The sequence below is a fragment of the Leptodactylus fuscus genome, chromosome 5 (genome assembly GCF_031893055.1).
Source record: "Leptodactylus fuscus isolate aLepFus1 chromosome 5, aLepFus1.hap2, whole genome shotgun sequence".
Classification (NCBI taxonomy): Eukaryota; Metazoa; Chordata; class Amphibia; order Anura; family Leptodactylidae; genus Leptodactylus; species Leptodactylus fuscus.
The window spans coordinates 186,329,256-186,385,439 of record NC_134269.1 but is presented as its reverse complement, the minus strand read 5'-3'; the positions used below and the strand labels follow the sequence as shown (position 1 = coordinate 186,385,439).

The 56,184-nt window shown below is 43.0% G+C and overlaps 3 protein-coding genes across 3 annotated transcripts; all 3 read left to right on the top strand.

The window, feature by feature from the left end:
- The first annotated feature begins 27,509 nt into the window (after positions 1–27,509).
- LOC142205041 (gastrotropin-like) lies at positions 27,510–30,674 on the top strand. The gene is made up of 4 exons (XM_075276391.1): positions 27,510–27,579; positions 28,993–29,165; positions 29,712–29,801; positions 30,621–30,674. Exons 1-4 carry the CDS (start codon positions 27,513–27,515, stop codon positions 30,672–30,674), a joined length of 384 nt encoding a protein of 127 aa, XP_075132492.1. The 5' UTR covers positions 27,510–27,512.
- Positions 30,675–43,897: 13,223 nt separating this feature from the next.
- Positions 43,898–46,965, top strand: LOC142205040 (gastrotropin-like). The gene is made up of 4 exons (XM_075276390.1): positions 43,898–43,964; positions 44,637–44,809; positions 46,157–46,246; positions 46,912–46,965. Exons 1-4 carry the CDS (start codon positions 43,898–43,900, stop codon positions 46,963–46,965), a joined length of 384 nt encoding a protein of 127 aa, XP_075132491.1.
- A 2,197-nt stretch (positions 46,966–49,162) lies between these two features.
- LOC142205039 (gastrotropin-like) lies at positions 49,163–52,131 on the top strand. The gene is made up of 4 exons (XM_075276389.1): positions 49,163–49,247; positions 50,249–50,421; positions 51,118–51,207; positions 52,078–52,131. The coding sequence occupies exons 1-4, from the start codon at positions 49,181–49,183 to the stop codon at positions 52,129–52,131; spliced, it is 384 nt and encodes a 127-aa protein (XP_075132490.1). The 5' UTR covers positions 49,163–49,180.
- Positions 52,132–56,184: the final 4,053 nt, after the last annotated feature.

Here is a 56,184-nt window from a genome sequence, read left to right as displayed (position 1 = left end):
GAGCCTTGTACCAGCAGAGATTGAGGCCCTTGAGGTGAGTAGAGCCTTGTGAGTTGTGAGTTGGCAAGTATACATGGTATATACTGTATAGCAAGTATACACCTTGCTTCCAACCAGTATAGGATAGGGAAATGTATATTGGGCGCACAAACCTATGTATACAAGCGTACTGTATGGCAAGTATACATGGTATATACTGTATAGCAAATATAAAAGGTGGTAGGGAAATGGAGCCCTAACAAGGGCTTTTGTGAAAATTATTTGCAAGAAGATTGTATATACTGATGGAGTATATATCCTGTATATACTGATGGTGTATACATCTTGTATATACTGATGGTGTATATACAATCTTCAGGCAGTTTAGCTCTTATAAGAGCTCTTGGTGTGCTATTCCTGCCTAAATAAAGCTAAATCCTAGCTAACCCTGAGCAGAAGTCTCTCCCTGTCTAAATCCAAGTCGCATCTGAACAGTCTGACAATCACTATTCTTATAAAGTGGAGGTCACCTGATTTAGCCAGCCAATGGCTTTTTTATTATTTTTTTCGATGCCTACGTTTTCCTAGTTCCTGTCCCACCTCCCCTGCACAGTTATTGGTGTAAAAAAGCGCCAGGGAAGGTGGGAGGGGAATCAAATTTTTACTGTGAATACCGCTGGTATTCGATCGAATATGAATATTTCGAATATCTTAGTATTCGATCGAATACCTACTCGATCAAACAATATTCGCTCATCTCTAAAAAGGACCTTTCACTAATCTGCAGCAAATTCAGTTCTTAGCATATGTTAATGGACTCTGCTCCACTGATTCACACATAGTTGGAATTTTTTTCTCTAGCTCCCACCGTTCCCGAGCAATAAGTGCAGTTAGTTTTGGTCCCTGACGAGACTCTCTAATGTGAAGTGGGTGATAGATAGGAGCAGAAAAGGGGGTGTGATTCAGAGCTCCAATCAGAGGCAGCCAGTGTCAGAGGTCACACCCCTTACCTGCTCCTGCCTGACACCGCCCTCCTGACAGTACAGAGACTAAAGAATATATCAGGCACCAAACAATATTCATTTTTTCAGGAATGGTGGGGGCTAAAGAAAAAAATCCAACTGTGGCAGAATCAGTGGAGCAGCGTATATTAAATAATGTAAAGAACTGGACCTGTTAGAGGTGGTGAAAGGTTCTCTTTAAACATCATTTTCCTAGTGGTCTGGTTTCTATACTTACCTGTTATCAAATAGTAGCAAAGCTTTTGATCAACATCTCTGCCTCTCTCCTGTAAAAATCTTTAAAAAAAAGCTACAAAGTGAAAACATGGTCGCTGAGGCATAAAATGTGAGTGAAAATAGACAGCGCCGTAATAATGTGACAGGCGGGTCTCTGATGTTGCCAGTGTTACACTTGTGTCTTGTCTGTGGAAGATGATTACAGATGGGAGGACAGCGTCAGCGTGAGCCCGGTTCGCCCTAACTATCCCAAATTGTTTGTTTTTTACCAAAACCGAATAATTGAGGATTTGTCTCAGACAAACTAATGACTGCCACAACATGCATTACTGTAAATTATTATTCAGACCCTAAAGTATAACAGGTAGAAGCCCAGAGGAGGTGAATAAAAACAAAAAGACCTTTATACCAGCCTTATCTTACCTTATTTGGACCTCCCCACAGCATCCAGGGCCCTTCTGGTGATGTCATGGGCCCAGGGTCACCACTGATGCCTGTGATGGTACCAGTCACATGGGCATGCTGGACGCATGTTGTCACCACAGGAACCAATCACAGGCTTCTGCAGTGACCCTGAGCACATGATTTCACCTCGAAATCCGAGAGCGAGCATCGGATGTGGAAGAAGTGAGAGAGGGTAAATATAAAAAATTTAAAAAATTTTACACCTCCCCTTGGGAATCCACCTATTACACCCTGAGGTCTAAAGAGATCCCAGAGTAAAATATTTTCACCTACGGTTTTATCTAGTTTACTAGATCGGGGACATTTTGCAAGAACACATTGGGATTTTTTTTATTTAAAGGGATATTACCATTACTTGAAAACCACCCTCTAAGCAGTTCATGAAAAAACATCTTGAAACACATCATGTATTTGAATAGGCCGCTTATCTGTGCAAATGATGTCATGTTCGTCAGTAACATGGCACAGCAACAGCTCAGTCCCATTCAAGTGAATAGGGCTGAGCTGCAATACCAGGCACAACCCCTATGATATGTACATTGCTGAGCTTTGTATTCTGTGAAGACATGCAATGTTCACTGCAGCCTTTAATCATATAATATATGAGGTGCGCTCTTGTGATATCTCCAGAGATTGCATATTGTTTATTCTGCATAAATCATCGTACCTATATATCATGAGATGACACCTGTCTATGTACGTCCCATTAAAATTCAGTGCAACTTTTACTACATGTGTTCCTTCTACCGCTATAATTAATCGGATACGCTTCTCTGCGGCGTGTCAGCTTTATTTAAGGCAGCCTCGCGCTGTACATTCACACTCTTGCATTTCATTATACTGGGGAGTAAGTTCTGCACTTTGCTTCTACTTTAGATTATATACTGTAATAGGAAGGGTAGGTACAGTGGGGAAATAAGTATTTAGTCAGCCACCAATTGTGCAAGTTCTCCCACTTATAAGGATGAGAGGCGTCTGTAATTGACATCATAGGTAGACCTCAACTATGAGAGACAACATGAGAAAAACAATCCAGAAAATCACATTGTCTGATTTGGAAAGAATTTATTTGCAAATTATGGTGAAAAATAAGTATTTGGTCAATAACAAAATTTCATCTCAATACTTTGTTATTAGAGATGAGCGAACAGTGTTCTATCGAACTCATGTTCGATCGGATATTAGGCTGTTCGGCATGTTCGAATCGAATCGAACACCGCGTGGTAAAGTGCGCCATTACTCGATTCCCCTCCCACCTTCCCTGGCGCCTTTTTTGCTCCAATAACAGCGCAGGGTAGGTGGGACAGGAACTACGACACCGGTGACGTTGAAAAAAGTAGGCAAAACCCATTGGCTGCCGAAAACATGTGACCTCTAATTTAAAAGAACAGCGCCGCCCAGCTTCGCGTCATTCTGAGCTTGCAATTCACCGAGGACGGAGGTTTCCGTCCAGCTAGCTAGGGCTTAGATTCTGGGTAGGCAGGGACAGGCTAGGATAGGAAGGAGAAGACAACCAACAGCTCTTGTAAGAGCTAAATTCCAGGGAGAAGCTTGTCAGTGTAACGTGGCACTGACGGGCTCAATCGCCGCAACCCAGCTTTCCCAGGATCCTGAATGGAATACACTGTCAGTGTATTCCCGTATACCCGATATATACCCCGATACCCGTTCCAACGGTGTGCCCCCCCACCTTCACCCCAGAAATACCCTGCAAGTCCCCTAGCAATAGAATTGGGGCTATATACACCCACAATTTTTACTACTGGTATACAGTGCCATTGTCTGACTGGGAATTCAAAGAATATATTGGGAATACAAATACCCTCATTTCTTGCTACTGCCATATAGTGCCAGTTTCTGACTGGTAATTCAAAGAATATATTGGGGTTACGTGCACCCACAATTTTTACTACTGGTATACAGTGCCATTGTCTGACTGGGAATTCAAAGAATATATTGGGAATACAAATACCCTCATTTCTTGCTACTGCCATATAGTGCCAGTTTCTGACTGGGAATTCAAAGAATATATTGGGGTTACGTGCACCCACAATTTTTACTACTGGTATACAGTGCCATTGTCTGACTGGGAATTCAAAGAATATATTGGGGTTATAAATACCCTCATTTCTTGCTACTGCCATATAGTGCCAGTTTCTGACTGGTAATTCAAAGAATATATTGGGGTTACGTGCACCCACAATTTTTACTACTGGTATACAGTGCCATTGTCTGACTGGGAATTCAAAGAGTATATTGGGAATACAAATACCCTCATTTCTTGCTACTGCCATATAGTGCCAGTTTCTGACTGGTAATTCAAAGAATATATTGGGGTTACGTGCACCCACAATTTTTACTACTGGTATACAGTGCCATTGTCTGACTGGGAATTCAAAGAATATATTGGGGTTATAAATACCCTCATTTCTTGCTACTGCCATATAGTGCCAGTTTCTGACTGGTAATTCAAAGAATATATTGGGGTTACGTGCACCCACAATTTTTACTACTGGTATACAGTGCCATTGTCTGACTGGGAATTCAAAGAGTATATTGGGAATACAAATACCCTCATTTCTTGCTACTGCCATATAGTGCCAGTGTCTGACTGGGAATTCAAAGAATATATTGGGGTTACGTGCACCCACAATTTTTACTACTGGTATACAGTGCCATTGTCTGACTGGGAATTCAAAGAATATATTGGGGTTATAAATACCCTCATTTCTTGCTACTGCCATATAGTGCCAGTTTCTGACTGGTAATTCAAAGAATATATTGGGGTTACGTGCACCCACAATTTTTACTACTGGTATACAGTGCCATTGTCTGACTGGGAATTCAAAGAGTATATTGGGAATACAAATACCCTCATTTCTTGCTACTGCCATATAGTGCCAGTGTCTGACTGGGAATTCAAAGAATATATTGGGGTTACGTGCACCCACAATTTTTACTACTGGTATACAGTGCCATTGTCTGACTGGGAATTCAAAGAGTATATTGGGAATACAAATACCCTCATTTCTTGCTACTGCCATATAGTGCCAGTTTCTGACTGGTAATTCAAAGAATATATTGGGGTTACGTGCACCCACAATTTTTACTACTGGTATACAGTGCCATTGTCTGACTGGGAATTCAAAGAATATATTGGGGTTATAAATACCCTCATTTCTTGCTACTGCCATATAGTGCCAGTTTCTGACTGGTAATTCAAAGAATATATTGGGGTTACGTGCACCCACAATTTTTACTACTGGTATACAGTGCCATTGTCTGACTGGGAATTCAAAGAGTATATTGGGAATACAAATACCCTCATTTCTTGCTACTGCCATATAGTGCCAGTTTCTGACTGGTAATTCAAAGAATATATTGGGGTTACGTGCACCCACAATTTTTACTACTGGTATACAGTGCCATTGTCTGACTGGGAATTCAAAGAATATATTGGGGTTATAAATACCCTCATTTCTTGCTACTGCCATATAGTGCCAGTTTCTGACTGGTAATTCAAAGAATATATTGGGGTTACGTGCACCCACAATTTTTACTACTGGTATACAGTGCCATTGTCTGACTGGGAATTCAAAGAGTATATTGGGAATACAAATACCCTCATTTCTTGCTACTGCCATATAGTGCCAGTGTCTGACTGGGAATTCAAAGAATATATTGGGGTTACGTGCACCCACAATTTTTACTACTGGTATACAGTGCCATTGTCTGACTGGGAATTCAAAGAGTATATTGGGAATACAAATACCCTCATTTCTTGCTACTGCCATATAGTGCCAGTGTCTGACTGGGAATTCAAAGAATATATTGGGGTTACGTGCACCCACAATTTTTACTACTGGTATACAGTGCCAATTTCTAACTAGGAATTCAAAATGCGCAAGGCTCCCGGAAAGGGACGTGGACGAGGCCGTGGGCGAGGTCGGGGGAATGGTTCTGGGGAGCAAGGTAGCAGTGAAGCCACAGGGCGTCCCGTGCCTACTCCTGTGGGGCAGCAAGCATTGCGCCACTCCACAGTGCCAGGGTTGCTTGCCACATTAACTAAACTGCAGGGTACAAACCTTAGTAGGCCCGAGAACCAGGAACAGGTCTTGCAATGGCTGTCAGAGAACGCTTACAGCACATTGTCCAGCAGCCAGTCAGACTCTGCCTCCTCTCCTCCTATTACCCAACAGTCTTGTCTTCCTTCCTCCCAAAATTCCGAAGCTTTACAGAACAATAACCCAAACTGTCCCTGCTCCCCAGAGCTGTTCTCCGCTCCTTTCATTGTCCCTCAACCTGCCTCTCCACGTCACGATTCCACGAACCTAACAGAGGAGCATCTGTGTCCAGATGCTCAAACACTAGAGTCTCCTCCATCTCCGTTCGATTTGGTGGTGGATGACCAGCAACCCACCCTCATCGACGATGATGTGACGCAGTTGCCGTCAGGGCATCCAGTTGACTGGCGCATTGTGCGGGAGGAGGAGATGAGACAGGAGTTGGAAGAGGAAGTGGTGGATGATGAGGACACTGACCCGACCTGGACAGGGGGGATGTCAAGCGGGGAAAGTAGTGTGGATGTTGAGGCAGGTGCAGCACCAAAAAGGGTAGCTAGAGGCAGAGGCAGAGGTCAGCAGCTTAGGCGAAGCCAGGCCACACCCGGAATCTCCCAAGATGTTCCAGTTCGTACCCAGCCCCGAAAAACTCCCACCTCGAGGGCACGTTTCTCGAAGGTGTGGAGTTTTTTCAAGGAATGCGCCGAGGACAGATATAGTGTTGTCTGCACAATTTGCCTCTCGAAATTGATTAGGGGCTCTGAGAAGAGCAACCTGTCCACCACTTCAATGCGCCGTCATTTGGAATCCAAGCACTGGAATCAGTGGCAGGCAGCAACGGCAGGACAAAGGCCGCCTGCCGTTCACGCCACTGCCACTGCCTCTGCCTCTGCCTCTGCCACTGCCACTGCTGACTGTGCTGGCGATGCACTCCAGAGGACGAGCCAGGACACCACTTCATCTGCCTCCGCCACTTTGTTGACTTCTACCTCATCCTCCCCTGGTCCTGTCTTATCTCCTTCTCCTGCACCATCAAAGGCACCATCAGGCGTTTCTTTACAACAACCCACCATCTCTCAGACATTGGAGCGGCGGCAGAAATACACTGCTAACCACCCACACGCGCAAGCCTTGAACGCCAACATCGCTAAACTGCTGGCCCAGGAGATGTTGGCGTTCCGGCTTGTTGAAACTCCCGCCTTCCTGGACCTGATGGCAACTGCGGCACCTCGCTATGCCGTCCCTAGCCGTCACTACTTCTCCCGGTGTGCCGTCCCCGCCTTGCACCAGCACGTGTCACTCAACATCAGGCGGGCCCTTAGTTCCGCGCTTTGCACAAAGGTCCACTTGACCACCGACGCGTGGACAAGTGCATGCGGACAGGGACGCTACATTTCACTGACGGCACACTGGGTGAATGTAGTTGAGGCTGGGACTGCTTCCCAAACTGGCCCGGTGTACCTCGTCTCCCCGCCTAACATTCCTGGCAGGGACACGAGAAGAACACCCCCCTCCTCCTCCTCCTCTACCGCCTCCTCCTCCGCCACCGCCTCCTCCTCCGCCACCGCCTCCTCCTCCGCTGTTAGATTGACCCCAGCTACGAGTTGGAAACGTTGCAGCACTGGCGTTGGTAGACGTCAGCAGGCTGTGCTGAAGCTGATCAGCTTGGGGGACAGACAGCACACTGCCTCCGAGGTGAGGGATGCCCTCCTCGATGAGACGGCAATATGGTTTGAGCCGCTGCACCTGGGCCCAGGCATGGTCGTTTGTGATAACGGCCGGAACCTGGTAGCAGCTCTGGAGCTTGCCGGACTCCAACATGTTCCATGCCTGGCCCACGTCTTCAACCTAGTGGTGCAACGTTTCCTAAAGAGCTACCCCAATGTTCCAGAGCTACTGGTGAAAGTGCGGCGCATGTGCGCCCACTTTCGCAAGTCGACAGTAGCCGCTGCTAGCTTAAAATCTCTCCAGCAACGCCTGCATGTGCCACAACACCGGCTTTTGTGCGACGTCCCCACACGCTGGAACTCAACGTTTCAGATGTTGAATAGAGTGGTTGAGCAGCAGAGACCTTTGATGGAATACCAGCTACAAAACCCTAGGGTGCCACAAAGTCAGCTGCCTCAGTTTCACATCCATGAGTGGCCATGGATGAGAGACCTTTGTGACATCCTACGGGTCTTTGAGGAGTCCACAAGGAGGGTGAGCTCTGAGGATGCGATGGTGAGCCTTACAATCCCGCTCTTGTGTGTTCTGAGAGAATCCCTGATTGACATCAGGGATAACTCAGATCACACAGAGGAGTTAGGGATAGCATCCGATCCGTCACAGCTGGAGAGTAGGTCCACACATCTGTCCGCTTCACTGCGTTTAATGGAGGAGGAGGAGGAGGAGGAGGAGGAAGAAGAGTTGTCCGATGATGTGATGGTGATACAGGAGGCTTCCGGGCAACTTCGAATCGTCCCATTGTTGCAGCGCGGATGGGTAGACATGGAGGATGAGGAGGAAATGGAGATTGAACTTTCCGGTGGGGCCAGAGGAGTCATGCCAACTAACACTGTGGCAGACATGGCTGAGTTCATGTTGGGGTGCTTTACAACCGACAAGCGTATTGTCAAAATCATGGAGGACAACCAGTACTGGATCTTTGCTATCCTTGACCCCCGGTATAAAAACAACATCTCGTCTTTTATTCCGGTAGAGGGGAGGGCCAATCGCATCAATGCTTGCCACAGGCAATTGGTGCAGAATATGATGGAGATGTTTCCAGCATGTGACAGTGGCGGCAGGGAGGGCAGTTCCTCCAGTAGGCAACCAAGTTCTCACCGGTCCACACAAACGAGGGGCACACTGTCTAAGGTCTGGGACACCTTGATGGCACCCCCTCGCCAAAGTGCCGCCACGGAGGGTCCTAGTGTCACCAGGCGTGAGAAGTATAGGCGCATGTTGCGGGAATACCTTTCCGACCACAGCCCTGTCCTCTCCGACCCCTCTGCGCCCTACACGTATTGGGTGTCGAAGTTGGACCTGTGGCTTGAACTTGCCCTATATGCCTTGGAGGTGCTGTCCTGTCCTGCCGCCAGCGTCCTATCTGAGAGGGTGTTCAGTGCAGCCGGTGGCATCATCACTGACAAGCGCACCCGTCTGTCAGCTGAGAGTGCCGACCGGCTCACTTTGATAAAAATGAACCACCACTGGATAGAGCCTTCATTTTTGTGCCCACCTGTGTAAAGCACCCCAACATGAAACTCCATGTCTGTACTCAACCTCTCCAATTCCTCCGCATCCTCATACTCATCCACCATAAGCGTTGCACAATTCTGCTAATACTAGGCTCCCTCCAACATGATTTCCCCCAACTCTGCTGGTTAGAGGCTCCCTCCACCCTGCTTTCCCACAACTCTGCTGGTTAGAGGCTCCTTCCACCATGAATTTGCCCAAACTGGGCTGTTTAGAGGCTCCCTCCACCATGAATTGGTCCAAACTGGGCTGGTTAGAGGCTCCCTCCACCATGAATTGGTCCAAACTGGGGTGGTTAGAGGCTCCCTCCACCATTAATTGGTCCAAACTGGGCTGGTTAGAGGCTCCCTCCACCATGAATTGGTCCAAACTGGGCTGGTTAGAGGCTCCCTCCACCATGAATTGGTCCAAACTGGGGTGGTTAGAGGCTCCCTCCACCATTAATTGGTCCAAACTGGGCTGGTTAGAGGCTCCCTCCACCATTAATTGGTCCAAACTGGGCTGGTTAGAGGCTCCCTCCACCATGAATTTGCCCAAACTGGGCTGTTTAGAGGCTCCCTCCACCATTAATTGGTCCAAACTGGGCTGGTTAGAGGCTCCCTCCACAATTAATTGGTCCAAACTGGGCTAATTAGAGGCTCCCTCCACCATGAATTGGTCCAAACTGGGTTTTTTAGAGGCTCCCTCCACCATGAATTTGCCCAAACTGGGCTGTTTAGAGGCTCCCTCCACCATGAATTGGTCCAAACTGGGCTGGTTAGAGGCTCCCTCCACCATGAATTTCCCAAAACTTGGCTGTTTAGAGGCTCCCTCCACCATTAATTGGTCCAAACTGGGCTGGTTAGAGGCTCCCTCCACCATGAATTGGTCCAAACTGGGGTTTTTAGAGGCTCCCTCCACCATGAATTGGTCCAAACTTGGCTGTTTAGAGGCTCCCTCCACCATGAATTGGTCCAAACTGGGGTGGTTAGAGGCTCCCTCCACCATTAATTGGTCCAAACTGGGCTGGTTAGAGGCTCCCTCCACCATTAATTGGTCCAAACTGGGCTGGTTAGAGGCTCCCTCCACCATGAATTTGCCCAAACTGGGCTGTTTAGAGGCTCCCTCCACCATGAATTTGCCCAAACTGGGCTGGTTAGAGGCTCCCTCCACCATGAATTGGTCCAAACGGGTTTTTAGAGGCTCCCTTCACCATGAATTGGTCCAAACTTGGCTGTTTAGAGGCTCCCTCCACCATGAATTGGTCCAAACTGGGGTGGTTAGAGGCTCCCTCCACCATTAATTGGTCCAAACTGGGCTGGTTAGAGGCTCCCTCCACCATTAATTGGTCCAAACTGGGCTGGTTAGAGGCTCCCTCCACCATGAATTTGCCCAAACTGGGCTGTTTAGAGGCTCCCTCCACCATGAATTTGCCCAAACTGGGCTGGTTAGAGGCTCCCTCCACCATGAATTGGTCCAAACGGGTTTTTAGAGGCTCCCTTCACCATGAATTGGTCCAAACTTGGCTGTTTAGAGGCTCCCTCCACCATGAATTGGTCCAAACTGGGGTGGTTAGAGGCTCCCTCCACCATTAATTGGTCCAAACTGGGCTGGTTAGAGGCTCCCTCCACCATTAATTGGTCCAAACTGGGCTGGTTAGAGGCTCCCTCCACCATGAATTGGTCCAAACTGGGGTTTTTAGAGGCTCCCTCCACCATGAATTGGTCCAAACTTGGCTGTTTAGAGGCTCCCTCCACCATTAATTGGTCCAAACTGGGCTGGTTAGAGGCTCCCTCCACCATTAATTGGTCCAAACTGGGTTTTTTAGAGGCTCCCTCCACCATGAATTTGCCCAAACTGGGCTGTTTAGAGGCTCCCTCCACCATGAATTGGTCCAAACTGGGTTTTTTAGAGGCTCCCTCCACCATGAATTGGTCCAAACTGGGCTGGTTAGAGGCTCCCTCCACCATGAATTGGTCCAAACTGGGGTGGTTAGAGGCTCCCTCCACCATTAATTGGTCCAAACTGGGCTGGTTAGAGGCTCCCTCCACCATTAATTGGTCCAAACTGGGCTGGTTAGAGGCTCCCTCCACCATGAATTTGCCCAAACTGGGCTGTTTAGAGGCTCCCTCCACCATTAATTGGTCCAAACTGGGCTGGTTAGAGGCTCCCTCCACAATTAATTGGTCCAAACTGGGCTAATTAGAGGCTCCCTCCACCATGAATTGGTCCAAACTGGGTTTTTTAGAGGCTCCCTCCACCATGAATTTGCCCAAACTGGGCTGTTTAGAGGCTCCCTCCACCATGAATTGGTCCAAACTGGGCTGGTTAGAGGCTCCCTCCACCATGAATTTCCCAAAACTTGGCTGTTTAGAGGCTCCCTCCACCATTAATTGGTCCAAACTGGGCTGGTTAGAGGCTCCCTCCACCATGAATTGGTCCAAACTGGGCTGGTTAGAGGCTCCCTCCACCATTAATTGGTCCAAACTGGGCTGGTTAGAGGCTCCCTCCACCATGAATTTGCCCAAACTGGGCTGGTTAGAGGCTCCCTCCACCATGAATTGGTCCAAACTGGGTTTTTTAGAGGCTCCCTCCACCATGAATTTGCCCAAACTGGGCTGGTTAGAGGCTCCCTCCACCATGAATTGGTCCAAACTGGGCTGGTTAGAGGCTCCCTCCACCATGAATTTGCCCAAACTGGGCTGTTTAGAGGCTCCCTCCACCATTAATTGGTCCAAACTGGGCTGGTTAGAGGCTCCCTCCACCATGAATTTGCCCAAACTGGGCTGTTTAGAGGCTCCCTCCACCATGAATTGGTCCAAACTGGGTTTTTTAGAGGCTCCCTCCACCATGAATTGGTCCAAACTGGGCTGGTTAGAGGCTCCCTCCACCATGAATTTCCCAAAACTTGGCTGTTTAGAGGCTCCCTCCACCATGAATTGGTCCAAACTGGGCTGGTTAGAGGCTCCCTCCACCATGAATTTCCCAAAACTTGGCTGTTTAGAGGCTCCCTCCACCATGAATTGGTCCAAACTGGGCTGGTTAGAGGCTCCCTCCACCATTAATTGGTCCAAACTGGGCTGGTTAGAGGCTCCCTCCACCATGAATTGGTCCAAACTGGGTTTTTTAGAGGCTCCCTCCACCATGAATTTGCCCAAACTGGGCTGTTTAGAGGCTCCCTCCACCATGAATTGGTTCAAACTGGGCTGGTTAGAGGCTCCCTCCACCATTAATTGGTCCAAACTGGGCTGGTTAGAGGCTCCCTCCACCATTAATTGGTCCAAACTGGGCTGGTTAGAGGCTCCCTCCACCATGAATTTGCCCAAACTGGGCTGGTTAGAGGCTCCCTCCACCATGAATTGGTCCAAACTGGGTTTTTTAGAGGCTCCCTCCACCATGAATTTGCCCAAACTGGGCTGGTTAGAGGCTCCCTCCACCATGAATTGGTCCAAACTGGGGTTTTTAGAGGCTCCCTCCACCATGAATTTGCCCAAACTGGGGTGTTTAGAGGCTCCCTCCACCATGAATTTGCCCAAACTCTGCTGGTTAGAGGCTCAATCCACCCTGATTTTCAAAACAAATGTTGGTGCCAACCTCAACTTACTACAAGGGCCAAATTCACTGCTGGTGACAAGCTCTCCTCACTGCAAGTGCCAAATACACATGTTTCAAGGTGTTTTCCTACTGTCAGAGAGGTGGTATTGAGTGTGTAAAGTGTGTAGTTGTTAGGCTGTGATGTTGGGGTAATAGAGGGTCTTTGGTGTGTTAGATGCCCCCAGACATGCTTCCCCTGCTGTCCCAGTGTCATTCCAGAGGTGTTGGCATCATTTCCTGGGGTGTCATAGTGGACTTGGTGACCCTCCAGACACGGATTTGGGTTTCCCCCTTAACGAGTATCTGTTCCCCATAGACTATAATGGGGTTCGAAACCCGTTCGAACACACGAACATTGAGCGGCTGTTCGAATCGAATTTCGAACCTCGAACATTTTAGTGTTCGCTCATCTCTATTTGTTATATCTCCTTTGTTGGCAATGACAGAGGTCAAACGTTTTCTGTAAGTCTTCACAAGGTTGGCACACACTGTTGTTGGTATGTTGGCCCATTCCTCCATGCAGATCTCCTCTAGAGCAGTGATGTTTTGGGGCTGTCGCTGGGAAACACGGACTTTCAACTCCCTCCAAAGGTTTTCTATAGGGTTGAGATCTGGAGACTGGCTAGGCCACTCCAGGACATTCAAATGCTTCTTATGAAGCCAGTCCTTTGTTGCCCTGGCGGTGTGCTTGGGATCATTGTCATACTGAATGACGCAGCCACGTTTCATCTTCAGTGCCCTTGCTGATGGAAGAACGTTTGGACTCAAAATCTCACGATACATGGCCCCATTTCATGTACACGGATCAGTTGTCCTGGTCGTCCTGTATCTTTAGGATAGGTCATGAACTGAAGATCTGTGGGATCCAACACCTGGGACCCTGGTAGATCAATTGGCTGGCTTCTGGAGTAGCTTTTTGGACCATGTGATGTCATGTTCACTGATCACATGAAATCATCAATTATCTAGCGTGGAAAAACCTTTTAAAGGGATCCTATCATTAAAACTCATTTTTTTTCTGCCTACTACATAGGAATAGCCTTAAGAAAGGCTATTCTTCTCCTACCTTTAGATGTCTTCTCCGCACCGCCGTTCGGTATATAATCCGGTTTTCGTCGGTATGCAAATGAGTTCTCTCGCAGTACTGGGCGCAGGCCCCAGCGCTCAATCAGCACTAGGGGCGTCCCCAATGCTGCGAGAGAGCTCTCCAGCGCTGCCTCCATCTTCTTCAGGAACGGGCTCTCTTCGCGTCTTCTTCCAGCGCTAGCTTCAAACTTCTAGGACTCGGGCAACTGACTGCGCATGCCTGCCGGCCACAGGAAAATGGCCTAGAAGTCTGAAGCCACCGCCGGAAGACTGCGCATAGAAGACCTCTTCCTGAAAAAGATGGAGGCGGTGCTGGAGAGTTCCCTCGCAGCATTGGGGACGCCCCCAGTGCTATTTGAGCATTGGGGACCACCCTCAGTGCTGCGAGAGAACTCATTTGCATGCCGACGAAAAACGTATTTTATACCGAATGGCGGCACAGAGAAGACATCTAAAGGTAGGAGAAGAATAGCAGAAGGCAGAAAAAATTGAGTTTTAATGATAGGATCCCTTTAAGAAGAGAGATTGCAGTCATAAAATGAGCAAACAAAGTGCTCACAATAAATAACACTGTTTAGAGTGTGGAAGATTATATACATATTCATATTTATTTTGTTATAGTATGAAGGAGATGGGGGCAGTTATAGGGGTGCAGAGGTAGGAATTGCTACTGGCCCCAGACCCTGAGGGGGGCCCGGAGGACTCTGTACAAGTCACCAGAATTGTAAATAGCACATTGTAGATTCCCAAATTACAGATTTTGATTAGGTCCCAGGAGCTTCAAGTTACACCTCTGGAGCGAGATGTTAAATTTTAACTCCTAGGCCCCATTGCACATTGATAAGAGGGCTCTCACCTACCATGCACTATGTGGTGTCATCTTTCTGTACATGGTTAGAAGGGCCTTTGGGTTCGTTCGGTAGTGCTTCCCTTGCTGCTATATACTTGTTTTATATTCATTTTTATGATTCTCGTACTCACTGGTCTCCCAGGACTGGTTTGATGCTCCTTAACATAGGATGTGAGATGTGATACATAAACCTGAGACCATCCAAACACATCACTTGTGAAGATTTCACAGCAGATTAGGAAGATCTCAGCCACGGATAACCATATTATCAGTGATCTCTATCTCTGCAGAATGATGAAATCACCATTATCTTATCTCACCCTCCCATACCAAGTAATGAAATCTTATCTGGATCTGTAGATAGCACACAGGAGGATAACCTTGCTTTATAGTCTTCCTCACCTTATTATTTTATAGTAAGTTCCTTGATAAGATGTCCTGACTTTAGATTACTTAAAGATTAAGATGATTAGCAAACTCAAGGACGACCAAAAACTGCTATACCCTTCATACTTCTTGGGAGCAACCAATATGGACACCTATCACCCAGCATACCTAGAGTCTAGAGCAGAAACCTACCTATATTGTGTATATCCATAGAGGGAACAGTGCAGTGTATAGTATGGGCATTGGAAGCCACCCCATACTGCTGATCCGCCTCTTGTCAGCCCCCCACTGATCAGATATTTATGGCCTATCCAAAGGCCATACAAATTCCTGACCAACCCCTTTAACAATTTCCCACCACTCCGCTTACTACACTTCTTGGGTTCCCCACTACACTCTGTACTTCCTGATTTCTGTTGACCTGAAAATATGGCCTCCTTAGCCATAGCTTAGACATGTAAGTGGTCACATTTCTTTGTCAAGCAGAGGTCTCAATACGTATCAGGATTAAACTAAACAAATATTGGACAGTCCATCATTCTCAACCTTCATCTATTAGACAGACACCCCAGAAACCTCATCTGATCCAACTATGTCTTCCATCGTGACCTTTCTGGATCTGACCATGGTTCTCCTTCTCTGGACATCAGACAGGTAACTGGTCCTCTTGGATGAGGAATGCTCGGGTCGCTTATATAAAGGGGACCGCAGCATATTAAGATACATCCTTTGATGGATATTGTTCCTGTTGCCGTTCAACTCTATTTGTGATCATGACCTTGACCTTGTTTCTGGATTACGCACCTATGCTGTCCCATAACTTGTCATCTGGGTGTTGTGGATCCAGAATCCAGTAAATTTGTAACAAACCCGGCTTGTTACAAACCAATTCACTCATCCCATTTCCTACCCATCTTTTTGGTAGAGGTGTCCCTCTTCCCCATCACATGCATGTTTGGCCAAGTCGAGTGTGCATATGTATAGGGAAAGTCAGGAGGAATTCATGTAGACCTCATGTTTCCTGAAGTGCTTGGGCCACATTAACCTGTTTTCTCCTGTGAAGGATCTGACTGATCCTATGCGTATATGACAAATACACATTCTTTAAGGTTTCTTTGACTTTGGCACCAGTCTCTGAAGACGCCCTGCTTCATAGTTGACATCTGTACTTTGTAAACTCTGCGGTGTATGCAATCAAGAAGCGGCCACCTGCGAGATCCAGAGACGTACGGCTGATTGCCGCATTTATGCCTCCACGTATATCCATCAGAGAGAGATTTCGTCTCGCCATCTGTTTTTTAGAAATTGCATCTCATTCTCTTCTGTTTTGATTGATTGATTGCAGAGCTTCAGATTAGAGCGCGTCCGCAATTGTTCTAGTCATCGCCGATCAACACACGCATGAAATTGGGACTTATGAAACATTACCGTAAACACAAATTCGTGGTTTATAAGGCTTACAATAACATTTCCATAAAGATAAAAGCAGAATCTGACCCTGCTGCAACCTCCATTAATGAGTTCCTTCAAGGATAACAGATGTGCATGATGAAAATATACACCCTACAAACAGCGAATGGCCACTTTATTAGAGACACCCATCTAGTAGCACATGCGATCTCCTTTGACCTTCAAAATGACAACAATTCATTGTGGCTTATAAAGATATCAGGACCTGGGGGGGGGGGGGGAGCAAGAAAACATCCCACCAAATAACACACCATTACATACCTCCTGACTTTCAAAGGACTGAAAAAGGGTCAGAAAATGTGCCGCACTATGTGCGCTGTGGCAAATTTACTTATAATAAAACCCATCTCTAGCCCCACCGACTTCCACTATGGCTTCATCAATGTCAGTTTGTGCTCCCACACAATATAGCACCCCTATAGTGGCCCTGACACTGTATACCCCCATAATATAATGTCCACCCTCCAGCCGCCTCAGATTTTATGTCCCCCTTCAATTGTATCCACAGTGTACAGAACCCCTCCAGTTGCTTCCACAGTATACAGCTCCCCTCTAGTTGCCCCAACATGATATAGCCCCCTTTCAGTTACCCCCACAGTATATATCCCCCCTTCAGTGTACAGATCCCCTTCCAGTTGACCCTACAGTTTACAGTCCCACTCAAATTGCCCCCACAGTATAAAGCAGTGCAGTATACAGCCCCCTCTATGAGCCCCCTTAGTATACAACCCCCTTCCAATTGTCCTCACAGTATACAGTACCCCACAGACTGATGAATCAAACAAAAAAAAACAAATACTCTCCTTGCTGTGTTCCCCTGCTGTTCTCTATACCTGAACCCTTCAAAAGGTGCGATTAAAGTGAAGTCACCACATCATGCCTATTGCTCCCAAGCACCAGAAGCAGAGACAGGGGCTGAATGGTGAAGCAGGAAGCGAAAATATCTCCTGCCAACTGGGGAAATCCAGCATGGTTGGGAATGCCATTACCCCTCTTCCACCAGCTTAAACACCCTGGATAGGAAAGATCGATTGATTTATGCTGTTCATGCCAAAATTTGCCTCAAGTGAATGGTTAGAGCCCCTAAGCAATAAACAACCCTGTATTTGGTATTCATTGAAGAGGCCGCATTGCCCAACTCTTGTAGACTCTGCAACCAGCTGATCTGTGGGGTCCCAGGTGTTAGACCCCCATGGATCACATATTGATTCACTAACCTAAGGATAGGTCATCAAGATATAATTTCTAGAATACGTTTGACTCTTGTACAATCAAAAGTTTGCATCATGATTTAAAGGGGTTATCCACTTTCTACAATTGATGGTCTATCCTTAGAATAAGCCATCAATATTAAACCTGCAAGGTTATACTGATACTCTAATACTGATGACCTATCCTAATTGGATAACCCCTTTAAAACAGGTACTTTCCATCTGTAAGAAAGGAATGGGACCCTACAAGGATGGCTCCCCTGTCTTAAATGTCCCCATACCAGCTGCATGGTATACCTCTATGGTATGTGTGTCCTTGCAGTCCACTGTACTGAGGATTTCAATGCACTACATGTAAAGATATAACTTCATATGACCTTTTTAATTGGCACCTGAAGACCCCCATGGAGTCGTACACAGCTCTCCTTTTACCGCTATGGATTTACCTTAAAAGTGTGAGATGGGAATGCCTCTATAAAAACTTTCTTTAAAACCCATTTTCCTTCAGCTCCAGAGGAGCAGCTCTTTCACGCCTCTCCCCGCATCTCGAGAAGTAATCTTTGAACCTTGGATGTAAAGGATCTGTTATGACACATCTGACTCTTAGCAGGTTGAAATCTGATGCATTTCTTTGTCATTCACTTTCTCCGCTTGCAAAGTAGATAATGAGCAATGTCGTATATAACCGTAACCGTACATAACATGTCGTATAACATAACATGTCGTATATAACAGTAACCGGCTCTGCAGAGGCTAGGGTACAAAATGATGGGAGAAATACAATTCTGGACGTGCGTAATATCAATGACATTATTTCAGTTTTTGTGAAGATTTAGAAATCCACCTCTCGATTTAAAGGGACATTGTATTATTGGTCAATACTAAAAGGGTCTGGTCTCAGTTGGCACCTCTGATCGAATACTTGGTACCAGACCGGGGAAAAGTAGCCGCACAAAATGTAGATTCATTAGCTGAGCTTTGGGGTTTATGTTAGGTTTTGGTGAGGGTATTGGATGGCACATGCCTTAAAGCACAAACCCATACAAGATTCTCTTCTGATTTTTAGGACTTCATATACAAAGGTAACACCAACATGACCAAATGCAATATTATTCTCTTTGATCTGATATGATCTCTGTTTACAGTCATTGAATTTACTATATTGTTTTCTTCCAATGGATAAAAATCTCTCCTGGTCATGTGATCATCACAAAGATGCTCAGCTGGCGGACAAACAAGTGCAGCCAGTTCTATCTGGTAAAATGCAAAACAAAAACAGAGACACCGAGCGCTCAAAAACGTATAGAAAAATTATCTTATGGAGATATATCAATAAGATGAATGACCAGAAAAAACCTCTCACCTACGGTCACCTGATACCTGTGAGCACAGGATAGATGGATCGGGTGGGAGTGGCAGCGGTTCCGTGGGAAACACCGGAGGACCGGGAATAGCACAGGAAATGGATGAGGTCAGGGATCCGCGCTCAGAGGTCATACGTAGAAATGATAGGTACGAAGACCATATGGTTAAAACGGAACGTTTTTTATTGTAGATAAAACAGTAGGCACAACGCGTTTCGGATTATAGGAATCCTTTTTCAAGTGCAAGAAATCACAGGAGCACGTTCCGTTTTAACCATATGGTCTTCGTACATATCATTTCTACGTATGACCTCTGAGCGCGGATCCCTGACCTCATCCATTTCCTAACAATTAAGGACCGTCCTTCAATCAAGGAAAGGAGACCGCGCTCGCCCAAGAACCAACAAAATTTTATTATCACAGCACAACGCGTTTCGAGCTATAATGCTCTTTTTCAAGTGCATAGAATTCACCTTTTAGGTTGAAGGTTCCTGCTTTAGAACCTTAGCAGGAACCTTCAACCTAAAAGGTGAATTCTATGCACTTGAAAAAGAGCATTATAGTAATGGAATACTGAACGCATTGACAAGCGATGAGCTTATGAAAGCACATGGACCCCATAGACTATAATGGGTAGGTGTGTTTTCCACGCGGTGTCTGCACGAGTCATGCTGAGAGAAAAGTAGTTCATGAACTACTTTCCTCTCCGCATGACTCGTGCGGACACCGTGCGGAAATCACATGGACCCCATAAGCTCACCGCTTGTCAATAGGTTTGGTATTCCGTTCGGGGGGTCCCCATGCGGACTTTGCAAACAGAATACCGAACACTTATGTGAACCGGGCCTAATGTACATAGCCATAAAAGCTGAATCTCTCTGCATGGCTTTATCGGTTTGTGGTCACACAGGTATGTCTCTGTTTCTAATAAAGACCCCTACGTGGCACTACTATTGGTTTGAGAGACATTTTTGAAACCCAGACTTATTTTCAGCCTGGAAGTAACACATTCACCTTTATACGCTTCTCATTCTCCTCTGAATGTGAGAACATCTTCTATGCGCATCACTTTAATATGTAAGAGCTGACAAATTTCAACACTGCTTGCTGACACCTTCATGGCATGACAGTCCGTGTTACTATGATCCGCTGTTTGTCACCGTGTCAGAGCCAAGTGTTGGATGGCGGTGTAACATGTTCACAGGCTGGCGCTGGTTAATTTGTCATTTGTCCTTATTAATTGAATTACTTGCTTAATGTCTACAAGATACTTGTTACTTGTCAGATACGCCTCAGCTAATTCACTTATTTATATCTGGGGATTAGTTGGTGATGGGGTCAGCATGGAGAGTTAACACTCTGGGATCCTGGGTACAAATCCAACAGGGGCTATATCTATATATACATGATTTCCTAGTTTTTACATTGGTGTATTAATCTTTGGCATTAGTTTAGTGATATGCTTTAGGGCGGGTTGCCACCTGCGACTGGTCTCCGCTTTGTAGGTTTCCATCTTGTGCCCGAGAAACTAGACAGGAGACGGAAACCCGGTAGTCAGTGCCATAGGCTGCAATAGTCTGGAGCCAACTCATTGAAGTCTGTGGGAGGGTTTTCTACACATCCTCTGTGCAGGGAGGTGAAGTAGATAAGTTGTGATGCCATCTATTATTAGTAGAGGATGTAATGATGGCTAAGTGGTGTTAAGAATATGCAAATCTGTCTCCCAAGATGTAAACAGGGAGACAGTGCCTCTGTTATGCCGCCCTCTATGGGAAGCACCCTGAACAACATGCCCGACTTCCCAGAAGTCTTTATTGCGTAATGCGGGGTTATAACCAAATCAATTTCTCATCTACAGACGGCACCGTTTCTGTCTGGTTGGACGTCATCAGCGCAGCCTAGAGAGAATTGATTTGGTAGAAGTGAGAGGCTGAGAGACCAGATTATGGGGATAACGTCTATCCTTAGCAGCATAACAGAGGCACTGTCTCCCTGTTTACATCTTGGGAGACAGATTTGCATATTCTTCCCATGTTCCCTTGCAGTGGAGCAACCGTGCTGTATAAGTCTCCACACACCTGAAAAGGTGGTCTCTCCCTAAGGATGGACGGTATCCCCATAATTAAGTGGTGTTATCTTCTATTGTAATACTGTTTGTGATGTAAATGAGGTGACTACTGTCAGTCTATTATTAGGCTCAGTGGCCACAATGAAAATTGCAGGATTTAATACATTTTTAAATAGAGATGGGGACATGGAAAAAACATCAAAATATATTTAAACATTCTTAAAAAATATGTTTAATATGAAAACTTGGTTTAAAAATTAGATTATTTTCTGGTGACGCTTTCCCTTTTAGGGGTATTTCCTCAAATGATATTTATAAACTATTCAACGTGTAGGAGATAAATGCCTGATCGCCGGAGGACCCACCAATCATTAGCACAGGGGTCCCCAGACCCCCATGAATATGAAACAGATTTTGCAAAACTACACTAAGGCTGAGTTGTGGCATTGCAGCTTGATCTTAGTAAATCCTATAACATGTGGCATTGTTTATGGTGGAAGCAGCCATTTCTTTAGTCTTGGATATTGTGTTTAACTTGCGTGGACCAGTCTGACACTGGTTTGACTGTATGTTGTACAATTTTTACAGATAGCGTCAGATAAAATTGTCTAAGTACGTGACTGATGACCTAAAGTTCATGGACATCCCTGCAAACTACATGAGGATTATGTGTACATCTTGCCGTGTATTAGGGAGCCATATTTCTCCTTACTCAACTGCTGAAGTTACCAGAATTAGATTTCTCGTCGCGCCCTGTCATCTACCACTAGTTCATGAACTCATAAAACGGAGTGAATGACCCTTTTCTCATCAGCCTCCTGGAGCTGAACTGTGACACGAGACTGTCTTCATGCTGCAGTTAATACCAGACATTAACATTTTTAGATTCATTTCACAGAAATTTAAAGTTTTCTTTTATCGTCTCAAAATTTCATGACCAATACAGTTTGCTGAGTCACAGTCACCTACCATACATGCCAATAATAACCCCAATTGCTAAAACAAATGTGAAATGGACCAAAATAAAGTGGGTTTCTCCAAATTTTAGTGTACAAGTCCAGAAAAGTGAGGAGCAGCATAGCCATAAGCCCAGTATAAATATGTTTTGGCACATGAGGAGATTATTGATTATTGATTGATTATTGAGTATTCATTGATGGCACTCAACCTCCTTTAAGCAGTAATAGTGCAGCGATGCCATATAAAGATAGGGGGCAGTCACCAATATGTCCATATAATAAAAAGTTCGCCTTTATTCCAAAACAGGATATAAAAGTAGCAGTAACAGGAGAGAGGACACCAACGCTTTCCACGTCCTCTCTACTGTTACAGCTTTTACAGGTTTTATATCCTGTTTTGGAATAGAGACGAGGTTTTTATTGTATGGACATATGGGTGACTGACCCCCTCTCTCTATATCTCTATCCAAATTTTATGGGAGGCTAAATGAATGTGCCTAGTCCAGAGGAGGGTGTGTTTTCCGGCCGAATTGCGAGGCGACTCGGCCTGAAGAATGAGCATCTCGCTTCTTTTTTCTGAAAGCCGGAAGAAATGGCTCCTGGAAAAAAGACCGGAGCGGCTCCCATTTATTTCAATGGGAGCCATCTTTTTGGTCAGGGTTTTGAGGCAAATACGGCCTCAAAACCTTGACCAAAAAACTCAGTGTGAACTTACCCTTATTCAATGAATCAATCACATGGACTTTAAAAAACAAAAAAACAAAAACAAAAACAAAACAGCAAGTAAATGGCCATTAAACCATGTAGTGTGAATAAGCATTTAGGCCGATGCTATCCATGAAAAACATATTAATTTCTGTGGCCCCATAGACACAACCATATATTTTAATGATCCTATGTACAGTATGATGCCATGAGCCGGGGACCAGTGCTATTCCTGCCCATTTTGTGCCCCATGCTCACTGACATCAGTGGATGGGGCTGTGTAGGTATGGGTGACACATGGATGTCATGCCATCCTTGCTTTTTAATCATGGCCCAGTCACACACTTGTTCATTTACATGTCGCCTTATACTGTGTGCAATGATATCACCATCTGCATTAACATTCACATACAGGGGTGTAGCTATAGGTAGCAACCACTACCAGACCCTGAAACTTGAGGGACCCAATGGCCTCATTACAACATAAGCATACACTCAAGCAGACTCAACTCAACCACACATTACATAGTCCCTTTTCATTTCAAGGGTCACATTCCCCCAGAAGTGGCCACTGCAGGTAAATGAGCAGCTGTCTAGGTGTTTACAGCCACATTTAGGGGTTACAAAAGAAGAGGATAAGAGGGGAATGTCCAGATGTTTACACCTTTCAATCTGGCCAGCCAGAAGGTTTACCAACACCAACTACTGGGCTCGAGACCCTGGATCACCAGTTGTGCCAGTGGCATGGCAGGGTGCTTCCTTCTCTATGAAAGATCTGAAATCTATTGACATGTGAAGCAATAACAAGCACATCTGTTGTGTAGAAGAGCTCATTAGCGCCCCCTATATTTCAATTTAATTGCCTCAAGCAACAGATCAGGTAGAAATTTTAATCTATGTGTGTGTTGATCCATGATAGCCATTCCTGTCATTGCTACGTGACCGAATTGTTGATGATCCTTGGATTTAACAATGAATACAATTAAGTGTCTGTATTATCCTCCTCAGTACAGTGAGATGATTTTGTGCTCAATGTAGATTTACTTTATTGATTCCATCTTTCATCTATTCAGCCCCCCATGGAGATGAATATGGAAGAAGAATTCTTGTATCTCCTGTAATAGATTTATTGACATTCTTATCTTTTCTTATAGTATATATCTCCATTCATTTTATGGCGCTCACACCACTTATCAGACACCCAGTTTTAATGGCTGCCTGTTATCAGTTGGATTTTGGCAGGACTTCATAGAAAGGTAATTGACATGAAGGAGTGGCCGTGTTTGAGAACTGACTGGAGTCACAGTGAATGAACTTTATTTCAGTTTCTGTGGTTGAAATTTTTTTTTCTCAATCAAAAAATTCAGCCAAATATTTTTCCCTAAAAGCAGGAAAGTGAGTCATATACTCGCCCCACTGGAACAACCAGGGGTTTTCTGTTGTAGATAACCTTATGATAAATGCTGGAATTCAGGACTTCTGGCTATTGCTATAGCGCATGTTCACACCTTATTAGAATTTCTCTATGGCTTAAAGTAGCACAAACAAGTTTATTATTTTGTCCATTAACAGAGGTATAACCTCAAACTCCTTAAACCCATCGCAAAATCTGTAATGGTGCTCTTACTTACCACGTCCCATTTAGAATAATGGTATATTTTATATGGCTGAGAGACCTTTGGGGCCCCCTCTGGACCTATGGCCTAATAATGACTGCTTCCCTTGCACGCCATATAGCTACACCCCTGTCCATTAGGTTTGTGATATGAATTGAATGTAATTTTCTAACTGATGGCTGTATTTGTGAGTTATTAATTACTTTCTGGTCCTTAGCTGTGTCATGTGACCAATACCTAAACTCTCTACGTGACACAGTGTCTTAAGTGTGGACAGGAAGTCAGTTTATCCATGCACTCCACCAAGCCTCTCATAGGAATGAACGGAGAATCTGACTTCCTCTCCACATATAAGACACTATGACTGATTTATTAAGACTGGAGTTTGGTACACCGGTTTTAAAGAAGGCTCTAACAAGTGCAAGGCTTGACTGACTTATCAAGAGAGTCTAGCAACTTAAGGGTCCATTCACACCGAGTAAATGCGCGCTCATTTTGTTGTGTATTTTTACACGTATAAAAAAGGCGACACGTTTTTTTGTCGCAACGTGTTTTTTGTCGCGTTTTCTGGCGCGTTTTTTTTTGCATGTGTAAAATAACTGAAAACACACCAAAAAACACGTCAAAAAACACTTCGCCAAAAAACGCATCAAACACGCCTCGCCTAATTTTACACGTGTACAAATACACACCAAAATGAGAGCGCTTTTACTCCGTGTGAATGGACCCTAATAAAACAGGCACACGGCAAATAGATGGGATAATAAATTTACCCATTATGTAGAGTCTTCTCAGTGATCACATGACACAGCTGAGGACCAGAAGGGAGTTTTATCGCATTTCTTCTTGTTGGCCACATTATCCCATTACCCTTTTTAATCCACATGAAGAGGCAATGAGATGTGATGTAATGTGATCTCGGTCACTCCCAAAGGGCATCATATAAGCAACCTGCCCATTTTGGGATCTGGTCTGTTTCCCTATTGGACACCCTACCCCCTGTTTGTTAACAATTTACTGTAGGAAGAACCCTGCAAAAGTTCTTGCCTATTTGGATGGGACCAACCAATGTGAGGCCCTGTCTCCCAAGAGTCACATAGCAGCTGCCTGATATATATTTACTATTTTGGTTTAGTTCATGATTTCTTTGCTAGTTATGAGTTTACTTCTATCTTATTATATTTCCATTGCCAACATTATATATATTTTCAGTAGAGCGGTGATAATTGGAGCATTTCCATTTCCAAAATTGTTTGTAAAGGATGTAAAATTAATTCTATTTTTTTTTTTTTTAAATAAGTTTATTTTTCCAATATTCCTAAAATATGTCAGTACTTCTAGCATAGGTTCCCAAAATATCCAACACTTCTCGGTACCACGCTGCTTCATAGTAAAACCTTTTAGCGTAATTGGTGTAGAAAATTATAGAAAAATTGAGGAGATGGAAAAGCCCTTTTATCTTCAGTGGCACAAATGGGCACCATAAGAGGCCTATTTTGAGCTTGAGTATGGCGTTTTCTAGCAGGGCTGTGGAGTGGGTAGGCCAGACCACCAACTAGGACTATTTTTTTTTCAGACTCCTTTATTTATGGTTTACAATCATGGCAAGTCAGACACATTAATTAATTAAAAAGCTAATCGGAGTTGGCAATTTTTCTTTCCGACACTCTCTAAACCTGTATTATAGTCCACAGCTACAAAGCACAATTATGGTAATTGTTATTGGAAGCAGTCAACATGCAGGTTACCAAGCACGTACCTCTAAGGGTAAGTTTACACTGGGTTTTTTGGTCCGGAACCTGAGGGGGAGGCCGCCTCAAGTTTCGGACCAAAATACGGGTAGCTGCGACTGGATGCCGATGCACTGCACCGGCGTGCAGTCGCGCACTCCGCTCCGGATTAGGCCCAAATGAATGGGCCTAGTCGGAAGGGAGTGTCTGAAAGAATGAGCGTGTAACAAACGGAAATAAAACTGACCGACTCCGATTGATTTCAATGGGAGCCGTATTTTTGGTCAGGATTTTGAAGCGGATACGGCCTCAAAATCCTGACAAAAAAACCCAGTGTGAACTTACCCTAACAACTAAGGTAAGGTCTAATGTGGGTCAGTTAGTTTTCCCTACATCAGATTACTGCAGAATTGAAATTGCTGATCTGGAATATAATACAGACTGTAACATACAGACTGAAAATAAGTATTGCATTGGGGGAATTTATTACCCCATCTACACCAATTTGCTTGGTCCTTTCTTGCGCCAAAGATGTGCCATATTGTTTGATCACACTTTTGCAAATGTAGATGGAATGGTGAGGAGATTAAAGTGAACCAAGACGGGGACACATTGGCCCGACAAATTTATTACAACTTCTGCCATGGGCCAGGGGAAAAGTGTCCGATTGCTGAAGGATTGCTGGAATCAGGAGAATGGGAGACCAAAGTCTCCTTGTGAGTGGAGTACAAGAACACTTGTGTGACCGACGCTCCATTCACTTCTGTACTCTCATTAACCCCATAGAAGTGAATGGATCGCCAATTGCACTGGTGCATCTTAAAGGGACTATTGGTCCCCTTAAGAAACCAGAGCTTGAGGGGGGCACATGGTGGCTCAGTGGTTAGCACTGCAGCCTTGCAGCGCTGGAGTCCTGGTGTTCAAATCCCGCCAAGGGCAAAAAACCATCTGCAAGGAGTTTGTATGTTCTCCCCGTGTTTGCATGGATTTCCATCCCATATTCCAAAGACATACTGATAGGGAAAAATGTACATTGTGAGCTCTTTGTGGGGCTCACAATCTACATAAAAAAAAAACAAACAAAACAGAGCTTCATAATAATTCAGGCACTCCTTGTGCCATCTGGGGACTTCTTTAAGACTTGGGTACAGAATGCCAGTTTTAATAAATTCACCCCATATTTCGTTGCCCTTATTCAAATTACTGAAGAGAAGTCACATTGAGAGTCATTACGGCAACAAGGAAATTTCCACCATCTCAGAATACCTGGAGGATTTCAGAGCAATAAACTCTACAGTTTATCTCTAGTTCAATAACACCGGGGCTGGTGAATCACATCTCGCTGCTCGGATTGGTCACCCTGGACAAACTACACCGGTCATAGTAAAATCACAGCAGGGAGGGGTCAGGGGTAAAATGGTTTAAAAGGCCCCAGTCTGCTCATCTCAGTATCTTCTCTTCTTTCCTTACCTTCTCTCCTAGTCCATTCACACTCATCCACCCAACAACCATGAGCTTCACTGGAAAGTACGAGGTCGAAAGCCAGGAAAACTATGAAGCCTTCATGCAGACCATTGGTAAGTCAAAATGAATGGACAGGTTTAGTTATACTGCTCACGAAAAGCTGAAGTGACTCCTAATATTCATATGATTGATAGTATGGGGACATTATTCCTTATAGCTGCTGCTTGATAGCTGCTGCAGAACCTCTTTTAGAAGAGGACAGTGTAAGTCTATTAATCAATATAAAACTCCAGTTGGATTCAAAAAGCTGTTCTGCAGCGGCTGAAGTGTTTATTATAATGTTCTACAGCAGTTGAGGTATGTGTTATGATGTTCTGCAGAAGCTGAGGTATGTATTATGATGAGGCAGCTGGATATATACTTATATAATACACATTGTAGCTGCTGAAGAAACTCTTTTTAAAAAAAGAGGCAGCACTAGAGAACTAGAAAACTCCATTTGTGTCAGACTGCTTCTATCAGAAGAGATGAGCAGCACCTATGTAGCGCCACTCATCTCTGTATACTCATCCGGTACTGACATTAAAGGGGTTATAATAGATAAATAAATATGAATAATAAAGTTTATCATTGTATTCCCTGCCTTGGTTAAGCTTTAGAACTCATACACCCCAGTCCCCTATAGCCCCATTACCTAAAGCTGGGTAGGCCAAAACTTTTGTTCCTTTGCCCCCCCTTCTGATGCTCTGACTCTCATCACGTGACTGATCCCATTCTCCTCAATGAACCTGCAGCCCGAGTAGACGGGAATCAGTGACGTCAATGACAGTTGGAGCGTCAGCAGGGTAACGAGAGTCCAGGCCTGCCCAGCTGCCATCCACACATGTAATAAAACAGGGAACTGGGGTATATATTAGTAATAAAACTTATCCAGTGCAGGGAATGACTGGTAATCTTTAGTATTCCCCCGGAGAACCCCTTTAGTGTAAGGTTATTTACAGACAAGTAAATGGAAAATTTCTACTAAGGTGTAATTTGACACTGTGGTCCATTTTATACGACAATTACGTCCATTTTTCATGTTATACTAATATTTAGTAGTACCAAATTGAATATTTGAAATGCTCACAGCAGCACAGAGTATCTGAAGGATACAAGAAAGCAAACTGAACAGGGCTGGCATAATTGCCACGCAAACCTAGACAGTCTCCAAGGTCTACTGGGCCTGGGGCCTTTAATGATCTGAGTAAACATGTCGCGCCAAGGGTGGGGTACACTGGAGCCCAGTGTGATACCCAATGGCCCACATAACCAAGCAGCGGTCCTGATATTGTATGTGGAGTAAGAGGGTCATTTTTGTCAGAGCGGAGTGCCCCATCAGCACAGACCAGACTGAAGACTGGCATCTATAATAGCAATGTGTGAGGCACAGGACGCCATCTTTTACCAAATAACACTTAGGCCATTGCCTATGCCGTCCAGTCAGACATTTATTAGCCTGAATTCCTGTATTTTTTCCTTTTCAGGCATCCCAGCTGAAACCATCCAAAAAGGAAAAGACTTCAAATTCACCACGGAAGTAGTCCAAAATGGGGATGACTTCACATGGTCCCAAATCTACCCCGGCCACACCATGACCAATAAATTCACAGTAGGAACGGAGTCTGAAATGGAGACCATGAGTGGAAAGAAATTTAAGGTAAGCAAGAAGGATTCAGTAGGCCCTTGGTAGGCTTCATATAATTCATGCCATGTTATACCTTTAATAACCTACAGGTGGCGTACCTCTATTACTCTTGTCCATGTAGTAGCCAGAGGCATAACATGTAGCTCTTGGGCCTGAATGCAAACTCTGCACCCTCCAACCATAATGTATCATTTATAGTATTGATGTCCCTATATTGGGAAAGGACATTTCCTAAGGCTCCCGCGGCCTTTTGCGACCACATCCTCTTCACCATGTCAAGTTATGCCCCAGATAGCCGCCATATAATATTTCAGTGATGCAAATGTTCAGCTACACCTTGCCTTTAATAGCCTGCAGTACCACATATAACCTAAAGGTGTCATAGTTTACTTTCACTATTCACCTAATAATATATACTGTACATTCAAATTGCATACAATTCCATTTACATCCTACAGGTGGTGTCATAGTTTATTGCTCACGGCATAACATGGTTGTTTTTTGAAACTTTATATTTTTCTACACAGCAATGACTAATTCTTGAATAATTTTATCTAGGCGACCGTCCAGCGCGAAGGAGGGAAGATCGTTGTTGACTTTGGCAAATACAAGCATTCATCCGAGATTGTCGGAGGGAAACTTGTGGAAGTGAGTGTCCAATTTTTCATTTTTCACAGTGTTATGGCTGCATATATATAATAAATGATGGCTTGACGGGCATTTGCTTATGTATAGAGGCCGCACTGAAGAAGCAGAGCTTCAGTATAAAGTAGGGGAGAGGAGCAGCAGTGTCAGCATCTGGACAGATGGGATAGACTTTAGACTACTACAGACTCCATTTGACAATACAGCTAAGAATGAACCACTGTTCAGAAATGACTTAAAGGGGTATTCCCTCTGAGGGTCACCAAACTCCTGATTTATAGCGAAAGTGATACAAGTGGATGCCCATGTGCAGCTTTCCACATTCACTGCTATAGGAGCTCCTAAAATAGCCAGAAGTCCCATAGCAGTGAATGGAGAGAGCTGTGATGGCAAGAGGTGGGACCCAAATCTATCCGACAGCATAGCCAGTGCATATGCCATAAGTTTCCCAGACATTTAATGTACATGAAAACATAGTTGGCCTACGATCCCATGTGTATGGGGATTGTCAGGGCATAGAAGGATAGGGCATACTGAATTTCCATATGCCTGATCTTTTTTGTCAAAGATGTCTAGCAGAGGTTTACTCCCCTCTCTCCATAGAGAACACAAGCACACTTAGCCGAGCTGAGTGTGCATGTTTATAGAGGAGTCAGAGGGAATAGCTGTCACTTGAATGAGCATACAGCTGACAGCAACTGGTCATACACATATGAGGTGTGGGGGGGGTGCAACTGATAAATTTGTCTGTATCGTTCACTATATATTGACATACAAGTACATTTAGTAATATTTATCTCTTGTATTCCTTTTCCATTCCAGGTTTCAGAAGCTGGCGGTGTTACTTTCAAGAGGACCAGTAAAAAAATTGCCTAAACACAAACTACTTGACTATGTTGCACAAAGTATAATAAACCCTTTAAGTAAAGACAGTCTTGTGTTTTCTGTACATAATTTTCAGCTATCATTTCCTTTTGTACTATTATACCATACTGCAAATATTCAGAGGTAGCTAGGTAGTGCCCTGCCAGGACCTTCCACCTCAATGATATCACCATAGAACAACATTATCTGCACTCTTTAGTTCAAACTAGTGGTCAATACTTTGTAGACCATATTGTTGTGTCTTTGTACACTAGGGGTGACATTGGAGGGGCGCTAACAGGGATAAGAGCAGGAGTCTAAGAAACACAGACTTGCAAAGTGAGAAAGGAGTCCAAACAATGGGGTTCCTTGTATTGAATGACCTGTATTTGAGAGGTGTGTGGGAAATACTGTCAGAAGTAACACATGAACTACATAGACGGGTTTCATATTTTATAGAGAAGAACAGCCCTTTCAATACCTCACATGTAATATAATGGCCCCCTAGTGCCCTAACATGTAATATAATAGCCCTGACACTGCCTCCATGTATTAAAAAAATGGTCCCCAACATTCCCCCACATGTAATATTCAATACAAGCCCAATGCCAGTATATGGAAGCACACATGGGTGTTTATGCTTGGCAGGGGGAGGGGGGGGGGGGTTGCAGTAGATCTCGTTGTGGCGGATACTCCAGAGTTGGCGGGGTATACCTCTGAGATACACATCGTACAGATAGGTAACTTCTTGTACTACATTTGCTACCTATATTAAAGGTGTACTTCAAATATTTTGTAGCCAAGATTTGTGTCACATAAGGACATAAAGGAGCTCTATAGCAAGTACAAAATTGAAATGGGGGCCTTCTGGTGCAGTTTAACCCATTGCCCATCCTCCTTGAGATGTACATCAGAAGATATGTAATATATATATATATATATATATATATATATATATATATATATATATATATATATATATATATATATATATATGATCTGTATGTTTGCAATGGCCAAGGAACTCAAAGCCCTAATCTCATACTTGGTGCCAAAACCTATGGAAAGGAAGCTGTAAAATGAAGCCACATGGCCTAGTTTATTGCTAGGGCAGTATTATTTGGGCATTGTACAACTGTAGTATATGGACACTATAAGGGGGTATAATCAAACCTCCAAATTTTCTGATGACAGAAATGGGGGAAAATCTGTTGTTATTATTATTATTATTATTATTATTATTATTATTATTAATAATAATAATAATAATAGTAATACCTTAGTGTGTTCCTCTGGAGTACCTCCTTGTGAACCCAACCACATTTTAATGTCCCCTTGTGGTCTCTACAGGATATAAAGCCCCCTCATTGTAGCTTCCACACATTATAATGTGTCATTAATTTGCCCTCTTCACCTGGAGTCCACTCAAGTCTCTGCTATCATTGGTTTGCAGCATAAGGTGCAATGTAGTGACGTTACTATGTTACACCTACCTGTGTCCAAGATGCAGGCACAGAGATATGGGGGGAATGGAGGAGAAGGAAGCTGATGGCTTCCTGCTTCACCACTGAAGAACACAAATAGAATTGAAACTGGGACATATCACCATGAAAGTGGGCCCAAAACCCAAAATCCTGAACTGTCTTGCTGAATTGGGGATGGTTGGAGGTATAAGTGGGGTGTCTTGTCATTCATTCTGTTAAATTCTATTGTTAATCAATGGGATGTACAAAATCCTTTTCCAGAACCCAAATGACAGTGACCCTTAGTTCACAGTGGCGACCGTGTGTCCTAATCCCCTGACAGAATACAAGGACCACTAAGGGTCCATTCACACCGAGGAAAATGGCGCTGAATTTCAGACTGAATTTCAGCACTGAAAAAAAGCTTCCCATTGACTTCAATGGGTTCCTTTTTCTGCTAGCAGAACTGAAATTCTGCTAGCGGAAAAAAGAACCCATTGAAATCAATGGGAGGCTTTTCTTTCAGTGCTGAAATTCAGCCTCAAATTCAGCGCCATTTTCCTCCGTGTGAATGGACCCTTATATAGCAGACACCAATGATGCCAAACAGACCCTACAGCTGCAAACAAGCAGACAAATCCAGCTCTGCTTTTTACTGAGCGGTAACATACATGAGAGATGATGGCGAACTGATTTTTGCTAATGTGAATTTATTAATTAACATTTGCTGATTCAGCTGGAAAATTCAATTTATTGGTGTGAGCGAAGGAGGGGAGAAGATTTTTATGGGTGGCGCATAGCAGAGCCTCAGCTAGACTCCAGGGTCATATTTCTGTTTTATGTACTCCATCATAGACAATGAGGCAGAAGTTTACGACTAGCGCTAAAGACCACCATGCAAAGAAGACAAAAAGTTGTTTGAACCCACCGATTTTGGCAGCAAGCCTCTAGAGTCTGGACTATATATGTGAGCCCTGAAAGATGATGTCAGGCAAGAAAGAATCAGACATACTGTAGTTCAAGACTGATCCATTTGCTTTCACAGTAGGTAAACTACCGACAGAGGTATTAGGCAGAATTTGTGCACACTTGGCCCATATGTACGGGGTAGTGAGAAGAAATAGCATAAGCATAATGGTTATCTGACAGCTATTAATGGTGTATGGACATCTTTAGTCAATGTTCAATCCAGAATCTCATGGTTCACAAGTTTCCAGGCCCATCAGTAAGAGGAATCAGATAAATGTTGTATAGGATATAGGAACACGTTACTATATTGACCAATTCAAGGATCAGTGGCTGGAGATTATAGTATTGAACTTTTCAGCTAAGGTGCAATCTAAGATCCATCAATTGTAGGCCTGACGTAGTTACCAGCAGTAATGGTGGTGCGTACCTTCAGACCTTCATAAGTCTTCCCCATTGACACTGTAATTCCAAAGGAATGGGCTCCTAAGTGGCCCAACTTGGTTGCTAAAACCATAACCGCCCAAAATGCACATTTCACGCCCTAAAGCCCATTTCAAATAATTTTCATATTTTAAAATCTATCATTTCTCTATAACGCAGCTTTGGATAAGAAAGACGTCCTGAGAGCATCTGAAGCCCTGTAAGGAACTTAGCTTAAGATTCTGTTTGGTGCTGACAGACTCCCTTTATGGTTGCTTCTGAGATAAATGTCAGATTGATACACGTAGGTGTAAGAAAAAGACTGACACCATATAGAAATAGTAAATATCAAGAGATTGGATATTATTGAAGATACGAGGGTAGACTGAAAGTTTCTGACCTCACATGTGGATGGCAACACTCGTCAACCAAACTTGGGCAATGTGTTGATTCTGCCCAAAATTTGATGGTGGTACATGATGGTGCAGAGTCTCCATACACAGCGTCCAACTCGTCTTTAATTTATGAACACGTATTGCCTTTCAAAAACAAATACCCAATGACAGCTCGATATTCCATTTTATCCATTTTCACAAAATCACTCGCATCGACTCGCTACAACGACTGTCAAAGAAAACCGCTGGTGCAAAATGGCTGAAATTTTTGTGAGTACATTCCAACGCATGTGCGAATACATTCCCCAAGTTTGGTTGACGAGTGTTGCCATCTACATGTGGAGGTCAGAAACTTTTCAGACTGCCCTCGTATGTACTCTGCCAGCAGAGGGAGCTTAACACATAGTCGAGTAATTTGGGGTGACTCAGTATCTGTTCGGTAGAGATCTAACAGTGAGGACCCTCCGAGATAATTTGTTTGAAGAGGCCGTGGCACTCTCTGTTCTGATTAATGTCATGCTCATCAGTCTCATAAACAGTTATGGCTCAGTCCCATTCAAGTGAGAGGGGTACTGATCAGATATTGATGAACTATCCTAATAGTCCAGTCCCAGAAAACCCCTTTGATGTTTATAACTGGATTGTATATTGTAGACACAGCAGGCCCCCACATGCTATGACTCTGCTAAGTCCCTATATTTACTTATTGTTTCTCACTATATCACTATGACATGCTGTCTATTTTATTCTAGATAATCATTAACCTTCCTCCTTTACCCGGCAGTCTGAATAATGAGTCATTCATTCAATGGCAGAAACTGTAACTATAGGGAACTTTTTTCGTTTCGAAGGGTTGGTCACCTTCAGCCCATTTGCCCATACAACTAGTTGTTGCCATACGTCTGGATATATACACCTGTCTACCGGTGTGTACCTGCAATGGTATCGATTACATTTTCCAATTCAATCCTATAGGAGAACAAAGGTCGCCACTTCCTGGGAAAACATTTAATGTAGTATTTACTTACATGTTGGCCAAAAGCCAAAATATCACAACCTACAATGTAGAGGGGTTTCCCACTGTATGAGATATGTATTATCTGTTACCAAGGAGGTAATTGTGTAATAAATCTTTATTAAAGATGACGTACCAGTCTGGAGATCGCCTTTCCCTCGCTGGTACCATATTGATTTGATGATAGCCTCACAATGGATATGACTATTCCATATGGCTGAGTCACTCGAGCGCACCTGACTGGTGGGACTTTGGTCTTGTCTTCGCTTCGCTGCTTCAGGCTTGTGGTAAATTTTTTATAACTTTAGGTCAAAATGTCAATTCAGGCAGGATAAATCCATGTAACAGTAATTTTCCATAGTTGTAAGGGGCAGTAGGTTGTGCACCCACCATACCACCTAACAGTTTTGCTATTCCAAAGGGCATTTCTACTCACCCTTTAACCCTTGTATGGCATCTTGACTACAGGGAGACTACAGAGTTGGTAATTCTCAGAGTGGACTTGCTATAGGTATCAGCTGTCAAACAGAGAAAGAGAGAGATGCCAGCGTGAAACACCAAGGGTTTGGAAAAAGGTTGGTCAGGTACAAGTCAAGGTCAGGAACTAGCATTAATTCAGAGTCATATACAGGCAGTAAGTCAGGGTGGGAAGCAAAGGTTCGAAGGTCAGAGATGACCTAGAATTAGACATGAAAGGTCAACAGAACAAAGTCAGGATCAGAGACAAGAACTAGCCAAGGTCATCACACAGAGAATCAAACACATTGCAATAGTAGACCACCCTCATAGGAACTAGCATTCTAGGAACCAATATTGCTCAAGTGTCAGGTGCCCAATGGAGCTGCTTTAAACATGATTTGGGCTTCAGGGATTGGCTGCGGAATGGTTGGATGTGTCCACACTGGCCTTTTAAGGGTCATCAGAAGGAGCCACACCCACTACCAATGTTGCAATAGTGATATGGTGGATGTCATAGCAAGGGCTTATGGGCCAAAAGCCCTGTCAGGGCATGCTGGTTGTTGTAATATAAATACATTCGAAGAACCCCAACTTAGCTGATATAAGAGATAAGATAAGATAATCCTTTAATAGTCCCACAATGGGGAAATTTCAGTGATACAGTTTCATAGATGGTACAGTAGTATATAACAAGAGAGAAATCCTAGGAATCATAGCAATTAAAAAGAAAGAAACACAGACACACTGCAGGATCATTTAGTTCTCTGTGTGAAGTGATGTTAATAATACAGCCCGACCGTGGTTGGAGGACATGAGGAGGGGGGGGTCACAGCATGTAGATATAACAGGCAAAAAACGTGTTTTTTTTTTTTTTGCAGAGGTGGGAGACAAATGCAGCTATCATGATAACATGTGGCAGCTCCTTTGGTAGGTGGTGAGATCTCATGCTCACAGCTGATAGTTCGGTATCTTGCATCAGCGCTATTGTCCTTTAACCACAAAAAAATGCCCCAAATATCCTTCATCACAAGCCCTCCTCCTCCTTTCTTCTTACCACTGTGTTCTACTGCCCAGAGAGGTCTGAAGCCATCCAGGTAGACAGGGAGCTGCTCTCTTACCGTGCTTCCATAAACACATGGGTAGGTGGGTGATGGTAGGTTCCCAGGTTGTAACAGAGTCCCACGTGTCCACAGTAAAAGAAAGAAATACCAGTCAGCTGTAGGCATCTTCACACATCAGCAATAGACTCCAAAAATCATCTCCTTGAAAAGAAGAAGTCCACACTTCCATGTAGGTTTCTCCTCCATGCCACATGGTGTCCATGCTGTCCTTAGCTCCTGGGGGGATGGTAACAGGCACATGTGTACAGGTCTTGAGTCATTGTCCATGCTTAACAATAGAAACAAAAGGAACAAAATACTCCACAGGATCTTCCATTCGATTTATAGTTGCTAATTCATAGTGCTAGTTTGCTTGGTTACAGGATTCTTGAAGATACAGAGAAAAAGAGTGAAAAAGGAAAGATAAAGGTTGCTCCCAGCTTGGAGCACTGTATCAGGCAGCCACACACAAGGCGGCGCCAGGAAGTTTATATACAGTTTATATACAGTACATTGCCAGGGTCATATACTATTTACTTGGTTAATTTGTCTTGCTATTTATTGAGCGCTATTAAAGCTATTGTGACCTTACACATTAGAGGGATGTCGGCCCAACACACTGATTTTGCCAGGACAGGATGGACGACCATCTATTGTGAACAGAATATGCCAACTCTCCCATTGCAGCGGATGTTGGGGCAAAAAAAGTTGGGCATGTTGGATTTGAAAATGTCCAATCCTTTTCTACTCAGAGGTGATTCGCTGCTATCGGAGGCTTTTGAAAAGACATACACCCTCAGCTGAGTAAAGCTTTTATAGGAGGGTAAAGAGGAATGGCTGTTGACCAAATGAACAGTTATCCAAGGATGATTCACTTTTTGCAGGAGCATACATAGAAATGTAAGGTCCCCATGGTAAACACTAGAATGGTGCCCCCTGCTGATGCTGGTTAACATAACCACATACCTGACTATCTGGACATTGATACCATTATGGCAGGAGTGGGCAATTAATTTTCCCATGAGGCCACATGAGAAATTGTAACGGTTCTAGAGGGCCATGCGCGTCACTGCAAATTTAGCTCCACCCACTTCTCTGCTGACTCCGCCCATTTCAATCATTTTTCCATGTGCCCCACAAAGTAAAATCCTCCTACAGTCACCCTAACATTATACACCCCCCACATTATAACGTTCCCCTCCAAATGTCCCACAGTATTAAGTCCCTCTCCTGGTGCCCCAGTATAAACTAGCAGAAACTAGAGGGGGCATTAAACTGAGGCAGCTGGAGGGAGACATTAAATTGGTGGCAACTAGAGGCAGACATGTCCCCCCTCCAGCTACCCCCCATGGTTTAATATCCTCCAGCTGCCCCAGTTTAATGTCACCCTCCATCTGCCCCCTAGTTTAATGTCCCCCTCCATGTGCATTCAGTTTAACTGCCCCCCTACATCTGCCCCTAGTTCCTCCCTCTTGCTCACACATGCTGTCTCTTCTCTCTTTATCATCCAGCAGCCCCCATTGCTGGCAGCTTGCATCAAGCACACAGTCCCGTGTGGTTCCGCCAACTAACGAGTTATAGCCTATCCTGGTGATAGGCTGTGATGACGTCATCTCAGGTCCTTGAAAAACCTTCCACTAGCTATGTGGGCCGGATAGAAGCAGTCAGAGGGCTGGATGTGGCCCGCGGGCAGTGCATTGCCCAGGTCTGCATTGTAGGGTCTGTAGAGAGGGTTCACATGCTCAGGTTCCCATTAAAATAAAGGATACAACCAACCTATACTGGAGTCCCTCTCTAGGGGCCCCTGAACAACTACATAGACTGTTACAGATTATATGTACACCATTGCCTCTCAGCATGTCCACAACCCCCCCAGTCTGTGGTTGTCAGGGGGATTTGCAACAGCTGGAGAACCACAGACTAAAGACTAGGGATATAAGTAGTAGCCTTATCATTTTAAAGATTGTTCCTCTTTAATTTCCACTAGTAAGAATCCAGGCGTCAGATCTGGGCACAGTAAATCCATTTAACAGCACCAATCAGTTACAGGTCATAGACTGAGTATAATAGAAATGAACTTTTCTGCAGACAAAACCCTTAAGACTAAATGTCCCTGACTGTAATGAGGTCATTCCACCTTACTGAAGTACTCCCAGCCCTGAGAGATAAGATCTCGGTTACATTGTCCTTTGTCTTATCTGATTTTGCAAGTTAGAGCTATTATGGGATATGACTTCCCATATATATATATATATATATATATATATATATATATATATATAATCGGGGTGAAGCTATAGAGAGTGCTGAGGCTGCACCCAGGTCTTGGCGACTTAAAGGGAATGTTTTGCCACTTTTTTCTTTCTTGAACCTACATAGCAAAATGTATTAGTTATTTCTAATCTGATTTTAATATCTGATTGTAACCTTTAGTATTTAATTTCCGGAACATCATTATAAGGGCGACCATCTTGCCTAAGCTTTTCCTTTACTGTGTTAACAGCACTTAGTGATACACTTTACAGCATAGTCATGGCCATAGACAGGCCATAGTCACCCTCACCACCTCTAGGGCTGGATAAACTTCTATGATCCCCTTTATGATTCCCTTTGATGACTGTCAGCCTGTGCATTGCAAATTTATTCACCCTGCGCTCCTTTGTACGAGTGAGAAGATTTTTGATACCCAACCATCCACTGTCAGAAAGAACAAGATTAACCCTTGTATTGGTTATGAAATAACTTAAAATAACAGTTGGTCAGCAGCATATGGTAAAGAAGGAATTCTCTAGTGGAGGCTGTGGCACAAAAAGGGGCAATGTGAGGGGCACCGACAAGGGTTGGGAAAGACGGGAAGCTTGTGTGTACAGACATAATGTGAACGAGTCATCATGGTGGCCTGGATCCAGATAGAGAAGAAAAGAGAAATGTAAATGCTGTCAAAATGTTTGGATGGAGTGGGGTTGATGCTTGTGAGGAGTAGTTGCACAGGGGGCCCAAATTGAGCTTTTTCACGAAGACATGCGAGTCTTTAGTTATACCCACGGTACTGTATAACGATATTATCTGAGCATTGTACTAAATAACTAGAGTACATTATGGCTTGTGGCTATGATATCATTTGACCGCTATATAACTGTGTCATATGGGCCCTGGCATAGCAGTATTATTTGATCTCTGTGTGGTGCTTTTATTTAGGTACAGTAGTATTATGTAATCCTTATATACCAATACTATTCTACGATTTTACAAAGAAAGGCTGAAGAAGAAATCATTGTGTGTGGCACATACTTTCCATTGTATTACGACTCTTTTGCATCAAATTGTACCACCATTTATAGTCTGTAACTCACCAAATGCCCAAATGCAACATAAAAAAAGACATTAAAAAAACTATATATAATTCTTCCTAAAATATTTATATATTGTTCTATCTGAATGGATTGTTCTTATTTCCTCTAGATTAGCAGTCTCCAGAGCTGAACTCCCTCTTTACTCTGCTGTTTGACTGCAGGTCATAGACCTTGTGGAATAAGACTAATCTCTCGGCAGACATTATGCTTGTGTCTGGACGTATCTGGCTGCAGTGAGTTCATTCCTCTATTCAGGAACAAACCAGGACCTAAGAGATAAAGGAAAGATAAGCGTTATCTCTGCTCCTTATCTTATCAGATGCTCATACACACAGTATAAGGTCCTCCACCATCATACATCATATTTCAATTATGGTCAAATTCCAATTTGCTCACTACCCTAAATGAACATGGGAAGAATATGCAAATCTGTCTTCCATGATGTAATTAGGAAGACAGAGCCTCAGTCAAGCAATCCAGTAGAGGGCGCTCCCTTTAACATCATGCCGACCTTCTCAGAGGCCTTTGTTTGCAATGATGTTGGGATTTTACCAGGTAGTCTCTCAGCATGAGAGCGGTATGACGTTAAAGGGAGCGCCCTCTATTGGATTGCTTGACTGAGGCTCTGTCTTCCTAATTACATCATGGAAGATAGACTTGCACATTCTCAGTGAACGCCCTCTATTGGTGTGCATGACTGAGGCACTGACTTCCTAATTACATCATGGAAGTCAGATTTGCATATTCTTCCCATGTTCCTTTGCACAATGGAGCGCTCATGGCTTAATAAGACTCCACACACCTAAATGGTGGTCTCTCCCTATGGAGTGACGATATCCCCCCCTACCCTAAATGAATATATCAAGTTTCTTATATGACTTTTTTGTATTATTTTAAGAACTACAGGGGGGTTTACCAAATTTAACATTACTGGTCTGAGAATAGGGTTGTGTCGTTGGTGGGAGTCAGGTAGTGACCCAGCAGCCCATTTACTGCAGTATAGACCCAGCTATACACGCACCAAGCTACCTACCTGACCCATCTCTCAAAGTTAATGTTGTCACACTTATTACACATGTCCATTGCCTTGCAGTAACCTTTGATTCTGCCTTATCCTTCAAGCCTTGAAAACCTCCTTTCACTCTATTTTAAGAGTACGCATCGAACTGTCTCTTTCCTCACTCCTGAAACTCCCTCATAAACTCCCACTGTAATCGTCTCCCACAGTTTCCTAACAAATGCCCTCTCTCCCCTTTAGTCCACCCTCAACTTTGCCACTCGCTTAATACACCTCTCCCCCTGTGTTTCATCAGTGTCTCCCCTTTGCCAACCCTATCCATAAATAGATTTTATAACACGAACGCTGACATACCATAACAGGTTCCCTCCATACAACCGTGATCTAATCTCCTGCTACCGGCCCACACGTAATCTCCAATCCTCTAAAGACTTCCTACTCAGCTCTGCACCAATTCAATCTTCACACAACCATCTACAAGACTTCTCCCATGCATTCCCTATACAGTAGTCTGGAACTCACTACCACAACATATAAGACTGTCCCTCACAACCTTCAGGAAGATCTCTTCAAGAAGGCCTACAAGCTTAAATATCACTACTACCACCACACCACCATCTGAACAACTTCTACTCACCTACTGTCTCTATCCCCTTCCCCTCATAAATTGTAAGCCATGGTGGGCAGGGCCCTCTATCCCACTATACCAGTTGGTCAATATTAGTAGTGTACTTGTTCAGTGTATTTTGTGTATTGTATGTAAACCCTCAAATGTACAGCACCATAGGATTAATATGATAATGTCCAGCACTATGGAATTAACCTAACAATATCCAGCACCATGGGATTAATATAATAATGTCCAGCACGATGGGATTAATATAATAACACCATGGTATTAATACTATTATGTACAGCACCATGGGATTAATATAATAATGTACAGCACCATAGGATTAATGGTGCTCTATAAATAAATAATAATTCTGATAAATGGCTGAGTTACTGTACAGCACCAGATACAGCTACAAGTAGATGGACATCTCTCTATCAGGTGATAAAGTGAAGAGACATTGGGGTAAATTCTCTAAGAATCTGCTCCAGTATTTCATGTAAACAAAAATCACCAGCCAGTCCTTTGGGACTTTTTAATACCACTTAAATAGTCGCAAGTGGCATTTTTACACCAATCTCACCTCAACACTTTTCAAAAAGTGGGCCATGTGGGGTATGAATATATATATACATATATATATATATCTATGTCAGATTCACTAAAATTTTTGTATAACACTTTTGTGGCAAAAAATGTCAATGGAAAATCTATACCAGTTATGATTGCAGAGATGCACGGACCAGAAGAGGATGTGTCCGTTTCATGACCAGCGCTGAACATTATCATGAATCTGGCATATCCTTCACAGTCACATAGTTACATAGTAGATGAGGTTGGATGAAGACATTAGTCCATCAAGTCCAACCTATAACCTTACAGTCCCCTACAGTGTTGATCCAGAGGAAGGCAAAAAAAAAAACATTAGGCTCATGCCAATTGCCCCATTTCAGGGCAAAAAATTCCTTCACGACTCCAAATCTGGCAGTCAGTATAAAAACCCTGAATCAACGTGTCCTTAAAATCTGGAAACATAACCCGTAATATTGTTCTCTTCAAGAAAGGCATCCAGGCCTTATTTGAACTTGTTCAATGAATCCACCATCACCACTTCCTGGGGCAGAGACTTCCATAGCCTCGCTGTTCTTACTGTGAAGAATCCCCTTCTATGTTGCCGATGAAACTTTCTCCTCCAGACGTAGAGGATGTCCCCTTGTCACTGTCACTGGCTTAGGAGTAAAAATATCCTTAGAAAGTTCTTAGTGTTGTCCTTTCCACCATTGAAGGGATCATGATGACCGCTGTATAATATGCCAGTCTTGATGAAACTACCCCTGTGAGTTTTGCTTATTGCTTTAGGTCAAGGGGGTGGGAACACTACTGGTCACTGATGGAAGGGTCACCCTAGAATAGGTCATAAACGTAAAATCTGAGAAAACATTTTTAAAGGATCTGTGCACATTGCAGTGTACATCAAACGTATAACTGTAATAGAAACCTCTGTATCGGCATACAACAGCATAAGCCATACTTCGGCCCCCACATGTTAAAGAAATATATACAAAGGGGTATATGTTTTTTTGTTTTTTTTATGTGGAATGCCTGTACATAAAATACTGCATCCATACAAATGACGTATGTGGCTAGAGGTTTCCTGGCGAAAGCAACAGACAGACTCTGCTAATATAGTGTGAATTCACACTAACCCCATATAATCAGCTGTGATCACGAAGGAGGCAGAGGTCATGCCTTTACACTATAGTGGCCACTGCAGGAGAAATTAAGTATTACATTCTGGCCATATAATATATGGATGGATCAGATCCTGCAGAATGGGAACCGCACTTGTTAGTATCCCTCCGTATAGTTTTATGGAGGGGATCCTAAATGAAGACCCCAATCTTTATACCTTTTTAAATGGTAAAGCACATGCTGAATTTGCAGGGACCAACTTAGAGTGAAATAGATGGTGGGAACAAGGAACTATAATATAAAAATGTCCTCTCTATAGTATTATAGTTTATTCATTTTCATCATGGTTTTTTTTATTAATGTATATGACTTTTTCCTTCAATGCTCCTACACAATATCTATAGCATTCATAGGGTACATTGACCATAATAGTCATCCTATTGTGTTAGCAGAGTCTAATCTAATCTTACATGCCCATTAAAGTCCTCAGTTGGAGTGGAGATATGTGAACCTGGCGTTTCCCTGCAGGTCACTAACACTGATTTATCAGCCATTGATCTGCTTTATCTGCTTGATATACATTCTTTGTTTCTTAGATTAAGAGAGATAATTTTGGTGGGAAGAGAGGCGCAGTCAGTCCCCACAAGGTATATAAAGAGGAACTTACAGCCAGACGTTACTCACTACTCTTCAGCTTCTGAATCTTCAGTAGTCCTACACTGCAGCTTCCACCTCAACATGGCCTTCACTGGAAAATATGAAGTTGAGACCCAGGAGAACTATGAAGCATTCATGAAACTTATTGGTAAGAATTTCCATTCTTTTGTATAGCCTTCTGAGAAATATATGTATAAAAATTACTCTAAAGCTGGCCATACCCTTTAGATTAATGTTGGTCAAACCTTCCAGTTTTGACAGTATAGCCTCCCAATTCTTTCCAACAGCAGTGTTTGCAGAAAGAAAGTTAGACATGATGGCTGATGTCTTTGCTCTCAGGGAAAATGAGGTACCATCAGAGGATGTCCTCTCCCTATTGAAAACAATGACATTCTCGGCATGAAGAATAGTTGTTGTTCAAGTGTGGCCAGGTTAAGGGAAAACATTTGAAGAAGTCCAACACAGAAGGCCTTGGAGAAGAAGATCAGGCCAAACCGCAGTACATCTATTCTTGTGCTATGCCTGGTGCTGCAGTTCAACTCCAGTGTACTGGGGAAGAGCTGCAAAACCAGACATGGCCAATGGATGGACATGCAGAACTGCCCATAAAGAGGAGTGAGCTGTCTCCTAGACTCTGCTATGTTAAAATCCATCAGCCCCAACATCTGCCATCAGTGGAGGCTCAGAAGACCCCATACACATTGCATAGTTGGCCTATCCTGCGAAAACTGACGTATACGACATTAACTTAATGTTTTGGCCAGAAGTTTGGACAAATAAAACATTTGTCTCCATCTAACCTAGTATTCTCACTTTGTAGGTATTCCTGATGCACAGATTGAAAAGGGAAAGAATTTTAAGTACACCACAGAAGTAGTCCAGAACGGAAATGAGTTCACCTGGTCTCAGATCTATCCAGGACACACAACCACCAATACATTTATTGTCGGCCAAGAGTCTGAGATGCAGACCATGGGCGGCAAGAAGTTTAAGGTAATGAAGTGATCAACAGATTCCTAAAATGAGTGGCCGGTTTTGATGGAGTATTATGATGGTATTGGGTTTAAATGATTCAATTTTGATGAAAAAAAATATATTTTTTTAACAGTTTGTAAAACATGTCCAAATATTTTGTTTCAATTTTTTTTTAAAATTCTGTTTATAAAAGATGTAAGGTATATTTTCAAATAGCATATAAAAACAATGATCATATCTACAGTATTCTCAATATAGCTGTTTTTCTATACGTATATGGTTAAAGTGTCAATCTGTTTAAAGGAAAACCATATTCTATCTCAATATGTCTGGTTTACTACTGTACATACTTGATATCTTCATGTTATAGCAATTCTGGAAGATCTTTTCTTACATCTCTGTGTTGTATCGTTTCTTTCTCCTATAAATGTATGAAAAAATTGACAAATAGGCGTTACCAGTTGTGTCTTTCATTATACTTTCTTACATTGTCCAATCAGAACTGATGGTACTGTGTATAAACACACCGCTAAGAGAATTAGTAATGCCAAATTATCAATTTCATACATTTCTTGGAGGAATAACAGAGAATCGAAACATCACAGATATTATGGAATTATTTTAAGGGGAGTTCAAGTACTTACTAAAATAGACATTTTAAGAGCATTGACAGGTTCCTTAACCTTCATAGTTTTGGTGTATGAAACACTCTGAAACAGTAAAAGAATAAGTAAAATGGCCAGCCTCATTGGACATTTGGGAAGGTTTATGTGAAGCAATTTAAAGGAATTTTAAAATGGAGGATGTGATGAGATTTCTGGCCTATAAATCGGCAGTTTGTCCTTATGCTGCTGGAGTTCAGGGCCTTAAACCAGATTACCCCTGTCCCACCTATGGCAACTTTCTGCAGATATTTAAAGTTAAAATCCGCTGGAGAGGAGACATGACTTGAGACCTGACAGCTCTCGGTGCATGCGCAGCGTAGGTTCTGTGGTTTATGGCCTGTTTATAGTGGTTGTTCCAGGTGAATGACTCTTCTTAGAATAAAATCAGTCACCACCAGAGCTGCCTGGCAACAGCTTATACCCCTCTCTCCATTGAGAACATGCCGAACATGCACTATATGGAGAGTTTAGAAGGGATATTTATCAGGGCATTCAGACTCAAAGATCAGTCGCAACTACACAATATTACACTGTGCCGTTTCAAGATAGTGGACAACCATGTATTATATGGCCACGTCAGGTCTGCCAGAGCAGGTATCTTACTCATTGAAAGGTGCCCTGGATATATACCTGTAGATTTGCTAGCCTTAGACTGTAAAATAACTGGTTATCTTTCCAATATATCATAATTTCCTTACAGACAACAGTAAAGCAGGAAGGTGGTAAGATCGTAGTGGATTTCCCTAACTACCATCATACTTCAGAGATCGTCGGTGGAAAACTTGTTGAGGTAAGATCTTCTATATGTCACTGTAAGATATATAAAAAGCCAAGATTCCCATATGCAATAACCCACCTATATTACATTATGGGGGTCTTCTGACTCTTCCAACACAGCAAAAAGGAACTGGTAAGGCTAAGGCCCCACGTATCCAGCCGCAGCTAAAAAAATCACTGTGGAAAAGACCGCGGCAGAAACACATCGCAGTATTTTGCGCAGCGTTCTTGACAAAAAGTCCACAGAATTTTCCTCTGCCGACTTTCTGCTTCTATTATACCTATACGGAAAATGCTAGCTGCGTTTGTGATTTTGTAATAGCAGCACTTCCACTGCAGATTTTTCCTGCAATGTGTGGATGGGATTAGTCAGAATCCGAGCCACTTTGCAGGTACTATAAAGAAATGGGTTTTTATCGCAGTTTTTCTTGCTTGGGACCCGGCCTAAAAGTTATTCTTGAAAATTAGTTATATCTTTTGGACAGTACTACCTTTCTATGACTTGTTGTAAACCTCGGCCAGTCATAGATAGCCAGAGATGTAATAATTTATTCTTTAAATCGAGAGAAAATAAACATCTAAATAGATTTCTTGGGTCAATCTTATGCCTTTGTACTATAAATACTCATCACAATGTTCTTGTGAGATGAAGTCTAACCTACTTCTGCTATTCTACAGACATCAGTGAGCGGAGGAATCACCTTCAAGAGGACCAGTAAGAAGATTGCATAAAACATTGCATCTCCACTGACTCCTGACCATTTTCAATAATAAAGTTGCCTTGCATAATGATTTGTCCAATTTGTTTTATTCCACCATATTTTCTATAGACCAGCTTTAGAAATCTTTTGCTGCATTTTCCTAATGTTCTTGATGAGGCTACAGGACTTTCTTCTAAGAACATATTATTAAAAATGTATTGTCTCCAATATTAGAGCGACTACCATGATCTAATTTGCAGATTTTTTCCAGGAAGCATTGCCTGTAGTTTTTACTGAAAGTATGTTGTAAGTCTCCAGAATCTAAATGGATCTATCTCAGTATTACGCCAACACCACTAGAGGCATAGGGTCAGTCTTCATAGCCCCATTGCCCCAGCAGAGGAGATAGATAGATAGATAGATAGATAGATAGATAGATAGATGATAGATAGATAGATAGATAGATAGATAGATAGATAGATAGATAGATAGATAGATTCCATTTTATTCATTCTCTTCCTGCCTCTCCTTGTGTCTGCTTTATGACGGGTAATATAAGATCAGACGGCTTGGATTTATCAGAGTCTACCTCCCTTCTAAATCTGTGTTTTATATGACAGCTGATCTGCAGATTGTAGAAGGAGATAACAGAATAAAACCTTTATCCCAGATAAGAACATTTATTACGCTATGTCTGATGCTGGTTATTTCAGAAATCAGATAATATCAGCGTTGGCTCTGACACTAGCTTTATGTTTTGTAGCTTTTTGGTTCCATTTGTTCTGCTTTGCTTGTTCATTCACTTAGTAGTGTGGTCTAGAGAAGGGTCTATAACCAGTTGGAAATGTTGCAACTCCTACCACCATGCCCTGACTGTCTCTGGCTATTAGCCAAAGCAGTGAATATGGCATATTTGCATGCATTACCTGTATATAGGTATCCTGTTGGAACTGTGCAGTTCTTAATGTCTCCTCTGATGGCGCTGCAGAGGAATTGAACACTTACTGCTGGGATCCCTTATAATTGATTCCTATTTGGTCCTAACAACAAGACACACTGTGATCAGGGTCGGACTGGCCTACCAGCGTACCAGATGATTCTTTGGTGGTCCCAAGCTCTAACATAGTAATGGGTCCAGCAGAAGAAATCCAAATTTGAAGGATACTATGGTCTATTAGATAGTGGATATTTTAGGGTGGGCTCCAGAATCATTTGATCTGGTGGGCCCTTGAAGCCTCAGTCCAACACTGTCTGTGATCACTTTATTATCAGATGCACCCATCTAACAAACAAGTCTTTCATGTTTGAATCCTTAACAAAGGTTACATGAACCACATAAAAAATGCAATATAGAAAAGGATAGATCTATTGCAAATCTTTAAAGTTGTTGTCCACTCCAAATTATACTTGTTAAAAAGATTACTTGACAGAATACAGATAACCTCCCTCACCGCTGAAATCCCAGTCAGCCAGATATAATCTGTGGGGAGATCTGGGCAGTAGGTGTTCAATTTCCCTGCAGCTCCCCCACAGGAGAAACTAGGCATTACACACTGTCCATTCAAATCAATTGGATGTCTATGTAACGCAGGACAGGACAAGTCCTCCAGTGTAAGAAATACCCTTTGTAACTGCTGTCCACTCTGGTTAAGATATAAAGATCCTAGACATAAGACCTCCTCTAGTAAAGAGGTTATCTGGAAGATGATAAAGAAGGGCGTCTGTGACATCAGACAGAGTTGGAACACCAGAACGGGAGAAAGAGAAACAAGAATTTGGCCAACCAAGCTGTTCTCCACAAATATAAAATGGGGTGTATATTAGTAATAAAGCTTAAGCTTTGCTTTTTTATTCCCAAGACAACCCCTTTAACTCTGGATTTCATAATATAAAATGTATTTTTTTTAACTAGAGAACTTATTTATTTGCCCCACCAGATAAAATTTGCCCCTCCATGAAACCTAAAAATTCTGACTAGTTTAGTTATTACCACAGTTTTCAAATCCACTTAAGACTCTGGGTAAAATTCCACCAACACCTTAGATGATTGTTTTACAGCCCTTTGAACCTCTTTCTTACCTAGAGGTCAATAACACTCATATATCAGATTGCACAATTAATGTCAGAAGATCATTGTGGAGGCAGGGCCACAGAGTATTCGGAATATAAGGAGGAAACTCGAGCCCTTCCATACTCATTGTTGGGTTTGTTCTAAGGTCTTCTTCACCAACAGGGTCAACATCACCATGGCTTTCACTGGAAAGTATGAGGTAGAATCCCAGGAGAACTATGACAGCTTCATGAAACTCATTGGTAAGATATGTTACAATTACATTCTGTACTTTTAGATATGTACGGCATTGCATGGGGCACAGGTACCTGTCTTGGAAAGTGGTGTAGTCCATAGCAGCCAAATTCCAAAATATTGTAAGGTGAAACATCTTTGAGATGACTACCCAACATTGCACATTGGACACAGACAGCAATGGGCCCATTCAAGAACTTTATATGGGCCTACATAGGTTGTTTTAAAGGGATTTTTCAGGCTAAAAATATTGATGATCTATCCTGAAGATAGGACATCAACATCAGATTGTCTAGTGGTCAGACAAGGTTACTGCAGCTCAGCTCCCATTCCCAGTGAGAACAGGTCATAAATATTTTTAGCCCAGAAAACCCTTTAAGTCTAAGGCCCCACGAGCTGTAAACGCAGGGCTAATGCTCTGCGGGGAGAACCGCTGCGTGAACGCATTGCGGTTCTTCCTGCAGGGCTTTGAAGAGAAAGTTCACGGAGTTTTCCTCCGCGGACTTTCTCTTGCCATCATATCTATGGGATTCCGTAGATATAATTCACATGCTGCGATTTTCAAAACCGCAACGGTTTTGGAAATCGCAGCGTGTCCGCGCTGCGATTTTCTCCGCAAAGTGGAGATGGGATTCACATGAATTCCATCCACTTTGTAAGTACTATAAAACACAGCGATTTTTCCCGCGGCGTTTCAGGCAGAGGTAGTCAACCAGGGGTAGGCAACCTTCAGCACTCCAGCTGTTGTCAAACTATAGCATGCATACTTGCTCTGCTCTTCTTGGATCTCCCATGGAAGTGAATGGAGCATGTTGGGATTTGTAGTTTCACAGCTACTGGAGTGCTGAAAGTTGCTGACCCCTGTTCTAGACAGTTAGGTCTTCCTGAGAATTTTAGTGGTACGTCCACCCTGGTCAGCTACACCCTTTGACTTGAAATACTCTTTAAAACCGACTATTACCCAATAATGTCATATACTATACATATATCTGAGTTGTTTTTATGACAGGCATTCCCGATGAGCAAATTGAAAAAGGAAGAAATTTCAAATATACCACAGAAGTTGTCCAAAATGGAAATGACTTTACTTGGTCACAGATCTATCCAGGATTTACACTTACCAATAAATTCACCGTTGGCCAAGAGGCAGATCTCGAGACAATGGGTGGGAAGAAGTTTAAGGTAAGTTAACAAAAGTTGGGTTTGATGTCAAGTTGCAACCAGATCAAGGTAAAATAACAGCAAGTGAAGTCAAATTTAGATGGCAGATGGATGTCAGGCTTGTCAAAAATGCCCAGATAAAGTAGTCAACAACCTACAGCCTGGATGTAGAGATTAATAAGATAATGCTTAGTAATGCATCTTTGAGGTGGGTGTTGTAGAAATCATTTGGAGGTTCTCCAGATGGAAGATAAAAAGTTAATAATGACTATTGTATTCTATAAGCACACAGTATAACCATGCTATACTTGTCATGGGCATATTAAAGGGGTTGTTCCAACTGGACAAACCTTTCTTAGAAAGAAGTGTTCTAAAAAGAATGGGAAGTCATGGTGGTGTTGAATCCTTCAGAGAGAGATGCTTGGAGGTGCTTGGGGTTTCAAATAGGAGACAGACCCCCATCAGATCCATATGCCCTTACAGGACTTATGAAAAAGGGTTCTTCAGATCTAAGAGCCCCTTTAAGAAGTCCAATGGATTTTATGTTAGTGTCATACTTTTACTTAGTAGCCTCAGACTGGCCTGGTACTTGAGAAGGCCCAAAGAAGGACGTACTGTAGGTGGCCTTTTATAGATGTAGTTTTTCCTGATGTCTACACTAAGCTGCATACACTATTTCGCACTATCTGTGAAACTAAAGAAAAATTTCTATTGTAGGCAACCGTCCGACTGGAAGGTGGTAAACTGGTTGTGGACTTCCCCAAGTACAGTCACTCCTCAGAGATTGCTGGAGGAAAACTAGTGGAGGTAAGATGGTTGAATACATTCTTCAGTGTATCTCTTATCAGTTTCTGATAATAAGTAGTGACTACAAGATGGCTGTTATCACAGACAATAAATGAGATCTGGTTGAGAGCACCATAAATGGGTTTATTCCATAATAGTATTGAAGGCCTTAAGGCTGTGGACATATGGGATGGATAGTGTCCCTATACACCATGCAGCATGTAGTCTACATAGACTATATAAGGAAAACATTTACTACATGATTAATATTAAAAATGATGAAGCATTTATTATATATAATAAATTATATAAAGATAACATTGGATCCCAAGAGTCTTTAAAGGGGTTTCTATTCTCAAATGGATATATAGGTCATCAATATGTGACATGTGACCCCCACAGATCAGCTGGTGCAATGTACAGGAAGTGGAGGCTGTCTGCTGCAATTCTTCGCTTCTATTACTTGAAACAGCTGTTAAAAGAGATGTGCTGTGCAGGGTTCAGGCGTTGGACCCTCATGGGTCACATACTGTGGATAGGTCATCACTATGAAAACTCCATTTAGGACAGAAAACCCCTTTAAGGCTGCATGCACACGGAGTTACGCGGGCTTGTTAAAATACTCATTCACAGCCGTACACACGAGCGCTGCGGACGGCTCCCGAACACTTCCCATTCACTTCAATGGGAGCGCTCGTAACGCCGGCTTTACGAGCGCTCCCATTAAAGTGAATGGGAAGTGTTCGGGAGCCGTCCGCAGCGCTCGCGTGTACGGCTGTGAATGAGGATTTTTACAAGCCCGCGTAACTCTGTGTGCATGTAGCCTCAGGTGATAATCCCTTAGCCTTAAAGTGAAAGCCTTTTAACCTTAGTTTGCTTTTCTTCCTGCAGACTTCAGTTGCTGGAGGAGTCACCTTTAGGAGAACTAGCAAGAAGGTGGCATAAAGTCAGGAAACCCAACGTGTCTATGGAGTCATTTTATTTTTTAAGTCAATAAAGCATTTTATAAATCAATGCCTTTTGTATTTATTTCACTGCACATTACTGGGTTTAGTCCTTGTAGTTGTATTATAGCGCCATATGAGTACCAAGGAAAGGACATCTAAACACCAATGAGGATTTTTAGCAAGACTGGTATTTAACCTGCCCCTTGTGGTTGGAGTATAAACTGCATGATTATGGGCTACACTGAGAAGACGGACAAGCGCGAGATCGCCAATACTCCGTTATTGATAATCTGATATAACCGGTGGTAGTAGATGGTTACATTATATCAGAGTTAATGGGAGGGGGCGCCAAAATGAACACATCCTCCCCTCAGTATATATAGTATTTAATGGGGCAGATTTATTACAACTGTCTAAAACCAAAATGATCTTAGTTACCCATAGCAACCAATCACAGCGCAGATTTCATTTTTAAGGACCAGAATATAAAATGAAAGCTCTGCTGTGATTGGTTGCTATGGGCCATTAAAACAGTTTGCTTTAGCCTCAATATATTTAGAAGGGGGATGCTATGTTGGGACGATATTTTAGATTTGCTTTCACTATGGGGTTTACCCCAATGGATTCTCCAAGACCCTGGATTAATATTCAATACAGTGTACACAACAGAATGTCGATGGGCCAGGTCTGCCCAACATAGAGCGGCTCTGGTTCATAGAGGGGTCCTAACTACACAGAGGGGGTCCTAACTACATAGAGGGGTCCTAACTACATAGAGGGGCCCTAACTACATAGAGGGGTCCTAACTACATAGAGGGGCCCTAACTACACAGAGGGGGTCCTAACTACACAGAGGGGTCCTAACTACATAGAGGGGCCCTAACTACACAGAGGGGGTCCTAACTACATAGAGGGGTCCTAACTACATAGAGCGGGTCCTAACTACATAGAGGGGTCCTAACTACATAGAGCGGGTCCTAACTACATAGAGGGGGCCCTAACTACATAGAGGGGGCCCTAACTACATAGAGGGGTCCTAACTACATAGAGGGGGTCCTAACTACATAGAGGGGTCCTAACTACATAGAGGGGGTCCTAACTACATAGAGGGGCCCTAACTACATAGAGGGGCCCTAACTACACAGAGGGGGTCCTAACTACACAGAGGGGTCCTAACTACATAGAGGGGCCCTAACTACACAGAGGGGGTCCTAACTACATAGAGGGGTCCTAACTACATAGAGCGGGTCCTAACTACATAGAGGGGTCCTAACTACATAGAGCGGGTCCTAACTACATAGAGGGGGCCCTAACTACATAGAGGGGGCCCTAACTACATAGAGGGGTCCTAACTACATAGAGGGGGTCCTAACTACATAGAGGGGTCCTAACTACATAGAGGGGGTCCTAACTACATAGAGGGGCCCTAACTACATAGAGGGGCCCTAACTACACAGAGGGGGTCCTAACTACACAGAGGGGTCCTAACTACATAGAGCGGGTCCTAACTACATAGAGGGGTCCTAACTACATAGAGCGGGTCCTAACTACATAGAGGGGGCCCTAACTACATAGAGGGGGCCCTAACTACATAGAGGGGTCCTAACTACATAGAGGGGGTCCTAACTACATAGAGCGGGTCCTAACTACATAGAGGGGGTCCTAACTACATAGAGGGGCCCTAACTACATAGAGGGGGTCCTAACTACATAGAGGGGTCCTAACTACATAGAGGGGGTCCTAACTACATAGAGGGGCCCTAACTACACAGAGGGGGTCCTAACTACATAGAGGGGTCCTAACTACATAGAGCGGGTCCTAACTACATAGAGGGGTCCTAACTACATAGAGGGGCCCTAACTACATAGAGGGGGCCCTAACTACATAGAGGGGTCCTAACTACATAGAGGGGGTCCTAACTACATAGAGGGGCCCTAACTACATAGAGGGGGTCCTAACTACATAGAGGGGGTTCTAACTACATAGAGGGGTCCTAACTACATAGAGGGGGTCCTAACTACATAGAGGGATCCTAACTACATAGAGGGGTCCTAACTACATAGAGGGGGTTCTAACTACATAGAGGGGGTCCTAACTACATAGAGGGGTCCTAACTACATAGAGGGATCCTAACTACATAGAGGGGGTCCTAACTACATAGAGGGGTCCTAACTACATAGAGGGGGTCCTAACTACATAGAGGGGTCCTAACTACATAGAGGGGTCCTAACTACATAGAGGGGGTTCTAACTACATAGAGGGGGTCCTAACTACATAGAGGGGTCCTAACTACATAGAGGAGGTTCTAACTACATAGAGGGGGTCCTATTATATAGAGGAGATCCTAACTACATACTACATAGAGGGGTCCTATTACATAGAGCAGGTCCTAACGACATAGAGCGGGTCCTAACTACATAGAGAAGATCCTATTACATAGAGGGGATCCTATTACATAAAGCAGGTCCTAACTACCCTCTGTGATATCCATAACCATTGTAAATCCAGGATAAAACTTCTTAAATACCATCTCTGAGAGTAAATGTACGTTATAAAAACTAAAAACCACTAAATTATTATTAATAACTGTAAGTAATCTCAGCCTGTTATTAACTCCATCCTCCCCATTTATCATTAATTCCATTCTTCTTCCGTAGTGATGACATCACAGGACAGATGACATCATAGACACCACCTGACATCACCATTGGAATAGAATGTCTGAAGTTGTGCAGCGCCATCTTGGGTCACTTGAGCTTGACAGCTTGAAGAGGACGGTTTGTTGAGGTAGGTGGCTCTTCAATCATCGCTGAGGCCTCGTTCATACATGGTGTAGTTGGGGAGATTGTGGTGAAGTTCCATTAGTCCCCCCCTAAAATATCAGCAAAAATATCTATTTTTTTTGCTGTGATTTCCGGATTTATTTTTTCTTACGAGAAAAACCTTTCTGAAAGACGTGCACATCTGGATTCTGTGTTCTTGACCAGCCTAAAAGCACAAAATATGCCATGTGTGAACTAGGTCTTACACTCACTGGCGATCAGCTGATGGCCAGTCTAGTCAATCTATCTCTTATCTATCTATCTATCTATCTATCTATCTATCTATCTATCTATCTCTTATCTATCTATCTATCTATCTACCTATCTATCTATCTATCTATCTCCTGTCTATCTCCTATCTATCTATCTATCTATCTATCTATCTATCTATCTATCTATCTATCTATCTATCTTCTATCTATCTATCTATCTATCTATCTATCTATCTATCTATCTATCTATCTACCTTATCTATCTATCTATCTATCTATCTATCTATCTATCTATCTATCTACCTCTTCTATCTATCTATCTATCTATCTATCTATCTATCTATCTGTCTGTCTGTCTGTCTGTCTGTCTGTCTGTCTATCTATCTATCTATCTATCTATCTCTTATCTCCTATCTATCTATCTATCTATCTATCTATCTATCTATCTATCTACCTTATCTATCTATCTATCTATCTATCTATCTATCTATCTATCTATCTATCTATCTCATCTATCTATCTATCTATCTATCTATCTATCTATCTCTTATCTCCTATCTATCTATCTATCTATCTATCTATCTCCTATCTATCTATCTATCTATCTATCTATCTTCTATCTATCTATCTATCTATCTATCTATCTATCTGTCTATCTCCTATCTATCTATCTATCTATCTATCTATCTATCTATCTCCTATCTATCTATCTATCTATCTATCTATCTATCTATATATCTACTGTCTATCATCTATCTATCTATCTATCTATCTATCTATCTATCTAATCTATCTCCTATCTATCTATCTATCTATCTATCTATCTATCTATCTATCTATCTACCTCATCTAACTATCTATCTATCTATCTATCTATCTAATCTATCTATCTCTCTATCTATCTCTTATCTATCTATCTCTAATTTATCTATCTTCTATCTATCTATCTCTCCTATCTATCTATCTATCTATCTATCTCTTATCATCTATCTATCTATCTATCTATCTATCTATCTA

Coding starts and splice junctions, on each gene's coding strand:
- LOC142205039 (XM_075276389.1), top strand. CDS start 49,181: ATGGCTTTCACTGGAAAGTATGAGGTAGAATCCCAGGAGAACTATGAC. Junction 50,422..51,117: donor TGGGTGGGAAGAAGTTTAAG/GTAAGTTAACAA, acceptor TTTCTATTGTAG/GCAACCGTCCGACTGGAAGG. Junction 51,208..52,077: donor CTGGAGGAAAACTAGTGGAG/GTAAGATGGTTG, acceptor TTCTTCCTGCAG/ACTTCAGTTGCTGGAGGAGT.
- LOC142205040 (XM_075276390.1), top strand. CDS start 43,898: ATGGCCTTCACTGGAAAATATGAAGTTGAGACCCAGGAGAACTATGAA. Junction 43,965..44,636: donor AGCATTCATGAAACTTATTG/GTAAGAATTTCC, acceptor CTCACTTTGTAG/GTATTCCTGATGCACAGATT. Junction 46,247..46,911: donor TCGGTGGAAAACTTGTTGAG/GTAAGATCTTCT, acceptor GCTATTCTACAG/ACATCAGTGAGCGGAGGAAT.
- LOC142205041 (XM_075276391.1), top strand. CDS start 27,513: ATGAGCTTCACTGGAAAGTACGAGGTCGAAAGCCAGGAAAACTATGAA. Junction 27,580..28,992: donor AGCCTTCATGCAGACCATTG/GTAAGTCAAAAT, acceptor TTTCCTTTTCAG/GCATCCCAGCTGAAACCATC. Junction 29,166..29,711: donor TGAGTGGAAAGAAATTTAAG/GTAAGCAAGAAG, acceptor AATTTTATCTAG/GCGACCGTCCAGCGCGAAGG.